Here is a 50,610-nt window from a genome sequence, read left to right on the forward strand (position 1 = left end):
CTAAGTGAGCAGGAACAGGACACCTGGGCATCACACCATCCAGACAGGTTGCCCGCAGAGGGCTCATCCCCTCTGCAGCATTGTTCAAACACCCCCCAGAACCTCACCATGAGAAAACACCAGCATCACCTACAGCCAGGGGCAGTCTACAAAGGGACTGGTCAGGACAACAAAAAGTCAAAAGGTCACAAGGGACAGAAAACCAAGGAGCTGGCACAGATGGAAGGAGAATGAAATGATCTCCAAGAGCAATGTGGGAACCTAGACGGGATCCTGGGCAAGAAAGGGGGCATTTGTGGCACAAATGGTGACATTTAGATGAGGTGTGTAGAGTCCTTGATAGCATTATATCAGGGTAAATTCCTAAAGTGACCAGGGTAGGATGCTTTTTGTGTGAGTTAACATTAGGGGGTCCTGCATGAAAATTAGGAGGGACCACTCCTCACTATGTTCAGAACTCTCTGTGACTCTAGACTTATGTCAACATTTAACAGTGTATACCCCTGAGCTTGAGAAAAACAAACATCAGGTCCAGTATGTTCCCAGTGGGTTTGGTTGGAGTAATGGTGAAAATATAAAACACACACCAACACTTAAGCAAAATCCAAAAGCCCAAGAAAATAGCTGAAACCTTAACTATAAATGCACATAGATAACTGAGAAAGACTTAAGGTTATAGAGTAATTGTCCCCAGAGCTGAGTGGACAGTATCAGGGTTAGAATGCACAGGGAAACTGAGAATCCAGGCCCAACTCAAGCCTACTGCAAGAGAGCCCTCTAACAGTACTCCTTAAGAAGTACCCATTTGGCTGGGCATGATGGCACACACCTGTAATCCCAGCGACTTGGGAGGCTGAGGCAGGAGAGTTCAGAGTTCAAAGTCAGTTTCAGCAACTTAGCGTATCTCTGAGCAACTTAGGGAGATCCTGTCTCAAAAAAACACATAAAAAGTGCTGAGATGTGTCTCAGTGGTTAAGTGTTCCTGGATCCATCCTTAGTGCTAAAAAAAAAAAAAAAAAAAAAAAAAAAAAGGTGCCCTTTCAGCCTCTGCTTGGATGTCTCTGTCATGGGGAGCTCAGCACTTCACTCCTTTGATGAGTGTCGGGTGTGAGCCCAGGTGCTGCTGACAGCAGTGAGAACTGGATACAACCCAGTGCCTTGGGCCAGCAGGAGAGAGCGCCAGGTAACCTCTGCAAGTGTTAATTGATAAGGCAGTGGCATATCTTAATGCATGGAAAGGTGCACATGCCACAGTCCTGTGTGATAAGAGAAGAGTGAGTTGTGTTTACACACTGACCTCAGTGAGATTCAAGTCTAAGTGTGCACAGTAAGGTCTGAAAGATAATGAAGGAAGGAGCAAGCAGCTGCACTTTGAAGAGTCCTTACTATTTTAAAAACTTTATTTATTTATTTTTTGGGGAGGTGCTGGGGGTGGAACCCATGGCATCAAGCATGCTATGCCTGTGCTCTCAAATGGAGCTACATCCAGCCCTAGCCCTGCCTTGATATATAATTTATATTATAAATTATATATCATTTATATCTAAATTTATATTCATTTAGATCATATATATATATGATCTAAATGAAATTTATATATATATATGATCATATATATATATATATATATATGATCTAAATGAAATTTAGCATCAATAATTTTTTAAAATCCTCCATGAAAAGATTTGGGGATTGTCATTTCATGAAGGATTCAAAGACCATCAGGGAACACCAGATGGGGAAAGATTCTAAGACTTGCTTATAGAAGAATGAAACTATGGCATTTGTGGGTAAATGGAACTGGAGAATATCATGCTAAGCCAAATAAGCCAATCCCATAGAACCAAAGGTCGAATATTTTCCCTGATATGTGGATGCTAATTCACAACGGGATGGGGGAGTATAGAGGTATTTTGGACTAGACAGAGAGGAGTGAAGGGAGGGGAGCAGGCAGGGGTAGAAATGATAGTAGAATGGATCGGACTTTATTATCATATGTGTGTAGACGGTTTACGTGACCTGTGTGCGTCATGTACAAACAGATGAATGAGAAGTTACAGTCCATTTATATATGATGTGTCAAAATTCATTTTACCCTTGTGTGTAATGATTAGAATAAATTAAAAAATATATTAAAAATATTCTAGGGCTGGGGCTGTATCTCAGTGGCAGAGGGCTTGCCTAGTATGTGTGAGACACTGGGTTCAATTCTAACCACTGCATAAACAAAACTAAACCAACAAGGGCATGCTGTCCACCTACAATGATAAAAAAAATAAATAAAAATAAAAAAGACTCTAAGGCTTGGTCTCAACAATGGGGTGAGAGCAACACAATTGATTAGTGATGTCTGGCTTGGGTGAAGGATGGGCAGTGATAGCTTCCATGCTATGTATGTTACTCTTTAAGAGAGACTCTGAGCTCTCAGTGTCATTTTAAAAGATGTCTTTGAGCTGGTAAAGGGGTCATAGCAGGAAAAAGGCCTCTTTGAGGCACATGTTGTAGGATTGGGGGCAAGACAAGTGGATATAAGCTGTTATGAAGAAGACACTACGGGAAGACAATCAACAGTCTCCACTTTTGGGGGGTCAATGTAGGGGTAGGTGGGCACGTGGGGAAGGCTTGGGTCTTGAAAGGTGAAGCAAGTTTTCATGTGAGTGCATTTGGGAAGGGTCTTTCATATGGAGGACAGAGCATGGAGGCAAGAAAATACCACCCCTTCTGTAAGAAAGGAGTGTGCACGGTGGAAGAAGAGCTTGGACACTTGGCAGGAAACGGAGAGCATCCTGCATGGTTGAGTGTCAAGCTTGGATTTCATTTACTTAGCCACAGGGGACCCTAACTTTTTTTTTTTTTTTTTTTTTTGTGTGTGTGTGTGTGTGTGTGTGAGTGTGGATTGAATGCATGGTGATTTGCCAATGAGCAACATCCCCTGAGCTTTTTAAATACTATTATTTGATATTTATTTTGAAAGTGGCTGTCACTAGTTGCATAAGGCTTTATTACATTGGTGAGTCTGGCCACAAAATTGCAATCCTCCTACCTCAGTCTCCTGAGATGCTAGGATTACAGCCATGTAACACTGCACACAGCTTATGACAAACTTTGAGGCACGTGAGGCAGAAAGGAAATGAGACAAGGGGGTAGGAGGGACTGCAGATCCTCAGATCCTGGCAGCTGATCAGGGATGCCTATCCCAATGCTGAAGCCAGGGACACTCAGAAGGGATGTGGTGTGACTGGGCCTGGGGAAGGCGAGCCTGACAACTGTCAGACCCCTGGTTTCCTACCACAGGAGGAAGGGTCCCTGGAACCCCAGGCTGGGGTCTAGTAGGCCTCCCGAGGTCAGGACATTCCATGGACTTAGCAGGAATCCAAGGATCTTATGACTCTTTTTCCTTTTCTTCCGGATGTGGGGATGCCCAGCTCAGGGGAAATGCTCCCTGAATTGCCTTCCTCTCCAGAGTCCCATTTGCTCTGGGGACTTCAGGGAGGAAGGGATCTGAATTGGCATTGACAACCATCAGGCAGGGACCTCCCTCTCTGGAAGGGGTGGACAGACTCTAGTTCCTTCCCTGCCTCCCCCATCATGAGGCCTGTGGGGGATGCCCAGGTCTGGATAGGCAGTGGGCGGTGGTGGCCAGAGTGGAAAATCCCCTGCTGGCCAGATGCTGTCTTTGGTTGGCAGGTGTGGCCCTGGCCTTCTGCCTGGGGCCCAAAGGTGTGACCAATCTGTTTGGAGCCCTGAGTGCTGGGTACAAAGTGGCAGAGAGGGTGCTGGCATGGGGACTTTTTCCTGGCAGTCCAGTTTCAGGTCAGCTCAGCCTTGGGAAGATTGTAGATGAGAAGAGGGGGAGGTGGCAGTGAGGGGTAGGGGAGGTGGGGGGATGGCTGTGGGGGGGGGCCCAGATGATGGAGAGAGGGACATGAAAAAGCAGACCTGGGCCAGAGAGGGGCAGACCAGGGCTTGGTGAAGGGCAGTGGGGGACACAGAGGCCTCTCAGGAGAACTAGGGCAGGGCAGAGTTGCAGGGGGTGTAGGGAGAGACAGTGAAGAAGGGGACAAGGACAGGGTGGTCCTCTGCTTGTGCCATGTTCCCGGCTCCTCTCCACTCTGCTGCCCAAGGCATGGCCAATGCCCAGATGGCGTGTCCTGTGAGTGTGACCTGGGCATGTGCTGAGGGTTTCTCCAAGTCCCCTGATGGATCTGGAAAGCCTCAGAAGACACCCCCAGTCAGTGACTTCTGCCACTGGTCTCCAGCCCCATCCCAAGCATCAGAACTGCCTTGTTAGCAACATGTCCTCATCACCATGCTACCTACTCATCCGGGACCCCCACACATACCCCAATTCCATCCCAAGGAGTTGGGGTGCTGGGAGCCAGTACTTGAGCCAGACCACCAGGGGCATCACTTAAGCACACAGTTCTCAATGATGTCACCCCTACTGGGGGACGTTAGTTAACTCCTAGACACATTTCTGATTGTTACAGCTCAGGGACTGCTCCTGGCACCCGGTGGGCAGCCACCAGGATGGTGTCAACCTGCCTACAGCACACAGGAGAGTGCCCATAACAAAGATCCTGTGATCCCCAATGTCAAGACTTGCTGGCCAAGAAACCTGCCTACGTTCCTATGCCCCTCTCTCTGTCTCTGCCTCTTAGACCTCACCCCAAATGCCCACACCAACCACTGTTCCTGGAGGAGGAACAGCTCTGCCCCTCCATCTTATGGCGACTTTGTTCTGTCTTATCGCCCGTACCTCCTGGCCTCTGCTGTTGGATTCAAAAGTCAACAAGTTGAAAAGTCAGCTGTGGCCATGGTCCAGGGGGAAAACACAGTAACAATGGCTACCTGGTGTACAGGGGACACCCTGGTTAGGGTCATGCTTGCCCAGGGCACGGAGGGAGGGACTCAGCCACATCCAGGGGGTATAAAGAGGGAGTGCTGAAGTCTTCACTCCAGTGCCACTGTGGATCTCAGAGTGGCGCTTGCTCTGTGACCAGCTGGGAATCGGCATCATGAAGTGGATGGTGGTGGCCTTGGTCTGCCTCCTGGCCTTGGAGGCATCGACTACACTTGTCAGGTGAGTGTGGGCCTGGCTGTGGGTGCAGGGAACCTCAGGAAGCCTGCAGCCCTGTGTGGAGCAGCTAGTCTGGGGCAGCAGCTGGGTCTGAGCGGGATTCCCTGTTGGGCCAGGGAAGACTGCCCCTTGCTGGAGCCCCCCAGACTGAGGGGAGAAGATGGTCCTGAAGCAGAGAGTAGGGTGACTATGCCCACGCCGGCCTTTACAAGAAGGGTGTGGTTTCTTCCTACAGAAAATAACACTCCTTTCTAGAGGAGACACATAATCCCTCCAAAAATTTCCTGAGACCCCAAATTGGTTGGAAGAAGCCAAGTCATTTTAGCAAAAACACTAATTCCTGTAAATCACTATAACATGAGGTGTTGAAAATTCAGGATGGAGCAGGTGATCTGGTTCAGGAACACAGGGCTCCCCGCCTGCCACCCTGCCTGCTGTGCCACCTGGGAAGAGTGCAGAGGGCCTGTCCTGTGTGCAGTTTTATAGCCACACATTCAATCAGCTGCATTTAAACATATTAGGGGATTATTGCTGCTCCCCTACTCCATGGTGTATCTCATAGGCAGTACCAGGTACCAGAGTGCACCACAGGAAGGGACACCCTTTGGTGTGAGTTTTGCTATTCCTGAGATCTATTTTATTTTATTTCTACGTTTTCATGTTGCTGGTGACTGCACCCAGGTCAGGCACATGCTCAGCAAATGTTCTCCCACTGAGTCACATCCCAGACCTGACCCTTAAACAACAAAAGAACAAATATCAGCAGACATCCTCTGGAAGGTGTAAAGTCCCAGCGTCCCAAGTCCCTCTCCCCTTCATGGGAAGTATTTTCAGGGTCTCTGAGAGCAGAGGCCAGGGCAGGAGCAGGACCCCTGAGAGGGGCTGAGGGCAGGCACGAGGGAAGTTCATTGTTTCCTGAGTCTTGGAGAAGTGCTGAGTGAGGTTGAAAGAAGTGGAGAAGGAAAGAAAGAAGAGGAAGAGGGAAGGAGTCGAGGGAGATCATCAGGGAGAGAAGAAATGAGAAGGTAGAGGCAGGAGGGGGGCCCTGCCCTGACACCCAGCCTCCCCTAGGGTCCCCCTGAGGAAAATGAAGACTATGCGTCAGACCATGAGGGAAAAGGGCTTGCTGGGGGACTTCCTGAGGACCCACAAGTACGACCCTGCTCAGAAGTACCGCTTCAGCGACTTCAGCGTGCTCTATGAGCCCATGACCTACATGGATGTGAGTCCTAGTCTCTAGGTGTCCCTGTCCCTGCTGCCAAACCTGGGGACTCCCTGGGCTCCCACCCTGAGGCTGCTCCCTTCTCCCAGTTCTGCCAGCCTGGGCCACCCTGCTGTGAGTGGCCCATTGGGCAGAGCATGGGGAGGGCCCCAATGACCTGGCAGCTGACCCACAGAGACTACGTGGCTGTCCTGGGCAGGCTGGGACTGAGGTCTGTGTGTCTGGGACCCTGGCTTTTGGTGATGCTTTAGGGCAGGGCTGTCCTTCCTGCTCTGCCCATGGAGAAGCCTGGCCCCTGGGTCCCCCTAATGCTCACAGCTGTCCGCATGGCTCCCCAGGCTGCCTACTTTGGTGAGATCAGCATCGGGACTCCACCCCAGAACTTCCTGGTCCTGTTTGACACTGGCTCCTCCAACCTGTGGGTGCCCTCGGTCTACTGCCAGAGCCTGGCCTGCAGTGAGTGCTGGGCTGGGCAGGGAGGGCCCCTGGGCAGGGCTGGGCACTGGCATGTCCAGGGATGCAGGCAGGGAAGGGTGCTCACTCCTGAGGAGGACCAGGGACTTGTTGAGGGTCTCAGGGCATCAACAAGCCAGAGGGAGGAGGCTGGCCCTGCTCCAGGGTGGCCCCTTGCCTTGCCTCGTGTCAGGATGGACCCCTTCATCTCTGCCGTCCACCTCACCCCCTCCAGTTCATTCCGCTCCACCCTCTCCTGCTCACCGGGCAGTGCTGCTCCTCCCGTAAGGACGCTGTCCACTCTTGTGCCTCGCCCTCCACTCTCCTATCCACTAGCTTCTCCCTGAGTGTCTCCAGGGACTGACCACAACTATGCTGGATGTGGTCCCTGTCCTGGAGTCATTTAGGGAGACAGAGGATCTTCAGTTTTAAGTCTGCCCTGATTCCTTCCAAAATCTTGGGGTTGGAGTGTGGACATGTCTGTCCACCATGGGCACACCCCATGCCATCTCTACATCCCAGGATGCCCAGCTCCTGGGTGAATTGAGGTTGGGGTGAGTGGATTCTTCTCTTGGCCTCCCCGCACTCCTCACTGAATGAGCATTTCCCACTAGGCTTTGTGCCAATTTCTGGTGGGGTAGAGACAGAGGTGGAGTCTAGGGCACCTGCTTACAGGGAGGTCATCATCCGGGCATCCAATTACCTGTGAAACATGGGCTTTCAGGCCAATGCCTTCCAACTAAGAGGATCCAGGGGCCAAGGCTGTCAGTCCCTCCTTGGTGACCAGGTGGGGGTGCTGAAGCCTCAGGCTGGGAGCTTAGGCTGAGGGCCAGGCAGAAGTGCAGCCCATGAGCCTGAGAGCCAGGCAGCCCTCTGCTCACCCCTGGCCTCCATGGCTCCCTCCTGCAGCCACACACCCTCGCTTCAACCCCAGCAAGTCCTCCACCTTCTCCACCAACGGGCAGACCTTCTCCCTGCAGTATGGTACCGGCAGCCTCACTGGCTTCTTCGGCTATGACACCCTGACTGTGAGTGCTCCAGCTGCCACCCCCACCCAGGATGGGGGTGTGAGAGGGTGGGGACCTAGATGTCCTTGTTCTTTCCTGTCCAGGGATGGGGCACCAGAGTGACCAGTCAGATAGTGCCTTTTTTCAGGAGCTTAGAACTGGGGGGCAGAGGTGTGGGGATGGGAGGCTACAGTGAAGGAGGCCCTTGGAAGAGAAGTGACAGTTGGGATGCCCGTGGAGAAGTGGGCAGATGGGCCAGAGGAGGAGGGAAGACCATGGAGGGTCTCTGGTGGCATGGGGCAGGAGGACATAGATGCAGTCAAAAGTGTCACCTCCCCTCCAATGTGTCTTCCTCCCACAGGTCCAGAGCATCCAGGTCCCCAACCAGGAGTTCGGCCTGAGTGAGCAGGAGCCGGGTACCTTTTTTGTCTATATGCAGTTTGATGGCATCATGGGCCTAGCCTACCCTGCCCTGTCCGCAGGAGGTGCCACCACAGCCCTGCAGGGCATGCTGCGGGTGGATGCCCTGTCCAGCCCCATGTTCAGCGTCTACCTCAGCAAGTGAGAGACTGCCCTGCGGGTCCCTAACTCCTGCCCTGTACCAAGTTCTGATCCCTTGGGGTGAGGAGACCTCCCAGCAGGGGGTGGCTGGGCCATGCTTGTTCAGAGCCTCAGCTCCTGGGCTCTGACTCTCCTGCTCCCCTGCCCCTGCCCCAGTCCACTCTCAGGACACAGGATGGTCTCTCCTTCTTCAGTCTGAACTTCTCCCAGGTGTCGCTGCTCTAATTCCCATGTCTTGGGCCCGCCTGCTGCTCTGGGCCCTGAGAGCCCACTGCCTCGCCTGTGCCTCTCCCTGAGGTCTCTCTGTCCAGTGACCCGCTGCCTCACCTCCTGCATGAGTCCTTCTAGGTCTTGGAGTCTCCTGGTCTAGGCCCTCGACTATTCCTCACCCACTGATTCCCCAGCCCCCACAGCAGGCCAGTTCAGGAGGCCCTGGGCCTGGCTTTTCTCTCTTGCTGACCAGCTTTCTTCCTCTCTACCGTCTAGAGTCAGTTTCATCTTAATGCTGTGGCTTGGTCTCCTTATCCTGCTTTCAACACATTGACCCTGTCACTAACTCTAGGGACTCCTTTTGGCTGTTTCCACACCACATGAACCTCTAGGAACAACCCACTCTGCTACCACTAAGGGGATTCTTCTGGAAGAAACATGGCCTGTCTTTTCCTCCCCTCCACCAAAGCCCTGCCCATGTCCACTTGCAGAGGAAAAGAAAAAGTTGGGTATCTGTGAGGCTCCTGGTGACAGGGCGCAGCAAAGACATGAAATGAAAAGCAGAAGACAGCACAGTGTGGGTGGGGTCTACAGAGTTGGGGCTGTCCTTGACATAGGGCATTATGGGACAGTGCCATTCAGAAGTCTGAGGGGACCCATGGCCCTGTCTTCAGAAAAACCTTTTGGAAACCAGGGAAGGAGCTCTTTCCCTCTGAAGGTGACTGCTTAGCATGGGTGCCCACTCCTTGGCCATTCCTTCACTTCCTTTGCCTGTGTGTCCTGCAGCCAAGAGGGATCTGAGGACGGAGGAGCGGTCATCTTTGGAGGTGTGGATGAGAGCCTGTACACAGGGCAGATCTTCTGGGCTCCTGTCACCCAGGAGCTCTACTGGCAGATCAGCATCCAGGAGTGAGTCTGGGTTGGGGGTTCCTGGGGACGCTCCTTCCTTGGAGCTGGCTTCTGGGCACCTGTAGCATGCACTCATCCAGGCTCCACTGAGGTGTGGTCACCGAGGACTCCTGTAGCCTGTCCTCCCTAGAGCCTCAGCTGGCCTCCTCAGGGGCATCATGGCTGAGTCTGGAGAAAGGGGTGGGGGGCACATGTGGAATCCCAAGTACTGGAGAAGCTCCTGTCCAATCACACAGGACCCCACAGATTCAAAACTGAGGTATGTGGGACAACTAACTTGTTCCATGTCTTTTTAAAAAAACATGATGTCCCTGGTTTTCAGTGCTTCTCAAAACTTCCTTGAAGTCATTAGAAATAGACCCCTGGGCCATTTAGTTGACCCTGCATAGACCTAGTGGGAATGTGAGGCAGCGAGTAGTTGCACTGGCCTCAGGTATGCTTGCTCCCCAGTGCCGGGAAGGTCCCCCCTGGCTGCCCTGTCCTGGTCAGGCTGAGGCTGCCCTCTTCTTGCCACCCAGGTTCTATGTTGGGGAAGAGGCTTCTGGCTGGTGCTCCCAGGGCTGCCAGGCCATGGTGGACACAGGAACCTCTCTGCTTGTTGTGCCCAAGAAGCACCTGAGCTCCCTTCTGCAGACCATTGGGGCCCAGGAGGATGAGTATGGACAGGTGGGTGTGGCCTGGATGTCCCCTGGCCAGGAGAGTCCACTCAGAGCCATTTCTAGTTCCACATGGGACACCAAACTAGCATGGGCTCCATGCTTGTGCTGCCCAATGTACTGAGTATGGGGTACCCAACACCAGGTCCTGGGACAGGCTGAGGCTGGAGGGTGGTTAAGGTGGAGCCATATGTGGGTGCCGACGGACATGGGAAGTCACTGTCAGGCACGAATTTCTTCTGTGCTACCGTCCATTCAGGAAATCAGATTGATTGCTGGTTGGGTTTTTGAGTTAGAACAATGTAACTGGAATGTTGGGGCAACAAAGGGAGCTACAAGGGACAAACCTTCAGTCCACACCTCCCTCTCCTCCACACAGCTATGCCCCCTCGCTCCTGTGTGTCCTGCCAAATGAGATGGGTCATCTATTTAGCTCTCCCCACTAGGGGAGGGTGCCCTGCTCCACTTTTTGCACATGGCTGTGTGGTTTCAAAGGACACCTGCAGGGAAAGGGCAGCGATTCAACCTCTCAGAGGGGTCATTCAGGCAGAAGGAGCGCCTTTGGGTGTGGGACATTCTCAGGTCTCTCCTGATGTCACCCACTCTAGCAGAGCACCTGACACCCACGCAGTTCCTACATAGCATTTGCACTGAACTGTGCTCTCTGCTCCAAAAAGAGGTCTTGGGCATCCGGGAGGCTTAGCAGGTGCTCTGGGGTGAGGAATGAGGGGACCTGGAAGAACCTGTTTCTCTGCAGTTTTTCGTGAACTGTAATGACGTCCAGAACCTGCCCACCTTCACCTTCGTCATCAACGGGGTGCAGTTCCCTCTGCCACCCTCTGCCTACATCCTCAATGTAAGTCCTGGTCCCTGGGGCTGAGCCACTGGGGTGGAGGAACAGGTGCAGCCAGAGAAGCTCCACCTGGCCCTGTGCCATTTCCTAACTCATGTCACCTAGGATTATCCCTACCAGAAGAGTGTCACCCATGATCAGTTATTCTCTTAATCAGTGGAGAGGGGCTCTGTCTAGGGCTAGTCACTGTGCAGCCCGGTGCCCAGGCTTCCCACATGATTGTCACAGCATTTGATGGGGGAGATTCTCATTCTCTTTTACAAATGGAAACCTGGAGTTTCATAGAGGTTCAATAGCTGATCCCCCTGCACAGATGATGAGGGTGAAGGCAAAGTTTCAGTCAAGTTGGTCTTTCTCCAAGCCTTAATGACCCTGAAGACCTGCTATAAATCATATGCAGGAAGGGTCTTGGGGGAAGAAGAGTTCCCCCCATGGGGACAGGCCAAGGCAGCCTGAACTCACCGATCTGAGAACCTCTCCCAACAGCCCCTACTCTGGTGAATCAGCTGGTCTTTGAGTCCTCAGGGGCAGTTCTTTCTCTGCTCATCTCTAAAAGTGTGCCAGTGACCCAGGGCTGAGGGCTGAGTAGTGCCCAGGCCATGTGTGACCAAATGCCTTTCTCTGTGGAGCAGGAGGATGGCTACTGCTCTGTGGGTCTGGAATCCATCGATATGTCCTTGGAGGATGGCCAGCCCTTTTGGATTCTTGGGGACGTCTTCCTCAGGTCCTACTATTCCATCTTTGACCTGGCCAACAACAGGGTGGGCTTTGCCACTCTCGCCTAGACTTTCCTCCTGGACACCTGGGCTCCCGTCCTCCTCTCGGCCCCATGTTGCCTGCGTCCTCTCTGCATTCTGCCCTCCTCTGTGGACCTTCTCTAATAATAAATAGTTTCCCATGTTACCAACCTGTTGTTTTTGGAGCTTTCTTGTGGCGTGGTCTTGGCCTCAGGGAATGAGGAGAGTAGGAATCAGGACAAGTCTCCCTCTGAAGGACCTGTGAGGCCATGAGGTTCCCTGGTGGGTCACTGAGATGAAAAGAGAAAGAGAGCCTGAGCTGAGGCTTGGGAGAGGCCCTGAGCCCTCAGAGCCTGGAGTGTCTGCACAGCTTCCCTCTAGAGAGGCTGACCGTGGCAAAGGGTCCCATCTCTAACGACCTGAGATGCTCTGTCGGTCCACTTGTCCACACCCTGGGGTACCGCCAACCCCAGGACCCACAAGTATGTCCTCTCAGAGTGTGACTGGGGGCCCAATTCCCAGGTCTAGATGTCTGTCCTTCAGCTCTTAATCAACATTGGCCAGAATTTTCTGAAGATTCTAGACACCTGTGTGCCCTTGCAACCTTCATGGAATCCTAGAGCGGGGAGGCTGTGCTAGAAACTACTTCTAGGAGGGCTTCTGGAGCCTCTGGGCTGAGTCAGGAAGATTGCATTTACCTGGACTCCTAGGTCCCAGGACTTTCATTTGAAGGAGGGCTGACCCAGAGCTATGGACAGGGTCAAAAGCAGTAGAAGACAGGAAATAATTAAAATCGGAGCTGAAATCAAAGAAATTGGAAAAAAAATCAAAAACAGTTGAAGAAACAAAAAGTTGGTTCTTTGAAAAAATAAATAAAATTGATAAACCCTTAGCCAAGCTAAAAAAGAGATAGAGAAAACTCAAATTAATGAATTCTTGATGATGAAAAAGAAAATATCACCATGGACACTATTGAAATACAGATGATAATCAGAAACTATTTTGAAAATTTATACTCTACTAAAATAAAAAATCATGAAGATATCAACAAATTTCTAGACATATGACCTACCCAAATCAAATCAGGAGGACACAGAACATTTAAATAAATTAATTTTAAGCAATGGAATTAAAGACACCATCAAAAGCCTACCAACAACAAAAAGCCCAGGTTTAGAAATATTCTCAGCTGAGTTCTCCAGACCTTTAAAGAAGAACTAACACCAATCCTCCTCAAATTATTCCATAAAATAGAAAAGAAGGGAACCCTTTCAAACTCATACTATCAACCTGACACCAATCCAGACAAAGAACATCATGGGAAGAAAACTTCACACCAATATCCATGATGAACACAGTTGCAAAAATTCTTAATAAAATACTGGCAAATTGCATACAAAAACATATTAAAAAGGCAGTGCATTATCAAGAAGGGTTCCTCCCAGGAATGCAAGGTTGGTTCAACCTCTGGAAATCAATAAATGTAATTAATCACCACAATAGACTTAAAGACAAAAATCACATGATTATCTCAATAGATGCAGAAAAAGCATTGAACAAAATACAGCATCCATTTATGTTCAAAACACGAGAGATAGTAGGAACATAGTTCAACATTGTAGAAGGTATATATGCTAAGCTGAAGGCCAACATCTTTCTAAATGGAGAAAAAAAAATAAAAGAATTCCAAAGCAGGGCTGGGGATGTGGCTCAAGTGGTAGTGTGCTCGCCTGGCATGTGTGTGGCCTGGGTTCGATCCTCAGCACCACATACAAACAAAGATGTTTGTCCGCCGAGAACTAAAAAAATATATATTAAAATTCTCTCTCTCTCTCTCTCCCTCTCTCTCTCTCTCTCTCTCTCTCTCTTAAAAAAAAGAATTCCAAGAATTTCCTCCTAAAAGTGGCAGAACAAGACATGGATTCCCTCTTTTGTCACTCCTATTCAACAAGAGTCTTTGAGACTCTTGCCAGAGCACTAGATCAAAGAAAGAAATTAAAGGATAAGAAAAGGAAAGATAACTCAAACTATCCCTATGGCCAACAACATGATTCTGTATTTAGAAGACCCCCAAAAATTCCACCAGAAGACTTCAAGAACTCATAAACAAATTCAGCAAAGTAGTAGGATATAAAACTAACACCCAGAAATCAATTGCATTCCTATCATTCACTGATGGATCAACTGAAAAAGAAATTAGGAAAACTATCCCATTCACAATCGTCTGAAAAAAAATTAAAATATTTGGGTATCAATCTAACAATGCAGGTGAAAGACCCCAAAATCAAAACTACAAAACACTAAAGAAAGAAATTGAAGAAGACCTTAGAGAATGGAAATATCTCCATGTTCTTGGATAGGCAGAATTCGTATTGTCCAAATGGCCATACTACAAAAAGCTCTACATGGATTTAATGCAGTTCTTTTTAAAATTTCAATGATACTTGATGTTGTTGCCAGAGCCCTGTCAGAGGAGATTCCTGCCCAGGAGGTGTGAAATTAAAAGTCCTTGGAAAATTAAAAGTCTGAAATAATCAGTAAGAAGTAAGACAAAGACAAAGGTTAGATTTAAAAAGTGGAGCATCTGATGGGTCTTCCAGTCTTTATAGGAACTGGAACTGGACAATTGAAAAAGGCCCCAATCCTTTATTGAAGGGGGAGTACACAAAGCCAGGGTTAAGTTTTCAGTGGGAGGGATCTTGTTTCAGTAGCAGGTCTTGCAGGAAACAGGTTGATTGGCATCTAGCAACACCCATCTCTGGGAGGCAGTTTGGCTGTAGCGGGTCACTCTCATTTGCAAGGTTAAGCTTGAACTCCAGCAGTGAGCCAGGACAGGGCACCACGTGAATCCAGCATTCTGGAACCAATGGATTTCAACTGGGAGTTCCCAGAATCAGGTTTTCCTGCCTAATGACTTGAATGTTGCTCAGTCCACACATGGCTCATAGATGGCTTCCCACAGTTGTTCTTCATAGAAACAGAAAAAGCAGTCATGATATAAATTTGGGAAAAGAAGAGGACCAGATACCCAAAGCAACCCTCAGTGAGAAAAGTGAAGCAGGAGGCATCACAATTCCAGACTTAAATTATACCACAGAGCTATAGTAACAAAACAGCATGGTATGGGCAACAAAACAGACATGGAGACCAATGGTTCAGAATAGAAGACACTGAGACAAACCCACATAAATGCAGTTATCTCATATTAGACCAAGGTGGCATTAACATCCATTAGAGAAAATATAGCCTCTTTAACAAATGGTGCTGGGATAACTGGAAATTCATATGAAGCAAAATAAAATTTATCCCCTCTCATCCCTCACAAAACTCAACTCAAAGTGGATCATGGATCTAGGCATTAGACCAGAGACCCTGCACCTACTACAAAAAAACGTAGAACCAATCTCCATCATGTCACTTAGGAACCAAATTCCTCAACAAGGAATTCCTAAAGCACATAAAATAAAATCAAGAATCAATAAATGGGATGCTATCAAACTAAAAACTTCTTCACAGCAAACTGTCAAGAATGTGAAGAGAGAGCCTACAGAATGGGAGAAAATCTTTGCCACTTGCACCTCAGAGCATTAATCTCCAGGATGTATAATGAACTCAAAAAACTTAACACCAACACAAAAGAAAACAAACAAATAATCCAATCAATAAATAGGCAAAGGAACTGAACATATACTTCAAAAAAGAAGAAATATGATTGTTTAACAAATATATGAAAAAATTTCAACATCTCTAGCAATGAGAGAAATGAAAATTTAAACTACACTGAGATTTCATCTTACTCCCATCAGAATGGCAATCATCAAGAAGACAAGTAACAGTAAACCTTGGTGAGGATGTGGGGGGAAAGGCACACTCATACATTGCTGGAGGGAGTGCAAATTGGTGCAATCCCTCTGGAAAGCAGTATGGAGATTCCTCAGAAAACATGGAATGAAACCACCATTTGACCCAGTTATCCCACTCCTTGGTACATACCCAATGGACTTAAAATCAGCATATTACAGTGACACAGCCACATCATGTTTATAGCAGCTCAATTTGCAATAGCTAAACTGTGGAACCAACCTAGGTGCCCTATCAGCAGATGAATGAAAAAGAAATTATGGTATATATACATTATGGAATAGTACTCAGCCTTAAAGAAGAGCAAAGTTTGCAGGTAAATGGATGGAACTGTAGATTATCTTGTGAAGTGCAATAAGCCAATCCCCCAAAAGCAGAGGCTGAATGTTCTCTCTGATTTGAGGATGCTAACACACAATAGAGGGAGAAAGGAAGACTAGAAGCACTTTGGTTTGGACAAAGGGAAATAAAGGGAAGGGAGGAAGGATGGGAATAGAAAAGACAGTAGAATGAATTGGACATAATTTTCCTATGTTCATATATGAATACATGACTAGTGTAACTCCACATCATGTACAACCACAAATGGGAAGTTATACTGCATTATGTGTAATATGTCAAAATACGTTCTACTCTCATGTAGAACTAAAAGAAATTAAAATATTTTTAAAAGTTTAAAGGAGTCAAAATTAAAAAAAAAATCAGATTCTCAATAAACAAAATAAGGATGAATTGAAAACCTGTAGAAGGAAGGAAATAATTAAGGTTAGAACTGAAATTTATGAAACAGATAATAAGTTTTTTTTTTTAATACAAAGGATTGTGGCCAGGTGCAGTGGTGTATGCCTGTAATCACAGTGGCTCAGGAGATTGAGGCAGGAAGATCTTGAGTTCAGAGCCAGTCAGCCAGTCTCAGCAGCAGCAAGATGCTAAGCAATTCAGTGAGACTCTGTTTCTAAATAAAATATGAAATAGGGCTGTGGATGTGGCTCAGTGGTCAAGTGCCCCTGAGTTCAATCCCTGGTACCCTCCCCACACACACACACACAAAATTAGAGACAAAATGGAGATATCATCACAGACATCACAGAAATCCAGACAATCATTATGAACTATTTGGGAAACTTATACCCTCATAAAGTGGAAAATCAAGAAGGAGTAGATAGATGAGTTTCTAAATATACATGACATACCAGATTGAACCAAGTGAATACAGAAAACAAAAACATAGCCATAAAAAACAATGATATTGAAGTAGTAATTAAAAGCCTTCCACCACAGAAAGCCCAGGACCAGGTGGATTCTCCACTGAATACTAACATATTTCTAAAGAAGAACTAATGCCAACGCTTCTCAAATTATTCTGTGAAACAGAAAGAGGGAGGGGAGCAGTTCTCAATTCATTTTATGAAGTCAGTATCACCCTGATACCTGAATCAGTTAAGGACACATCAAGGAAAGAAAACTACAGAACAATATCCCTGATGAACATAGACACAAAATTCCTTAATACAATATTAGCAGGTCATATTCAACAACACAGTAAAGAGATTGTACTTCATGATCCTGTTGGTTTAAATTCTGTCATGCACAGGTGATTCCAAATATGCAAATCAATAAGTATAATTCAACACATAAATGGTATTAAGAGAAAAGTCACATAAGCATCTGAATGGACACAGAGAAAAAGCTTAGGATATTTATCACTCACTCATGATAAAAGCACTGATGAAACTAGGGATAGAAGGAGCTTTTTCAGCACCATAAAGGCTATTCTATACAACAAGCCCAAAGCCACCATCATAGTGAATGGGGAACAACTGAAAGCATATCTTCTAAAATCAGGAACAAGACAAGGATGTTCACTCTCACCACTCCTTTTCAATTTGGCACTTGGAAGTTTAGTCAAAGCCATTAGGCAAGTGAAGGAAATAAAAGGGATACAAACAGGAGAGAATTCAGATTACCACTGTTTGCAGATGATATGATCCTTTACTTAGAAGATCCAAAGAATTCCACCAAAGGACTTCTAGAATTAATAATCAAATTGAGCAAAATGTCAGGAGGCAACATCAACACACAATCATCAGTAGCTTTCCTGTACACCAGTAATGAATCTGCTAAAAGAAATCACCTAGGGACACAATTCCATTCACAATAGCCTAAAAATAATAGGCAAGGGGCTGGGGTTGTGGCTCAGTGGTAGAGCGCTCCCCTAGGATGAACGAGGCACTGGGCTTGATCCTCAGCACCACATAAATGTAAAATGGAGATATTGTGTCCACCTAAAACTTAAGAATAAATATTTTTTAAAAATACACAAGCAAGTAAGTTGGAAGTATGTAAGCAAATAATCCTTTAACAAATCGAACCAAGGAGGTGAAAGATCCCTTACAACAAAAATTATAAACACCGAAAAAATAAATTGGAGAAGACACTTGATGATAGAAAGAACTCCCATGTTCATGGATAGGCAGAATTAATAATGTGAAAGTGGCAACGTTACCGAAGGCAATCCACAGAGGTAGTGCACTCCCCATCAAAACTCCAAATTACATTCTGTTTATATATATGGTGGAGATGGGTCTTCTAAATCAAGAAGAATGCATTACAATTCTTATTACATATATAGAGCATGATTTTTCATATCTCTGGTTTTATACATAGAATATTTACACCAATTCGTGTCTTCGTACATGTACTTTGGATAGTAATGATCATCACATTCCACCATCATTAATTACCCCATGCCCCCTCCCTTCCCCTCCAACCCCTCTGCCCTATCTATAGTTTGTCTATTCCTCCCATGCTCCCCCTCCCTGTCCCACTATGAATCAGCTTCCTTATAGCAAAGAAAACATTCAACATTTGGTTTTGGGGGATTGGCTATACACATAGGAATAAGAACTCAAATTGGCACTATTTGCTGATGATATGACTCTATACCTGGAAGACCCTAAAAGTACCAGCAGAAAACTCCTAGAACTAGTAAACGAATTCAGCAAAGTTGCAGGATATAAAATCAACACCCATAAATCAAAGGCATTTCTATATATCAGTGACAAATCCTCAGGGAAATGAAGAAAACTACCCCATTCTCAATAGCCTAACAAACAAACAAACAACAACAAAACAACAACAACAACAAAAGAGGTAAAAGAACTATATAATGAAAATCACAAAACCCTAAAGAAAGAAATCAAAGAAGACCTCAGAAGATGGAAAGATCTACCTTACTCTTGAAGAAGCAGAATTAATATTATCAAAATGACCATACTTCCAAAGCAATTCTGATCAAAATTCCAATGACATTCCTCATAGAAACAGAAAAAGTAATCATGAAATTGTTCTGGAAAAAATTGAGAGACCCAGAATAGCTAAAGCAATCCTTAGCAGGAAGAGTGAAGCAGGTGGCATACCAGACCTCAGCATTGGGTTTTTTAGGATTGACTAGATCACTTAGCATTATCTTCTCTAATGCCATCCATTTACATGCAAATGCCATGATTTTATTCTCTTTTATTGCTGAGTAGTATTCCATTGTGTAGATATGCCCTTTTTTTAAATCCATGGAGGGACAGGGGAGGTACTGGGGAATAAATTGACCAATTAGTGGTATGTGCACACATGAAAATGACACAATGGTTCTACCATTGTGTACAAATAATGCGCTAATAAAATTTAGATTAAAAAAGGAAAAAATGCCATTTTTTCACACTTTTTGTTGAAGTACAATACACATGAAAAACAGGTGAGCTATCAGGAGTAGAGCACACTGACTTCTCATGAGCCAGAGGACTCCACCTCACTCCTACCCGAATCAGGAAGTGGAATACTGCCAGGCAGGCGGGAGCACACCTGTAATCCTAGCAATTTGGGACACTGAGGCAGGAGGATTGACAGGTCCAGGCACAGCAACTTAGCAAGCCCCTCAGAAACCCAGCAAGACCCTGTCTCAGAGTCAAATAGTAAAAAGGGCTGGGGATGCAACTAAGTAGTAAAGCACCACAGGGTTCAATCCTGGGTATTACACACACACAGAGACACCAAAAAAGAAAAAAAGGAACCAGAATGAACACTCTCAGTCTCACCTAAGTCCTTTGGCCTTTGCCTCCCCAGCCCCATCTCCTGCCCAATGTTAAGACCCAGACTCAGCTGAGAGCCAGGACTGCGGCAGGCACGGCCGTGGGCAGGGCTTCACTGGGTTGGACAGCAGTGCTGCAGGCACAGACGGTTATTCCTTCTGACACACAAGCACACACAGGGTGGGAAAGGGCAAGGGGCTGTCAAGGTCAAAGAAGCCTTAAGTGATGGAGGTGGGTCTTCTAAGTCAAGTTCATCCCATGTCACACTCAAGTCCTTCCATATGTGCTGAGAGGGTTCAGCAAAGAGAAGTAGGCTCCATGTGTCAGGAACACCCTTCATTCTCCAGGGGACATATTTCTTCTGGGGAGTCCTGTCCATAGCCTTCACATGCTCCTGAGGGAGCCTCTAAGTTCTTGCATGATCCTACCTGCTGCCCAGGACTGATGGGACAGGACTGGGTGCCTGCAAGAAAAGTCCTTTTTTTTTTTTTTTTTTAATGGTAGTAAGGGTTTAATCCAGGGATGCTCTACCACTTCACTACATCCACAGGATTTTTTTACTTTTAACTTGACAAGGTCTCACTGAATTGCTAAGGTTCTCACTTACATGGCTGAGGCTGGCCTGGAACTTGTCGTCTCCTGCCTCAGCCTCACAACTTGCTGGATGACAGGCAAGGGCCTCCCCATCCAAGTCAGAGAAATTTATGAGGAATTTTGATTTCATTCTTGTCTCTAGAAATGGGAAACTCAGATGTTACTGGTTAGTTCCACAGAGAAAGCCAGCCAGCTCTCTTGCCACCTCACAAATTACAGAAGTAAAGCAAAAATGAGAACCAGAAAACATCTAGGAGCACACCAGAGGCCAGTCCATCCTCAGGCTCCACCCCCACAGACCCTTGCTGAGGCTGGAGCTGGGTTCAGGGGCCTCCATCCACCCAGTGCACCCCCTTTCCACCAAAGCCAGACATTCGAGCAAGGTGAAGTTCACCAATAGAGCAGAGGAAAACAACCAGTCTTTCTATTTCTTTGTTACACACAGAGGGACTTATTTTCAGATGTTTCAGGTTCAAATAAAACAGACTCCTCTATAGAAGGAGACAAGTCAGCCTTTCTGTGGGACTGTCAAGAGGGTTGCATGATTCATTAAATACAGAGCACCTGCCCGGCCTGCCCTCTGGGATGGGGTGTTTTCCAGGAGGGCAGGAGCCCATTCTAAAACCTCAGGTCCAGTTCTTGCTTACAATAGAAATCTCATCAGTGCAGAGGAATGATGGAGATAGAAAATCACCACTAGGCAAACAGCTTTGTAATGACTGTTTTAGGCAAAACTGTGAACAGCTGTTGCACCCAGAGCAGGAGGATGAGGAGAAGCAGGAGGTCGGCACAGTCTCCACTCCTCTCCCCAGAAGACTCTTATTCATTACTAAGCACAACAGTAAGTTGGAGGTGAGAAACCTGCCAGATCCCACCTTAACCAGGGACAGAGTCTAAGTGAGCAGGAACAGGACACCTGGACATCACACCATCCAGACAGGGTGCCCGCAGAGGGCTCATCCCCTCTGCAGCATTCTCCAAATACCCCCCAGAATCTCACCATGAGAAAACACCAGCATCACCTACAGCCAGGGGCAGTCTACAAAGGGACTGGTCAGGACAACAAAAAGTCACAAGGTCACAACAGACAGAAAACCAAGGAGCTGGCACAGATGGAAGGAGAATGAAATGATCTCCAAGAGCAATGTGGGAACCTAGACGGGATCCTGGGCAAGAAAGGGGGCATTTGTGGCACAAATGGTGACATTTAGATGAGGTCTGTAGCATTATATCAGAGTAAATTCCTGATGTGACCAGGGCACATTTTTGTGAGTTAACATTAGGGGGTCCTGCATGAAAATTAGGGAGAACCACTCCTCACTATGTCACAACTGTCTGTGACTCCAGAGTTATGTCAACATTTAATAGTGTATACCCTTGAGCTTGAGAAAAACAAAATCTCAGGTCTCGTATGTTCCCAGTGGGTCTGGATGAAGTAATGGTGAAAACATAAAACACACACCAAGACTTAAGGAAAAACCAAAAGCCCAAGAAAATAGCTGAAATCTTAACTAAACATGCACATGGATAACTGAGAAAGACTTAAGGTTATTGAGTAATTGTCCCCAGAGTTTAGTGGACAATCTCACGGTTAGAATGCACAGGGAAACAGAGAATCCTGGCCCAAACTCACACCCACGACAGGAGAGCTCTCAAGAGGTGCCCCTTCAGCCTCTGCTTGGATGTCTCTGTCATGGGGAGCTCAGCACTTCACTCCTTTGGTGAGTGTCGGGGGTGAGCCCAGGTGCTGCTGACAGCAGTGAGAACTGGAAACGACCCAGTGCCTAGGGCCAGCAGGAGAGAGCGCCAGGTAACCTCTGCAAGTGTTAAGTGATAAGGAAGAGGCATATCTTAATGCATGGAAAGGTGCACATGCCGCAGTCTGGTGTGATAAGAGCAGAGCGAGTTGTGTTTACACACTGACCTCAGTGAGGTTCAAATCTAGGTGTGCACAATAAGGTCTGCAAGATAATGAAGGAAGGAGCAGGCAGGTGCAGTTTGAAGAGTCCTTACTATTTTAAAAACTTTATTTATTTATTTTTTGGGAAGGTGCTGGGGGTGGAACCATGGTCTCAAGCATGCTATGCCTGTGCTCTGCCATGGAGCTATGCCCAGCCCTGCCTTGATAGTTTTTAATAAGATACACACACACACACACACACACACACACACATACACACATATATATATATATATATGGGGAGAGAGAGAGAGAGAAAGAGAGAGAGAGAGAGAGAGAGAGAGAGAGAGAGAGAATCTAAATGAAATTAAGTATCTAGAGTTTAAAAAAATAATCTACATTAAATGACTTGGAGACTGTCACTTTATGAAGCATTGAAAGACCATCAGGGAACACCAGATGGGGAAAGATTCTAAGACTTGCTTATAGAAGAATGAAATTATGGCATTTGTGGGTAAATGGAAGGAACTGGAGAATATCATGATAAGCCAAATAAGCCAATCCCATAGAACCAAAGGTCGAATATTTTCCCTGATATGTGGATGCTAACTCACAATGGGGTGGGGGAGTATAGAGGTATTTTGGACTAGACTGAGAGGAGTGAAGGGAGGGGAGCAGGCAGGGGCAGAAATGATGGTAGAATGAATCGGACTTTATTTCCATATGTGTGTAGTTGATTTACATGACCTGTGTGCGTCATGTACAAACAGATGAATGAGAAGTTATATTCCATTTATATATGATGTGTCAGAATTCATTTTACTGTCATGTGTAACTAACTGGAATGAATTTTAAAAATATATTAAAAAGATTCTAGGGCTGGGGCTGTATCTCAGTGGCAGAGGGCTTGCCTAGTATGTATGAGGCACTGGGTTCAATCCTAAGCACCGCATAAACAAAACTAAACCAACAAGGGCATGCTGTCCATCTACAACAACAACAAAAAAATCAAAATAAAAAAGATTCTAAGGCTTTCTGAACACTGGGGTCAGAGCAACACAATTGATTAGTGATGTCTGGCTTGGGTGAAGGATGGGCAGTGATAGTTTGCGTGCTATGTGCTTGTTATACTTTAAGAGGGACTCCGAACTCTCAGTGTCATTTTAACAGATGTCTTTGAGCTGGTAAAGGGGTCACAGCAGAAAGAGGACTCTTTGAGGTACATGTTGGGCAAGTGAAGGGGATATAAGCTGTTATGAAGTAGACACCACGGGAAGACAATCAACATTCTCCACTTTTGAGGGGTCAGTGTAGGAATAGGTGAGCACATGGGGAAGGCTTGGGTCTTGAAGGGTGAGGTGAGTTTCCGGGTAGGTGCCTTTGGGAAGGGTCTTTCAGATGGAGGTCAGAGCATGGAGGCAGGAGAATACCAGGCCTCCTGGGAGAAAGGCATGTGCACAGTGGAAGAAGAGCTTAGGCACTTGGCAGAAAAGATGGAGAGCATCCTGCAGGGTCTACTGACAAGCCTGGACTTCATTTAGTTAGCCACAGGGGACTATAATTTTTTTTAAATTGTGGATTGAACTCATAGTAATTTACCAATGAGCTTTTAAAAGAGGCTGTTACTAGTTGTATAAGGTTTCATTACATTGGTGAGTCTGGCCTCAAAATTGCAATCCTCCTACGTCGGTCTCCTGAGCTGCTGGGATTGCAGCCACTGCACACAGTGCTTATGACAAACTTTGAGGAAGATGAGGCTGAAAGGAAATGAGACAAAGACATGCACAAGAATTGCCTCCTTCCTGGAGACCAGCAGCTGGTGGCCCTGAGATCCTCTCTGGGTCAAGGTCTCCCAGGAGAGCAGTTTGGGTCATTAGGAGGAAGTGTGCACCCTGGGATAATAGGGTGTGGGCTGTAGCAGAACTTCAATGAGAACATCCCCTGGGCTCCATCAACCCTAGTGATTTCCTAAGCCCTGAGCTGAACATGGAGATGTGGAATGCCCAGTCTCTGCACTTGGGAGCATCTGGTCTTGGAGAGGAGGCCCAAGACTAGACACTGGGGACCCAGCACCATGGCACTGCTGTGTGGTGTCTTGGTGAGAAGATGAACTCAGGTGGGAGCCAGCAGGCCAGGCCTCTTTGGGCTTCTGTGTGGGGTCAGAGGTGGCCCAGGAAGACTTCTAAGTGCCTTCGGACACTGCAGATACCAGACATGTCAAAGAGTGAGTCTTTGGTGTATGGAGGGTGGGTGGTGGGACAGGACAGGGGAGGGGAGGAAGTAGGCCACCTGGGTCTCCCAGGAGACTGACAGGAAGGAACAGGGGGTAGGAGGGGCTGCAGATCCTCAGGGCCTGGCTGCTGAGCAGGATGCCTGGCCTTCTGCCTGGGGCCCAAAGATGTGACCAATCTGTTTGGAGCCCTGAGTGCTGGGTACAACGTGGAGAGAGGGTGCTGGCATGGGGACTTTTTCTAGTCCCCCAATATGGAGAGTTGGCAGTCCAGCTTCAGGTCAGCTCAGCCTTGGGAAGATTGTGGATGGGAAGAGGGGGAGGTGGCTGTAAGAGGTAGGAGAGGTGGGGAATGGGTGTGGGGGGCCCCAGATGATGGAGAGAGGGACAGGATGAACCAGACCTGGGCCAGAGAAGGGCAGACCAGGGCTTGGTAAAGGGCAATGGGGGACACAGAGGCCTCCCAGGAGAACTAGGTCAGGGCAGAGTTGCAGGGGGTGTAGGGAGAGACAGTGAAGAAGGGGACAAGACAGGGTGGCCTTCCAATCATGCCCTGCTCCAGGTTTTTCTTCACTCTGCTGCCCGAGGCATGGCCAATGCCCAGATGGCGTATCCTGTGAGTGTGACCTGGGCATGTGCTGACGGTTTCTCCAAGTCCCCTGATGGATATCGAAAGCCTCTGAAGACTCCTCCAGTCAGTGACTTCTGCCACTGGCCTCCAGCCCCATCTACAGCATCAAAAATGCCTTGTAACCAACATGTCCTCATCCATGCTACCTATTGACCCCACCACACCCCAATTCCATCCCCAAGGTGTTGGGGTGCTGGGAGCCAGGACTTGAGTCAGACCACCAGGGACATCGCGTAAGCACACAGTTCTCAATGATGTCATCCCTACTGGGGGACATTAGGTAACCCCTAGACACATTTCTTTTTTTTTTATTGGTTGTTCAAAACATTACAAAGCTCTTGACATATCATATTTCATACATTAGATTCAAGTGGGTTATGAACTCCCATTTTTACCCCGAATACAGATTGCAGAATCACATTGGTTACACATCCACGTTTTTACATAATGCCCTATTAGTAACTGTTGTATTCTGCTACCTTTCCTATCCTCTACTATCCCCCCTCCCCTCCCCTCCCATCTTCTCCCTCTACCCCATCTACTGTAATTCATTTCTCTCCTTGTTTATTTTCCCATTCCCCTCACAACCTCCTATATGTAATTTTGTATAACAATGAGGGTCTCCCTCCATTTCCATGCAATTTCCCTTTTCTCTCCCTTTCCCTCCCACCTCATGTCTCTGTTTAATGTTAATCTTTTCTTCCTGCTCTTCCTCCCTGCTCTGTTCTTAGTTGCTCTCATTATATCAAAGAAGACATTTGGTATTTGTTTTTTAGGGATTGGCTAGCTTCACTAAGCATAATCTGCTCTAGTGCCATCCATTTCCCTGCAAATTCCATGATTTTGTCATTTTTTTAGTGCTGCATAATACTCCATGGTGTATAAATGCCACATTTTTTTTATCCACTCATCTATTGAAGGGCATCTGGGTTGGTTCCACAGTCTAGCTATTGTGAATTGTGCTGCTATGAACATCGATGTGGCAGTATCCCTGTAGTATGCTCTTTTAAGGTCTTCAGAGAATAGTCCGAGAAGGGCAATAGCTGGGTCAAATGGTGGTTCCATTCCCAGCTTTCCCAGGCATCTCCATACTGCTTTCCAAATTGGCCGCACCAATTTGCAGTCCCACCAGCAATGTAAAAAAGAGTACCCTTTTCCCCACATCCTCGCCAGCACTTGTTGTTGTTTGACTTCATAATGGCTGCCAATCTTTCTGGAGTGAGATGGTATCTTAGGGTGGTTTTGATTTGCATTTCTCTGACTGCTAGAGATGGTGAGCATTTTTTCATGTACTTGTTGATTGATTGTATGTCCTCCTCTGAGAAGTGACTATTCAGGTCCTTGGCCCATTTGTTGATTGGGTTATTTGTTATCTTATTGTCTAATTTTTTGAGTTCTTTGTATACTCTGGATATTAGGGCTCTATCTGAAGTGTGGAGAGTAAAAATTTGTTCCCATGATGTAAGCTTCCTATTTACCTCTCTTATTGTTTCTCTTGCTGAGAAAAAACTTTTTAGTTTAAGTAAGTCCCATTTGTTGATTCTTGTTATTAACTCTTGTGCTATGGGTGTCCTATTAAGGAATTTGGAGCCCGACCCCACAATATGTAGATCGGAGCCAACTTTTTCTTCTATCAGACGCAGAGTCTCTGATTTGATATCAAGCTCCTTGATCCATTTTGAGTTAACTTTTGTGCATGGCGAGAGAAAGGGATTCAGTTTCATTTTGTTGCATATGGATTTCCAGTTTTCCCAACACCATTTGTTGAAGATGCTATCCTTCCTCCATTGCATGCTTTTAGCCCCTTTATCGAATATAAGATAGTTATAAAATTGTGGATTAGTCTCTGTGTCCTCTATTCTGTACCATTGGTCCACCCGCCTGTTTTGGTACCAGTACCATGCTGTTTTTGTTACTATTGCTCTGTAATATAGTTTGAAATCTGGTATCGCTATACTGCCTGATTCACACTTCCTGCTTAGAATTGCTTTTGCTATTCTGAGTCTTTTATTTTTCTATATGAATTTCACGATTGCTTTATCTATTTCTACAAGAAATGCCGTTGGGATTTTGATTGGCATTGCATTGAACCTATAGAGAACTTTTGGTAATATTGCCATTTTGATGATGTTAGTTCTGCCTATCCATGAACAGGGTATATTTTTCCATCTTCTAAGATCTTCTTCTACTTCTCTTTTTAGGGTTCTGTAGTTTTCATTGTATAAATCTTTCACCTCTTTTGTTAGGTTGATTCCCAAGTATTTTATTTTATTTTTTTTTTGAGGATATTGTGAATGGAGTGTTTTTCCTCATTTCCATTTCAGAAGTTTTGTCGCTGATATACAGAAATGCCTTTGATTTATGCATGTTGATTTTATATCCTGCCACTTTGCTGAATTCATTTATTAGTTCTAGTAGTTTTTTTGTAGACCCTTTTGGGTCTTCTAGGTATAGAATCATGTCATCCGCAAATAGTGATAATTTAAGTTCTTCTTTTCCTATTTTTATGCCTTTAATTTCTTTCGTCTGTCTAATTGCTCTGGCCAGTGTTTCAAGAACTATATTGAATAGAAATGGTGATAGAGGGCATCCCTGTCTTGTTCCAGATTTTAGAGGGAATGCCTTCAATTTTTCTCCATTCAGAATGATGCTAGCCTGAGGCTTAGCATAGATAGCTTTTACAATGTCGAGGTAAGTTCCTGTTATCCCTAGTTTTTCTAATATTTGAACATAAAGGGATGCTGTACTTTGTCGAATGCTTTTTCTTTGTCTATTGAGATGATCATATGTTTCTTATCTTTAAGTCTATTGATGTGGTGAATAACATTTATTGATTTCCGTATATTGAACCATCCTTGCATCCCAGGGATGAATCCTCCTTGATCATGGTGCACAGTTTTTTTGATGTGCCTTTGTATCCGATTTGCCAGAATTTTATTGAGGATTTTTGCATCTAGGTTCATCAGAGATATTGGTCTGTAGTTTTCTTTCTTTGAGGTGTCTTTGTCTGGTTTCGGAATCAGGGTGATGTTGGCCTCATCGAATGAATTTGGAAAAACTCCCTCTTTTTCTATTTCCTGAAATAACTTGAAAAGTATTGGTATTAATTCTTCTTTAAAAGTTTTGTAAAACTCCGCTGTATACCCATCCGGTCCTGGGCTTTTCTTGGTTGGAAGTCTTTTGATTGCTTCTTCTATTTCATCCATTGATATTGGTCTGTTCAAATTGTTTGTATCCTCCTGACTCAGTCTGGGCAAATCATATGAATTAAGAAATTTATCGATGTCTTCACTATCTTCTATTTTATTGGAATATAGGTTTTCATAATAATTTCTAATTGTCTTCTGTATTTCTGTAGCATCTGTTGTGATATTGCCTTTTTCATCCAGTATGTTAGTAATTTGAGTTCTCTCTCTTCTCTTCGTTAGCATGGCGAAGGGTATGTCGATCTTATTTATTTTTTCGAAGAACCAACTTTTAGTTTTGTTAATTTTTTCAATAGTTTCTTTTGTTTCAATTTCATTGATTTCCGCTCTGATTTTAATTATTTCTTGCCTTCTGCTACATTTGCTGTTGTTTTGCTCTTCCTTTTCTAGGGCTTTGAGATGAAGTGTGAGCTCATATATTTGTTGGTTTTTCCTTTTTTGAGGAATGACCTCCAGGCAATGAATTTCCCTCTTAAAACTGCATTCATTGTGTCCCATAGATTCCGATATGTTGTGTCTGTAATTTCATTTATCTCTAAGAATTTTTTGATTTCCTCCTATATGTCTTTCCTCCTTTATGTCCTCCTTTACTGATCATTCAGTAACATATTGTTCATTTTCCATGTGTTGTAGGATTTTTCCTTCCTTCTTTTATCATTGATTTCCAGTTTCATTCCATTATGATCAGATAAAATGCATGGTATTATCTCCACCCCTTTATATATACTGAGGGTTGCCCTATGGCATAATATATGGTCTATTTTTGAGAAGGATCCATGTGCTGCTGAGAAAAAAGTATATCCACTTGATGATGGTTGATATATTCTATATATGTCAATTAAGTCTAGGTTATTGATTGTGATATTGAGTTCTATAGTTTCTTTATTAAACTTTTGTTTGGAGGATCTGTCCAATGGTGAGAGAGGTGTGTTGAAGTCACCCATAATTATTGTGTTGTGGTCTATTTGATTCTTGAACTTGAGGAGAATTTGTTTTATGAATGTCGCAGCACCATTATTTGGTGCATAAATATTGATAATTGTTATGTCTTGTTGGTGAATGGTTCCTTTTAACAGTATATAATGTCCTTCCTTATCCCCTTTGATTAACTTAGTCTTGAAGTTGATTTTATTCGATATGAGGATGGCCACTCCAGCTTGCTTACGAGGACTGTGTGCATGGTATATTTTTTCCCAACCTTTCACCTTCAGCCTGTATATGTCTTTTCCAATCAGATGTGTCTCCTGGAGGCAGCATATTGTTGGATTTCTTTTTTTAATCCATGTTACCAGCCTATGTCGCTTTATTGGGGAGTTTAAGCCATTAACGTTTAGAGTTACTATTGATATATGGTTTGTACTTCCAGCCATGTTTGATTATTTATCTTTTTTTTTAATTTAGTTTGTTTCTCCATGATTAGCTTTCCCCCTGCCCTCTGTCTTTACCCAGGCACTTCCCACTGATGGTTTTGGTTATTGTTTTTCGTTTCTTCCTCGTGTAGTGTTTTGTTCAAGACGCTTTGCAATCCTGGTTTTCTGGCTGCAAATTCTTTTAGCTTTTGTTTATCATGAAAAATTTTTATTTCGTTGTCATACCTGAAGCTTAATTTTGCTGGATACAGAATTCTTGGTTGACATCCATTGTCTTTCAGTGTTTGAAATACGTTGTTCCAGGATCTTCTTGCTTTCAGCGTCTGTGATGAAAAATCCGTTGTTAACCTTATTGGTGTTCCCCTGAATGTAATCTGCCTCCTTTCTCTTGTAGCTTTTAATATTTTCTCTTTGTTCTGTACATTGGATATCTTCATAACAATGTGTCTTGGCGTTGGTTTACTGTGATTTTGTGTGCTCGGTGTCCTGTATGCATCTACAATTTGTATATCCGTTTCCTTTTTTATTTCTGGAAAGTTTTCTGTAATTATTTCATTCAACAGGTTACTCATTCCCTTGGTTTGAATCTCTCTACCTTCCTCTATCCCGATGACTCGTAGTTTGGTTTTTTTCATGTTATCCCATATCTCTTGAATGTTTTTCTCGTGATTTTTTACCAGCCTTTCTGAGTTGGCTAGACTCTTTTCAGAATGATATATTTTGTCTTCATTATCTGACGTTCTGGCTTCTACTTGCTCCACTCTGTTAGTGATACTCTCATTTGAGTTTTTAATTTGGTTTATACTTTCCTTCATTTCTAGAATTATTGTTTGATTTTTTTATTATCTCTATCTCCTGATAAAGATGCTTAACTTCTTCTTTTATGTGTTTATGTAATTCATTTTCAATGTGTTCTTTCACTGTTTGGATTTGCTGTCTCTTATCCTCTTTAAGGTTCCAATCCATCTGTCTAAGTTATTCCTTGAGTTCTTTATATGACCATTTTTCTGATGACTCTAGGTCCTCCTGAATATTTAGGCTGTCCTGCATTGTTTGTACTCCTTTTCTTTCTTGCTTTTTCATGCTGCTCATGTTACTTCTTGTTCTGTTTGACTGCTGAGTTACTGTTTACTCTTATAAATTTATTTGATGCTTGGGAGGAAAGATATTAGAAGGGAAGGGAAGTAGTCACTAAAGTAAATGAGAGTAAGCAGGTAGAATTCAAGGAAGGGGGAATAAGAAAATTGAAAAGAAAAGAAAAGACAAAAGTAAAAAAAATAGAAAATAAAAAAATTTTTAAAAATTTTAAAAAATAATAATAATAAAATTAAAATTAAAATTAAAAAACAATAATAATAAAATAAAAAATTTTAAAAATTAAAAAAATTTAAAAAACAACAAAAAATGAAAATGAAAAAAACCCCAAATTTTAAAAAAAATTTAATAAATGCAGTCTTAGAATCTTAGAGTTTGATTAACTTCTCTTCCAGTAGGTAGAGCTGTGCCCACTGGGCCAAGCCAAGATGCTCTTTCCCTGTGAAGGTGACTTCTCAATATGTGCATCCCCTTCCTTAACCTCTCCCTCACTTCCCTGTCCCTGTGTGTCCTTCAGCCTAGGGGGATCTGAGGACGGAGGAGTAGTCATCTTTGCAGGTGTGGATAAGAGCCTATACACAGGGCAGATCTGGGCTCCTGTCACCCGGGAGCTCTACTGGCAGATCAGCATTGAGGAGTGAGTCTGGGTGGGGGTCCCTTTGGGATGCACCTTCCTTGGATCTGGCTTCTGGGCACCCATGGCATGCACACATCCAGGCTCCCACCAAGGACTCCTGTGACCTGCCCTCCCCAAGAGCCTCAGCTGACCTCCACAGGGCCATCAACCCTGGGTCTGGAGAAAGGGGGAGTGGGGCACATGTGCAATCCCAAGTACTGGAGCAGCTCTTGTCCCTACAGATTAGAACCTGAGGTGTGTGGAACAACTAATTTGTTCCTCGTTCTTACAACAAACACGACAACCTTGGTTTTCTGTGCTTCTCAAAACTTCCTTGAAGTTTTTAGAATATATTCCTGGGTCCTTCAGGTGACCCTGCACAGACTCAGAGGGAATGTGAGGAAGGGAACAACCTGCACTGGCCCTTGGGGATCCTCATATTTATGGGGTGCCTGTTTCCCTGTGGAGGGAAGGTCTCCCCTGGCTGCCCTGACCTGGTCAGGCTGAGGCTGCCCTCTTCTTGCCACCCAGGTTCTATGTTAGGGAAGAGGCTTCTGGCTGGTGCTCCCAGGGCTGCCAGGCCATGGAGGACACAGGAACCTCTCTGCTCACTGTGCCCCAGCAGTACCTGAGCTCCCTTCTGCAAGCTATAGGGGCCCAGGAGGATGAGTATGGACTGGTGGGTGTGGTGTGGATGTGCCCTGGCCAGGAGAGGTCAGCCCAGTAGTGTTTGTTGTTTCTGCATCGTGGCTCCCTGGGAGTGAAACTTGAGGCCAAGCAAGTGAGTAACAAGGGACAACCCTCAATCCACACCTCCCTCTCCTCCACACAGCTATGCCCCCTTGCTCCCGTGTGTCCTGGCAAATGAAATGGTCACCTAATTAGCTCTCCCCACTAGGGGAGGGAGCCCTGGTCCACTTTTTGCACATGGCTGTGTGATTTCAAAGGACACCTGAAGCAAAAGGGCAGTGATTCAACTTCTCAGAGGGGTCATTCAGGCAGGAGGAGCGTCTTTGGTGTGGGACATTCTCAGGTGTCTCTGGATGTCACCTACTCTAGCAATGCACCTGACACCCACGCAGTACCTACATAGCATTTGCCCTGAACTGTGCCCTCTGCTCCAAAAAGAGGTCTGGGGCATCCGGGAGGCTTAGCAGGTGCTCTGGGGTGGGGAATGAGGGGACCTGGAAGAACCTGTTTTCTCTGCAGTTTTTCGTGAACTCTAATGACATCCAGAACCTGCCCACCTTCGTCATCAATGGGGTGCAGTTCCCTCTGCCGCCCTCTGCCTACATCCTCAATGTAAGTCCTGGTCCCTGGGGCTGAGCCACTGGGGTAGAGGAACAGGTGCAGCCAGAAAAGCTCCACCTGGCCCTGTGCCATTTTTCTCAACTCATGCCACCTGGGATTATCCCTACCAGAAGAGTGTCACCCATGATCAATCAGTCTCTTAATATGTGGAGAGGGGTTCTGTCCAGGGCTATCCACTGTGTGCACCCCAGTTCCTACGCTTCCCTTTAGGTGAAGGGAATTGTCACAGTATTTGATGGGGAGATTCTCTTTCTGTTTTACAAATGAAAACCTGGAGGTTCAGAGAGGTTCAATAGTTGATCCAGCTGCACAGATGATGAGGGTGAAGGTAAAGTCTGAATGCAAGCTAGCTTTAGTCTAAGCTGAACCATCTTCTGACTTTTGCCAATGAGGAACAGAAGGGAGCTTTAGCAAGAAAAGGTACCCAGCATGGGAATAGGTGACCCTGCAGAGGCCACTACAACCTGTGTTTACCCTGGAAAATCCCTCCCAGCAGCCCCTCTTGTGAAACACCACCTTGTCTATGAGCCTTCAGGGCCAGTCCTTGCCCTGCTCATTGACCAGGGCTCAGGCTAGCAGTGGCCAGGCCATGTGTGACCGAATGAATGAGTGCTGCCTTTCTCTGTTGAGCAGGAGAATGGCTATTGCTTGGTTGGACTGGAAGCCACCTACGTGTCCTCAGGAAATGGCCAACCCTTTTGGATTCTTAGGGACGTCTTCCTCAGGTCCTACTATTCCGTCTTTGACATGGCCAACAACAGGGTGGGCTTTGCCACTGCCGCCTAGACTTTCCTCCTGGATACCTGGGCTCCCGTCCTCCTCCTGGCCCCACCTTGCCTGGAGTCCTCTGTCCTTCCTCTCTGCAATGTGCCATTCTTAGTGGACCTTCCCTAATAATAAACAGTATCCCATATTGTCCAGCCTGTTGTTTTTGGAGTTTTCTTTGTCCTGTAAGTAGTCCTGGGTCTCAGGCAATGGCAGAGTGGGAATCAGGTCAGGTCTCACCCTGATAGATATGGAGGGGCCATGAGGTTCCCTGGTGGGTCACTGAGATTCTAAGTGAAATGGGTCCTGAGCTGATACTTGGAGATGGGCTCTGTCTTCCTCAGAGCTTGGAATGTCTTCATAGTTTCCCTCTAGAGGGGGTGGCAATGGTAATGGAGCATTGGTGACTGGTAAGAATTCCTACTCTAACAACATGAGATGCTCTTCTGGTCCACTTTACCACCCGCAAGCTACTCAATACCCCAGGACACAGATGCATGTCTACAGGCAGTGTGACTGGGGGGCACAATTCTTAGATCTAGATGACTGTCCTCTCAGACCTTAATCAACCTTGGCCAGAGTTATCTGAAGATTCTAGACACCTATGTGCCCTTGCAACTTTCATGGGGTCTATGAGGGAGGAGGCTGTGCTAGATACTATTTCTAGGAGGACTTCTGGAGCTTAGGGACTCCTAGGTCCCAGGACTACAATTTGAAGGAGGGCTGACCTTGAGCTATGAACGTGGGCATAGTTCCTTGAATTACATGGACATCAAGCCCACTTTCTCTCATCAAGCAAGATCTCAGATCTCAGAGACCCAAATAATGCAACTTCTGTCTTTGGAGAAAAAACAGGGAGTTGAACCAATGGTTCACATCATTTTCACATTCAGTCCAGTCCCTATACATCAGGAGGTCCCAAACTTAAAGTATTCAAGCCCCATCCTCCTGCTTTTTGCAGTGTGTGTGTGTGTGTGTGTGTGAGAGAGAGAGAGAGAGAGAGAGAGAGAGAGAGAGAGAGAGAGAGAGAGAGAGATACTCCCGTGATGTGTGGGTGGGAGAAGAGCGTGGGTAAGTTTCTCACCCATCCCTCTGACTTCTGTGTAGTACCACACCTGGAGGTGCGTGATAGTGGCCAGGGAGGACGTAGAGGTATCAGTTGGGTCAGGTGTGTGGACAGAACCACAGACACTGTATGCTTCTTGTGGCTTGAAAACTGACCTGTGTTCAGTTGCCAGGCTTATGAAGGGGAGAGGGCCACCCTCTTTGTAGGCAGAGTTCTGTATCCTTCTTCTCTCCCTATTTTTTGTTCCTCTCCTCTCCCTGATTAATCCTCCTTAGAAATGTGATTTTTACCAGTAAAAACTCTTCAGACCCAATATATATTATTGATAAAATGGACCTAACAGATATCCACAGAGCATTTCATCCAAAAAGACCTCAATGCATTTTCTTTTCCCTGCAATCTTTTGCAAAATGGAGGAAATTTAAGGCCATAAGCAAGGTTTTGTGAATATGTAGCATTCTATGAAATTCCTCGTATGGTAATAGGTCATAATGAAATGAAATTAGAACCCAGGAGAAAGAATAAAATGGCAGAAATGATATAAACACATCTGGATGGAATAATATATTTTTGATAGATCAGTGGGCCATAAAAAACCAGGGGAGAAATTTTAAAATTCTTACAATTAAGAGACAGATATGCCACATATCAGAATCTCCTGGACTCCATGAAGGCCGTTGGGAGGGGAAAGGTAGAGCCATGAGGGCCTACATGAGAAACTTAGAAATATTCCCAATATACAACCTCATGATGAATCCCAAACCTTGAGAAGGAGGTAAATAATTAAGATCAGAGCTGAAATTCATGCAATAGAGCCTCAATTTTGAAAAATACAAAGGATCAATGAACAGGGAATTGAATCCTTGAACTTTGTTAATCCTGATAAACAAGATTAACAAACCCAAGCTAAACCAATCAAAGGAAAGACAAAGAAGACCCAAATTATTAAATTAGAACCAAAAAAGAAGACAACAGAGAAATCCTGACAATCATTATGGACTCTTTGGGAAAACTTATAGTCCAATAAATTGAAAAATCGGGAAGAAGTTGAGTTTCTAAACACCGATGCCTACCCGAATTGAACCACGCGAACAGAGAAAACAAACAGACCCAGGAGAAGCAATGCTATTGAAACAGTAATTAAAAGTCTTCCACAAAAGAAAAGCCCAGGAAACGTGGATTCTCCTGTGAATTCTACCAGGCCTGTAAGAAGAATTAAAGCCAGTGCTTCCCAAGTTATTCTATGAAATAGAAATGGGGAGGAGAAGCAGTTCCAAATTTATTCTATGAAACTAGAATCTAGTTAAGGACACATAAAAGAAGAACACTACAGACCCATATCCCTGATGAACGTAGATACAAAATTCCTAAATAAAATGTGAGCAGATCACGTTCAACAACACAATAAAGGGATTATACATCATGATCAAGTAGGTTTCCTTCCTGCAATGCAAGGATGGTTCCAAATATGCAAATCAATAAGTATAATTCATGAAATAAACAGAACTAAGGACAAAAGTCACATACTAAACTCAAAAGACACAGAGAAAATGTTTTGGAGAAAATTCAACCCCCAGTCATGATAAAATCACTAATAAAACTAAGTATATAAGGATCTTCCTTCAGCGTCACAAAGATTATTCTATACAACAAATCCAAAGCCACCATCATAGTGAGTGGGGAAAAACTGAAAGCATGTTCTCTAAAATCAGGAACAAGACAAGCATAGTCACTCTCCTCATTTCTGTTCAATGTAGCACTTGAAATTTTAGTCAAAGCAACTGGCCACGTGGAAGAAATAAAAAGGATACAAATAGGAAAGTGAAAATTCAGATTATCATTGTTTGCAGATCATATGATCCTATACTTAGAAGATCCTAAAACTCCACCAAAAGACTTTTAGAATTAATAATTAAGTTTAGTCAAGTATCAGGATGCAACATCAACACAGAAATATCAGTAACTTTTCGATTCATCAATAATGAATCTGCTAAAACAAAACGAAAATAGGGAAAAAAAATAGGGAAAGAATTCCATTCACAATAGCCTAAAAAAATAAGCAATCAGACCAGCAGATCAGGCCCAGCAACCGCGGAGCGGCAGAGCCACCCCCGGGGCCTGCAGGGTAGGTGCACTTGCCACCCACCGGCAGGTCAGGCCCAACAAACTGCGGAGGGGCACAGCTACCCCACGAGCCTGCTAGGTAGGCAGAACCCTGATCTCCGACAGAACAGGACCAGCGGCCGGCCAGACACATCGCCCCGCCCCGGGTGGGGGAGGGGCAGAGCCGCCGGGCGCCTGCAAGTTAGGCAGACCTGCGACTCACCAGCAGATCAGGCCCAGCAACCACGGAGCGGCAGAGCCACCCCAGGGCCTGCAAGGTAGGCGCACTTGCCACCCACTGGCAGGTCAGGCCCAACAAACTGCGGAGGGGCACAGCTGCCCCACGAGCCTGCTAGGTAGGCAGAACCCTGACCACCGACAAAAGAGGCCCAGAGGTCCGCCAGACTCATCGCCCTGGCTGGGGGAGGGGCAGAGCTGCCGGGCGCCTGCAAGGTAGGCGGACCCGCGGCCCACCAGCAGAACAGGCACAGCAATCCACAGAGCGGCAGAGCCACCCCCCGAGCCTACAAGGTAGGCAGTCCTGCAACCCACCGGCAGGTCAGGCCCAAAAACCTGCGGAGGGGCACAGCTGCCCCACGTGCCTGCTAGGTAGGCTGAACCGTGACCACCAACAGAACAGGCCCAGCGGCCGTCCAGACACATCGCCCCGCCCTGGTTGGGGGAGGGGCAGAGCCGCCGGGTGCCTGCAAGTTAGGCAGACCTGCGACTCACCAGCAGATCAGGCCCAGCGACCCACGGAGCGGCAGAGCCACCGCCGCGCCTGCAAGGTAGGCGCACTTGCCACCCACCGGCAGGTCAGGCCCAGCAACTCTCGAAGGGACACAGCTGCTCCACACACGTGCAAGGTAGGCGGAACCGTGACCACCGACAAAACAGGCCCAGTGGCCCGCCAGACACATCGCCCCGGTTGGGGGAGGGGCAGAGCCGCCACCAGCGCCTTTTAGGTAGACAGACCTGCAACCGACAGACAGAACAGGCCTAGCGGCCAGCGGAGGGGCAAAGCCGCTGCTCACGCCTGCAAGGTAGGCAGACCTGTGACCACCGAAAGAACAGGCCCATCGAAAGTACAGGCACAGCGGCCTCCCGACGTGGTAGGCACATTGCCTCAATGGGAGGAGGGGCACAACCACTGCCAAAGCCTGCGAGGGAGACTTTGCAACTGTACAAGAGCAATAAAAATATATAGGGGGAAAAATCAATAACACAACAGTTTCACCAAGCAGAAAGAAACGCGATCAGTATGAAAAGACAAGGAAAGAAAGGACCACAAGCAATGCAGGTCAACTCAACTTTAGAAGAGGTAATATCTGTAGCAGATGGAATGTCAGATAAAGAATTCAGGATATACATGCTTCAGATGATCTGGAGTCTCAAGGAAGACATTAAACAGCAAAATCAGACAATGAAAGACCACTTCGACAATGAATTACATAAACAAATCCAAGAAGCAAAAGATCAATTATACAGGGAGATAGAGGTTATAAAAAACAAACAAACAGAAATCCTGGAAATGCAGGAAACAATAAACCAACTTAAAAACTCAATTGAGAATACTACCAGCAGAGTAGAACACTTAGAAGATAGAACATCAGACAATGAAGACAAAGTATTTCAACTGGAGAAGAACATAGACAGCTCAGCAAAGCTGTTAAGAAACCATGAGCAGAACATTTAAGAAATATGGGATAACATAAAGAGACCAAACTTAAGAGTCATTGGGATACAGGAAGGTATTGAGGTCCAAACCAAAGGAATGAGCAATCTATTCAACGAAATAATACGAGAAAACTTCCCAGACTTGAAGAATGAGACAGAATCCCAAATCCTAGAAGCCTACAGGACGCCGAATGTGCAAAATCATAAGAGATCCACACCTAGACACATTATAATGAAGATGCCCAATATACAGAATAAGGAGAGAATTTTAAAAGCTACAAGAGAAAGGAAGCAGATTACATTTAGGGGTAAACCAATCAGGATAACAGCTGATCTTTCAACACAGACTCTGAAAGCTAGAAGATCCTGGAATAACATATTTCAAACACTGAAAGAAAATGGGTTCCAACCAAGAATTGTGTATCCCGCGAAATTAAGCTTCAGGATGGAAGATGAAATTAAGACCTTCCATGATAAACAAAAGTTAAAAGAATTTGCAGCTAGAAAACCTTCTCTTCAAAACATCCTCGGCAAAACATTACAGGAAGAGGAAATGGAAAATATCAATGAAAACCAACAGCGGGAGGTAGTACAGTAAAGGGGGGGGGATAATCAAAGAGGAAAACAAACCATGTTTAGTAACATAAATAAACAAATATGGCTGGAAGAACAACCCATATCTCAATAATAACCCTAAATGTTAATGGCTTAAACTCACCAATTAAGAGACACAGGCTAGTAGAATGGATCACAAAACAAGACCCAACAATATGCTGCCTTCAGGAGACGCATTTGATAGGAAAAGACATACATAGACTGAAGGTGAAAGGTTGGGAAAAATCATATCACTCATATGGACTTCGGAAACAAGCAGGAGTGTCCATACTCATATCAAATAAAATAGATTTCAAGCCAAAGTTAATCAAATGGGATGAAGAGGGACACTACATACTTCTCAAGGGAACCATACACCAACAAGACATAACAATCATAAATATATATGCCCCAAACAATGGTGCAGCTATGTTCATCAAACAAACTCTTCTCAAGTTCAAGAGTCTAATAGACCACCATACAATAATCATGGGAGACTTCAACACACCTCTCTCAACACTGGACAGATCTTCCAAACAAAAGTTGAATAAGGAAACTATAGAACTCAATAACATAATTAATAACCTAGACTTAATTGACATATATAGAATATACCACCCAACATCAAGCAGTTACACTTTTTTCTCAGCAGCACATGGATCCTTCTCAAAAATAGATCATATATTATGTTACAGGGCAACTCTTAGACAATATAAAGGAGTAGAGATAATACCATGCATCTTATCTGATCACAATGGAATGAAATTGAAAATCAACGATAAAAGAAGTAAGGGAAAATCATGCATCACTTGGAGAATGAACAATAGGTTACTGAATGATCAATGGGTTATAGAAGACATCAAGGAGGAAATTAAAAAATTCTTAGAGATAAATGACAACACAGACACAACATATCGGAATCTATGGGACACATTGAAAGCAGTTCTAAGAGGAAAATTTATTGCTTGGAGTTCATTCCTTAAAAAAAAAAAACCAACAAATAAATGATCTAATACTTCAACTCAAAATCCTAGAAAAAGAAGAGCAAAACAACAGCAAAAGAAGTAGAAGACAAGAAATAATTAAAATCAGAGCTGAAATTAATGAAATTGAAACGAAAGAAACAATTGAAAAAATTGACAAAACTAAAAGTTGGTTCTTTGAAAAAATAAATAAAATCGACAGACCCTTAGCCACGCTAACGAAGAGAAGAAGAGAGAGAACTCAAATTACCAGCATACGGGATGAAAAAGGCAATATCACAACAGACACTTCAGAAATACAGAAGATTATCAGAAATTATTTTGAATCCTTATACTCCAACAAAATAGAAGATAGTGAAGGCATCGATAAATTTCTTAAGTCATATGATTTGCCCAGATTGAGTCAGGAGGATATTGACAACCTAAACAGACCAATATCAATTGAGGAAATAGAAGATACCATCAAAAAACTACCAACTAAGAAAAGCCCAGGACCAGATGGGTATACAGCAGAGTTTTACAAAACCTTTAAAGAGGAACTAATACCAATACTTTTCAAGCTATTTCAGGAAATAGAAAAAGAGGGAGAACTTCCAAATTCATTCTATGAGGCCAACATCACCCTGATTCCTAAACCAGACAAAGACACTTCAAAGAAAGAAAACTATAGACCAATATCTCTAACGAACCTAGATGCAAAAATCCTCAATAAACTTCTGGCGAACCGGATACAAAAACATATCAAAAAAATTGTGCACCATGATCAGGTAGGATTTATCCCTGGGATGCAAGGTTGGTTCAATATACGGAAATCAATAAATGTTATTCACCACATCAATAGGCTTAAAAATAAGAACCATATGATCATCTTGATAGATGCGGAAAAAGCATTCGACAAAGTACAGCATCCCTTTATGTTCAAAACTCTAGAAAAACTAGGGATAACAGGAACGTACCTCAATATTGTAAAAGCAATCTATGCTAAGCCTCAGGCTAGCATCATTCTGAATGGAGAAAAACTGAAGGCATTCCCTCTAAAATCTGGAACAAGACAGGGATGCCCTCTCTCACCACTTCTGTTCAACATAGTTCTCGAATCACTGGCCAGAGCAATTAGACAGACGAAAGAAATTAAAGGCATAAAAATAGGAAAAGAAGAACTCAAATTATCACTATTTGCAGATGACATGATTCTATACCTAGCAGACCCAAAAGGGTCTACAAAGAAACTATTAGAGCTAATAAATGAATTCAGCAAAGTGGCAGGCTATAAAATCAACACGCATAAATCAAAGGCATTCCTGTATATCAGCGACAAATCCTCTGAAATGGAAATGAGGACAACCACCCCATTCACAATATCCTCAAAAAAAAAATAAAATAATTGGGAATCAACCTAACAAAAGAGGTGAAAGACTTATACAATGAAAACTAGAGAACCCTAAAGAAAGAAATAGAAGAAGATCTTAGAAGATGGAAAAATATACCCTGTTCATGGATAGGTAGAACTAACATCATCAAAATGGCGATATTACCAAAAGTTCTCTATAGGTTTAATGCAATGCCAATCAAAATCCCAACGGCATTTCTTGTAGAAATAGAGAAAGTAATCATGAAATTCATTTGGAAAAATAAAAGACCCAGAATAGCAAAAACAATGCTAAGCAGGAAGTGTGAATCAGGCGGTATAGCTATACCAGACTTCAAACTATACTACAGAGCAATAGTAACAAAAACAGCATGGTACTGGTACCAAAATAGGCGGGTGGACCAATGGTACAGAATAGAGGACACAGAAACCAATCCACAAAACTACAACTATCTTATATTCGATAAAGGGGCTAAAAGCATGCAATGGAAGAAGGATAGCATCTTCAACAAATGGTGTTGGGAAAACTGGAAATCCATATGCAACAAAATGAAACTGAATCCCTTTCTCTCGCCATGCACAAAAGTTAACTCAAAGTGGATCAAGGAACTTGATATCAAATCAGAGACATGGCATCTGATAGAAGAAAAAGTTGGCTATGATCTACATACTGTGGGGTCGGGCTCCAAATTCCTCAATAGGACACCCATAGCACAACAGTTAATAACTAGAATCAACAAATGGGACTTACTCAAACTAAAAAGTTTTTTCTCAGCAAAAGAAACAATAAGAGAGGTAAATAGGGAGCCTACGTCCTGGGAACAAATCTTTACTCCTCACACTTCAGACAGAGCCCTAATATCCAGAATATACAAAGAACTAAAAAAATTAGACAATGAGATAACAAATAACCCAATCAACAAATGGGCCAAGGACCTGAACAGAAATTTCTCAGAGGAGGACATACAATCAATCAACAAGTATATGAAAAAATGCTCACCATCTCTAGCAGTCAGAGAAATGCAAATCAAAACCACCCTAAGATACCATCTCACTCCAGTAAGATTGGCAGCCATTAGGAAGTCAAACAACAATAAGTGCTGGCGAGGATGTGGGGAAAAGGGTACTCTTGTACATTGCTGGTGGGACTGCAAATTGGTGCGGCCAATTTGGAAAGCAGTATGGAGATTTCTTGGAAAGCTGGGAATGGAACCACCATTTGATCCAGCTATTCCCCTACTCGGTCTATTCCCTAAAGACCTAAAAAGAGCACACTATAGGGACACTGCTACATCCATGTTCATAGCAGCACAATTCACAATAGCAAGACTGTGGAACCAACCTAGATGCCCTTCAATAGACGAATGGATAAAAAAAATGTGGCTTTTATACACGATGGAGTATTACTCTGCATTAAGAAATGACAAAATCATAGAATTTGGAGGGAAATGGATGGCATTAGAGCAAATTGTGCTAAGTGAAGCTAGCCAATCCCTTAAAAACAAATGCCAAATGTCTTCTTTGATATAAGGAGAGTAACTAAGAACAGAGTAGGGACGAAGAGCATGAGAAGAAGATTAACATTAAACAGGGATGAGAGGTGGGAGGGAAAGGGAGAGAGAAGGGAAATTGCATGTAAATGGAAGGAGACCCTCAGGGGTATACAAAATTACATATAAGAGGAAGTGAGGGGAAAGGAGGAAAAATATAAGGGGGAGAAATAAATTACAGTAGAGGGGGTAGAGAGAGAAGAGGGGAGGGGGGAGGGGGGATAGTAGAGGATAGGAAAGGCATCAGAATAAAATAAAAAAAAAAAGAAGTACAACCCCACCTGACACTGCATTGTGGGAACTTCAGTAGTTATGTGACACATGAAACCAAACACTTCATCTAATTCTACCTGAGCCAAATGGCCATTCTTCTCTCAAATCCGGTAAAAAGCATGGATTGTGCCATACACCCAGTGATCCATCCAAAAATAAGAACTGAAGCCTAAATCCCAAATACCACAGACTGAAATCTTAAGCCTTGCTAAGGGAATAGCTTGATCTTGGAACATTTATTGTGTTTTTTTAAAATTATGTAATTGATTTTATTTTTTAAAATAATTTATTGTGTTTTTATAGGGCATTTCCTGTACTAGTTTGTTGTGATTATAAAACAATTAGCAAAATAGCTTACATTTCTATTTATTTTCTATCCCATACTTCTGTGCCCCATGTTTTTTCTCTAAATCCATTCCTTTGAAAAATAAATCTGTTGGAGATGTTAAAAAAAATAAGCAATCAAATAAATAAATAATCCTTTAATAAATGTAACCAAGGAGATGAAAGACCCCCTGCAACAAAAATTATAAACAATGAAAAAAGAAATTGAAGAAGGCACTAGAAAATGGAAAGACATCCCATGTTCATGGACAGGCAGAATTAAATCATGTGAAAGTGCCATATTACCAGATGCAATTGACAGAGCCAGTGCAATCTCCAAATACCAACGACACACAGACACACACAAACAACAACAACAACAACAAAACACAGCCCTAAAATTCATGTGGAAGAATTAAAGACCTAGAATAGCCTGCTTAGCAATGGTAACCCAAAAGACATATGCTGGAAGAATCACAATATCTGGTTTCAAATTATCCTACAGAGCTACATCAACAGAAAGAGCATGACACTGGCATAAAAACAGACACATAGCCTAAGGGGGTGGAATAGAAGACCCAGAGACAAACCCACTCAGATTTTGTCATCTGATCCTTGACAAAGGCACCAAAAACCTATAGTGGAGAAAAAACAAGCTTTTAAACAACTGAACCTGGGCAAACTGGATATCATGTGCAGGAGAGTAAAGCCAGGTGTCTCTCTCTCAACCTGCACAGGAGGCAACTCAAAATGGATCAGAGATCTAGGAAGCAGACCAGAGACTTTGTACCCTGTAAGAAATCACAGGGTCAATACTGATAAATAGGTATGGACAAGGACTTCTTTATTAGGACTCCTCAAGTTCAGGAAATCATACCAATTATTAATAAGTGGATGGCATCAAATCAAACAGATTCTGTGCAGCAAAAGAAACAGTGTGAAGAGTGTGAAGAGAGAGCCTACAGAATGGGAGACAATATTTTCCAGCTTCTCTTCTGACAGAGGATTAATATGCAGAATATATAAAGAACTCAAAATGCTTAAAACCAAGAAAGCAAATAACCCAATCAACAAATGGGGCAAACAACCAAATAGACATTTCTCAACAGAAAAAGACAGATGGTCCATAAATCATGAAAAATGTTCAACATCTTTATTAATCAAGAAATGCAAGCTGGGCACTGTGGCACAGGTCTTTAATGCCAGCAGCTTGGGAGGCTGAGGCAGGAGGATCAAAAGTTCAAAACAAGCCTCAACAAAAGTGATGTAGTAAACAACTCAGTGAGACCCTGTCTCTAAATAAAATCAAAATAGGGCTGGGGATGTGGCTCAGTGGTTGAATGCCCCTGGGTTCAATTCCCGGAACACTCCCTGCTCCAAAAAAATGCAAATCAAAACTATACTGAGATGGGGTCTGTTGGCACAGGACTGTATTCCCAGTGCCTCAGGAGGCTGAGACAAAAGGATTGCAAGTTGAGCCCAGCCTCAGCAACTCAGAAAGGACTTCAAACTTAGTGATATCCTGTCTTTTAATAAAAATCAAAAAGTGCTGGGGATGTGGATCAGTGGTTAGGCATCCCTGGGTTAAATCCCCAATATCAAAAAGGAAAAAAGAAAAAAGAAAAACACAATTTACACTGAGATTTTTTTCTTCAGTCAGAATGACAAACATCAAGAATACAAATAATAGTGAAGAATGGCAAGGATGTGAGGGAAAAGGGACATTTTCTAATATGCTGTTTTTGAAATTGTAAAATCATAAAACCACTATGGAAATCAAATGAAGGATCCTCAAAATCTTGGAATGACCCTGGACGGTAGCACATGTCTGTATTCCTGGTTACTCAGGAGTCTGAGGCAAGAGGATCACAGGTTCAAGATCAGCCTCAGTAACCTAGTGAGACCCTATCTCAACATAAAAACTGAAAAGGTCTGGGGGTGTAGCTCAGTGTTAAAGCTCTCTTTGGTTGAATTCCCAGTACCCAAACACAAACACAAAAACAAACAACAAATCCCAAACAAGCAAAAGTACTGTTATTGAGCCACCCTATGGACCCAGCTGTGCTACTCCTGGCTGCTCCTGGTAGTTCATCCAAACATTAAAGTTGGCGCACTGTGGGAATCACGCGCACACAGGTTTATAGCAGTGGGACTCCCAGGAGCCAAGGTATGGAGCCAGCCTTGTTGTCCATGAGCAGAGGAGTGGAGAGAGCAATGCGGTCTATGTGCACAGTGGAGCTTATTCAGTCAGAAAGAAGATGAAATTATGTCACTCCAGGAAAATGGGAGGAACGTGAGAGCACTGTTAGGCAAAATGTGCCAGATTCAGACAGCCAAGGGTGGTATGTTTCTCTTATGTGTAGAAGCTAGAGAGAAAAGTGGCGGAGAGTGAGGGGAGAGTCACCTGGAATTAGAGGGAGAACGGTAGGATAGAAGAAGGGGATCAGGGAGGGACAGGGTACGTATTGGGGAAGAAATTGACCAATCTGTGGTGTGTGCACGCATAATCGTGTCACATGAGTTCCACTATTGTGCATACGAACAAAGCATCAACAAAATTTATATTAAAAAAGATATAATGTGACTTCTCAAAACTTTTGTTGAAATATAATACACATGCAAAAAGATGACATAACAGGAGTACAGCACACTGAGTGTTCATGAGCCAGAGGACTCCACATCAATCTCACCTGTATCAAGAAGTGGAATATTGCCGGGTGTGGAGGGACACACTTGTAATCAGAGCAACATGGAATGGTGAGGCAGGAGGATTGAGAGATGCACCCAACAAGGACTTAGCAAGCCCCTCAGAAAGTTAGTGCACCCCTGTCTCAAAGTAAGATAATTAAAAAGGCTGGGGATGTAACAAAGTAGTAAAGCACCCCAGGGTTCCATCCTGGGTCTCACACACACACAGAGACACAAAAAAAGAAAAAAGGAACCAGAATGAATAGTCTCAGTCTCACCTAAGTCCTTTGGCCTTTGCCTCCCCTACCCCAGCCCCTGCCCAATCTGAAGACCCAGACTCAGCTGAGAGCCAGGACTGCGGCAGGCATGGCCGTGGGCAGGGCTTCACTGGGTTGGACAGCAGTGCTGCAGGCACAGACGGTTATCCCTTCTGACACACAGGCACACACAGGGTGGAAAAGGGCAAGCTGTCAAGGTCAGAGAAGGCTCAAGTGGTGGAGATGGGTCTTCTAAGTCAAGTTCATCCCATGTCACACTCAAGTCCTTCCATATGTGCTGAGAGGGGTCAGCAAAGAGAAGTAGGCTCCATGTGTCATCAGAAATCAATCTGTGTGGACATCTCTGACACTGTCCAGGAACACCCTTCATTCTTCTAGGACATATTTCTTCTGAGGAGTCCTGTGCATACCCTTCAAATGCTCCTGAGGGAGCCTCCAAGTTCTTGCATGATCCTACCTGCTGCCCAGGACTGATGGGACAGGACTGGGTGCCTGCAAGAAAAGTCCATCTGACAATTTCTTTTATTTATTTATTTATTTTTTTTGATGGTAGTAAGGATTTAACCCAGGGATGCTCTACCACTGAGCTATATCCACAGGACTTTCAATTTTTCATTTGAGATGATATCACTAAATTGCCGAGGTTTTCATTAAATTGCTGAGGCTGACCTGAAACTTGCCATCTCCTGTCTCAGCCTCCTGACTTCTCAGATACGGGCATGTGCTGCTCCGTCCAAGTCAGAAAAATTTCTGAGGATTTTGATTTGATTCCTTTCTTTGGAAACGGGAAGCTCAGTTGTTTCTGTTCAGTTCCATAGAGAAAGCCAAGGAACCCCCACCACCTCACAAACGCACAGAGGTAAAACAGGACTTTGAAACAGAGGAAACATTCTGGGAGCACACCAGATACTAGTTCACTAGTCCATCCTCAGGCTCCACCCCCACCTCCCTTTCCTGGGGCTGGAGCTGGGTTCATGGGCTTCATCCACCCAGTCACCCCCTTTCCACCAAGCCCGATATTCGAGCAAGGCAAGTTAATCAATAGAGCAGAGGAAAACAACCAGTCTTTCTGTTTCTTAGTTATACACACAGAGATTTATTTTTATTTTATTTTATTTTTTGTGGTGCTGGGAATCGAACCCAGTGCCTCACACGCGTGCTAGGCAAGTGTTCTACCACTGAGCCACAACCCCAGTGCCCTGAGATTTATTTTCAGATGTTTGAGGTGCACATAAATCAGATTCCTCTATGACGGGTGGGGTTCATGCCTGTAATCCCAGCAGCTAGGAGTCTGAGGCAGGAGGATTGCAAGGTCAAAAGCCAGCCCCAGCAATGGGGAGGAGCTGAGCAACTCAGTGAGACCCTGTCTCTAAATAACATACAAAATAGGGCTGGGGATGTGGGCCAGTGGGAGAGTGCCCTGAGTTCAATCCCCTGTACCTAAAACCAAAACAAAAACCAGACTCCTCTATAGAAGGAGACGAGTCAGCCTTTCTGTGGGACTGTCAAGAGGGTTGCATGATTCATTAAATACAAAGCACCTGCCCGGCCTGCCCTCTGGGATGGGGTGTTTTCCAGGAGGGCAGGAGCCCATTCTAAAACCTCAGGTCCAGTTCTTGCTTACAGTAGAAATCTCATCAGTGCAGAGGAATGATGGAGATAGAAAATCACCACTAGGCAAACAGCTTTGTAATGACTGTTTTAGGCAAAACTGTGAACAGCTGTTGCACCCAGAGCAGGAGGATGAGGAGAAGCAGGAGGTCGGCACAGTCTCCACTCCTCTCCCCAGAAGACTCTTATTAATTACTAAGCACAACAGTAAGTTGGAGGTGAGAAACCTGCCAGATCCCACCTTAACCAAGGGACAGAGTCTAAGTGAGCAGGAACAGGACACTTGGACATCACACCATCCAGACAGGGTGCCCGCAGAGGGCTCATCCCCTCTGCAGCATTCTCCAAACACCCCCCAGAACCTCACCATGAGAAAACACCAGCATCACCTACAGCCAGGGGCAGTCTACAAAGGGACTGGTCAGGACAAGAAAAAGTCACAAGGTCACAAGGGACAGAAAACCAAGGAGCTGGCACAGATGGAAGGAGAATGAAATGATCACCAAGAGCAATGTGGGAACCTAGACGGGATCCTGGGCAAGAAAAAGGGCATTTGTGGCACAAATGGTGACATTTAGATGAGGTGTGTAGAGTCCTTGATAGCATTATATCAGGGTAAATTCCTGAAGTGACCAGGGTAGGATGCTTTTTGTGTGAGTTAACATTAGGGGGTCATGCATGAAAATTAGGAGGGACCACTCCTCACTATATTCAGAACTCTCTGTGACTCTAGAGTTATGTCAACATTTAACAGTGTACACCCCTGAGCTTGAGAAAAACAAACATCAGGTCCAGTATGTTCCCAGTGGGTTTGGTTGAAGTAATGGTGAAAATATAAAATACACACCAACACTTAAGCAAAATCCAAAAACCTGAGAAAATAGCTGAAACCTTAACTAAACATGCACATAGATAACTGAGAAAGACTTAAGGTTATAGAGTAATTGTCCCCAGAGCTGAGTGGACAGTATCAGGGTTAGAATGCACAGGGAAACTGAGAATCCAGGCCCAAACTCAAGCCTACTGCAAGAGAGCCCTCTACCAGGACTCCTTAAGAAGTACCCGTTTGGCTCGACATGGTGGCACACACCTGTAATCCCAGCGACTTGGGAGGCTGAGGCAGGAGTGTTCAGAGTTCAAAGTCAGTTTCAGCAACTTAGCATATCCCTGAGCAACTTAGGGAGATTCTGTCTCAAAAAAAAAAAACACATAAAAAGTGCTGAGATGTGTCTCAGTGGTTAAGTGCTCCTGGATCCATCCCTAGTACTAAAAAAAAAAAAAAAAAAAAAAAAAAAAAAAAAAAAAAAAAAGTGCCCGTTCAGCCTCTGCTTGAATGTCTCTGTCATGGGAGCTCAGCACTTCACTCCTTTGGTGAGTGTCGGGGGTGAGCCCAGGTGCTGCTGATAGCAGTGAGAACTGGAAACGACCCAGTGCCTAGGGCCAGCAGGAGAGAGCGCCAGGTAACCTCTGCAAGTGTTAAGTGATAAGGAAGTGGCATATCTTAATGCATGGAAAGGTGCACCTGCCGCAGTCCTGTGAGATAAGAGCAGAGCGAATTGTGTTTACACACTGACCTCAGTGAGGTTCAAATCTAAGTGTGCACAATAAGGTCTGCAAGATAATGAAGGAAGGAGCAGGCAGGTGCACTTTGAAGAGTCCTTACTATTTTAAAAACTTTATTTATTTATTTTTGGGGGAGGTGCTGGGGGTGGAACCCATGGCATCAAGCATGCTATGCCTGTGCTCTCAAATGGAGCTACATCCAGCCCTAGCCCTGCCTTGATATATAATTAATATATATATGATCTAAAGGAAATTTAGCATCAATAATTTTTTTAAAAAATCCTCCATGAAAAGATCTGGGGATTGTCATTTCATGAGGGATTGAAAGACCATCAGGGAACACCAGATGGGGAAAGATTCGAATATTTTCCCTGATATGTGGATGCTAATTCACAGTGGGGTGGGGGAGCATAGAGATATTTGGACTAGAAAGAGAGGAGTGAAGGGAGGGGAACAGGCAGGGGTAGAAATGAGAGTAGAATGGATTGGACTTTATTACCGTATGTGTGTAGATGGTTTACGTGACCTGTGTGCGTCATGTACAAACAGATGAAGGAGAAGTTATATTCCATTTATATATGATGTGTCAAAATTCATTTTACCTTGTTGTGTAACTAATTAGAACGAATAAAAAAATATTAAAAAGATTCTAGGGCTGGGGCTGTATATCAATGGCAGAGGGCTTGCCTAGTATGTCTGAGGCACTGGATTCAATTCTAAGCACCGCACAAACAAAACTAAACCAACAAGGGCATGCTGTCCACCTACAATGATAAAAAATAAATAAAAATAAAAAAGACTCTAAGACTTGGTCTGAACACTGGGGTTAGAGCAACAATTGATTAGTGATGTCTGGCTTGTGTGAAGGATGGGTAGTGATAGTTTGCATGCTATGTATATTACTCTTTAAGAGAGACTCTGAGCTCTCAATGTTATTTTAAAAAGTGTCTTTGAGCTGGTAAAGGGGTCAGGGCAGAAAGAGGACTCTTTGAGGCACATGTTGTAGGATTAGGGGCAAGAGAAGTGGATATCAGCTGTTATGGAGTAGACACCACGGGAAGACAATCAACATTCTCCACTTTTGGGGGGGTCAATGTAGGGGTAGGAGGGCACATGGGGAAGGCTTGGGTGTGAAGCAAGTTTTCATGTGAGTGCATTTGGGAAGGGACTTTCATATGG

The 50,610-nt window shown here is 44.5% G+C and overlaps 1 protein-coding gene across 1 annotated transcript; it reads left to right on the forward strand.

Annotated features, from left to right (window-relative positions):
* Window positions 1-5,018: 5,018 nt before the first annotated feature.
* LOC143402601 (gastricsin-like) lies at window positions 5,019-33,373 on the forward strand. Its single transcript, XM_076860164.2, has 9 exons — window positions 5,019-5,083; window positions 6,152-6,302; window positions 6,641-6,758; window positions 7,665-7,783; window positions 8,124-8,323; window positions 9,320-9,442; window positions 9,961-10,108; window positions 10,856-10,954; window positions 33,221-33,373. Exons 1-9 carry the CDS (start codon window positions 5,019-5,021, stop codon window positions 33,371-33,373), a joined length of 1,176 nt encoding a protein of 391 aa, XP_076716279.1.
* Window positions 33,374-50,610: the final 17,237 nt, after the last annotated feature.

The sequence above is a fragment of the Callospermophilus lateralis genome, chromosome 6 (genome assembly GCF_048772815.1).
Source record: "Callospermophilus lateralis isolate mCalLat2 chromosome 6, mCalLat2.hap1, whole genome shotgun sequence".
NCBI classification, from domain to species: Eukaryota; Metazoa; Chordata; class Mammalia; order Rodentia; family Sciuridae; genus Callospermophilus; species Callospermophilus lateralis.

Excerpts from the sequence above, each read along its gene's own strand:
- LOC143402601 (XM_076860164.2), top strand. The coding sequence starts at position 5,019 with ATGAAGTGGATGGTGGTGGCCTTGGTCTGCCTCCTGGCCTTGGAGGCA. Across the intron at positions 6,759-7,664 it reads CTGCCAGAGCCTGGCCTGCA|CCACACACCCTCGCTTCAAC; the intron begins GTGAGTGCTGGG and ends TCCCTCCTGCAG. Across the intron at positions 7,784-8,123 it reads TCGGCTATGACACCCTGACT|GTCCAGAGCATCCAGGTCCC; the intron begins GTGAGTGCTCCA and ends TTCCTCCCACAG.